Genomic DNA, 60,948 nt, shown 5'->3' with positions numbered 1-60,948 from the left:
TTTGTCAAGGATATCACTTCTCGGCTCACAGACGTCTCAGGTGAGAAACGAGCCGAGGCGTACCTCCGCCAGTGCCTTCGTCTGGCGATCCAGCGGGGCAATGTTCCCAGCATATTGGGAACCCTCCCACAGGGATCGGACCTAGAAGGGCTATTCTATCTATAGTTTTAGTTAAACTAAACCTTAGTTTGTATAATGCATAGGTAGTTTAGTTTGTAACATAGTGTCTCCTTTATTATTAGGCTTAAGTTATCCAAAATTATGTTATTGTGATGGTTACATATTCAACTATCACAATAACATAATTTTGGATTATAATATAATTGCCCGTTTAAATAAACCGACCGATTTCCACAAAATAAAATTTATGTATTACTTTCCACCGACATAATATTTAATATTTTTAAATATATATATTTTTACTTCTTTTTATGGTTTGATGAGTCGAGATGTAAATGTCGCAGGCATTTTGTATGATCTCGCCGTTTACATACGGCGTCGGCAGTTTACAAACGCTCGCTGTTTTGTAATGTGCCGAAGGCAAAATGTAAATTGCCGTGTCATTTTATAATATGTCAAAACATTTCATTGACAATCTATACGCCGTTTACATAATGCCGCGGCAAATTGAAGAATTTAGTTCTGGTTCTTATCGCGCGCGGCGCTGTTGTTCACGACAACAAACATGGCGTCAAGTAGTGGTTCTGTGAGTCAATTAATACTCACAACAGTGCAAATATTACGAGTGTAGAAGCATTTTCACCAAATAATTGTGACTTTAAAGTCATTTATTACAGTTCAGGAGCAGTAAAAAGGCCGTAGACAAACGACAAAGTTTTTGAGGTTATCCCGCACCTAAAAACTACTAAGTTATCCATAGATCCCGGTGTACGGAGGACACATGCAGGATATTAATTTAGAGCTTCATAAATTGTTTAGTAAAGGGTTTAGCGTTTTCCTAAGTTTAATGCATTCGAGCACCATAGTGTTTGTTTTTATCTGGAAATGCCTAGTTTTATTGTTCTATGTAAATAACTACGTTTTTTTATTAAAATGTATCTTTTTATTAAATATTTACACTTATGTAGTACCTGCTTAGGTCTCTACTTTTGAAAATAAAAGTAAAAAGTCTTACTTGAAATCCTGAAATAAAGTCAGATTTTTCTATTTGTTCAAAGTTCAAACTGTGTTTTATCATGGTCACCCTAAAACTACAATTCACGTCGAAATCAGCACGATTGAACGAGTTATCAATATGCCTTCGGCAAATTATAAAACAGCGAGCGTTTGTAAACTGACGACGCCGTATGTAAACGGCGAGATCTTACAAATTGCCTGCGACATAAATATTAAACGTGTTTCGGCAAAGTAAAACAGATGTAATAGTCCTTCGATGAATTGTGTTTAGTAGAAAATTATTTAGGTGAAATGAACCACTGACCAACATAGTTATATCAAATATTAAATTATTTGAGTATTACGTCAACTGAAAGTTAGATGAGTCGTCATAGAAGAAATGTAACAATATTTAATGTGTTTCGGAAAAGCGTAGTGAACATAGTGGCATAGACAAAAAAAGTCTATGTATAAGTTAACACTAACAGACACTTTGACGCATAATGCATAAACATAAATTGAATGCTAAATCGCAGAGTGTTTTGGTTTTTAATTATTAAATATACTAGCTGTGCTTCGTTTCGCCTTAAAAAGTTTTCCCGTGGGAATTTGGCTATAAAAAGGAACCTATATTAATCCAGGGTGTCAGCTAACTCCATGCTACATTTCATTAAAATCGGTTGAACCGTTTTGACGTGAAGAAGTAATAAACATACACACATACTCTCAAACGTTTGCCTTTATAATATTAGTATGATTTTTAAAAACATGCTAATATCAATGATTTGTATGGCCAGCAGCACTTACTAATAGGAATAATACAAACAAAGTTCTGTTGAGTAATAATTTATTTTTGCTATGTAATTAATGTAATTATGCAAAATTTTACACTATGCACGACATAATATTTTGTCATTAGGTAACTAAAATGCCGTAACTTACAATTTAAAGTAATTCTTATTAATCCAACCTGCTTTTGCTTTTCTTGTCCTTCTTTATATAATTCTTATAATAAAAGCTTCCAAAAAGATAAATAAAGAGCAAATTGTTTCCAAATACAGTTAAGGTCAAAGCTGTAGGCATTGGACACTCAGTGAGGTTGATCTGCGCAACTAATACCAAAAACTGCGCCACAAACTGAGCCTGTAAATAAAAAATAAAATATATACATATTTCAACATGGTAAAAGCATAAATCAGGGTCTATATATAATTATATTCAGCAGAAGTCAAACCACCCGCACCCAACGAAACCTGTCTGACGTGACGTGGGGATATCATCATCATACTGTAATCTCCCGCTAGATACCAAGATGCTAAGCACCACCTACAGAACCCTACTTCTTCCTCTCCTTCTCAGCCTCATCGAGCATTAACCGGCTACCTATCTAAGGTCGTGACCAGCGACCAGAGCCACGATGCGTTTCTGTATCCATGGTCTTCACATAATAACTCGTTTAATCTTACATTTTTCAGTACAACAGACATGGCTACAAAATAATGTGCAATTTACTCACCAATTGCAATGTTGTGAGATATTTTTTCCAGGTCAAATATTTCTGCATATGTGGCCCAAAGGCTGCCAACCCGTAGTACGCATACATGACTACATGGACAAAGCTATTCACCCATCCGAGGAAGGCAATATTGTCTGAAGGGCTGTATTTTAGGAAGAGCCAGGAACCAATGAGCATGGCGATGTGGTGGTAGACGTGCAGGAATGAAATCTGATTGTCCTTTTTACGAAGGACAAAGAATACTGTGTCTAGTAGCTCCGTCAGTTTTGCAAAAAGATATAACCAAGCTAGGGTCAGCACCTGAAAAAATACTCAATATGTTAAAAGAATTTTAATTAAACACTTCTGATGTATTTTTTCAATCTGTTAGAAATGGGTTCTATAATACGTACCTCGCTGGTGTATTCTTTGTCTTTTAAATAACATTTTGAATATGCAATCCCGGTTATCGATAAAAATCTTCCGATCTGTAAAGAAAACAGTGATTTAATTGGAATATATATTAGCCATCTACGCATGAGTATATTAGGTTTCTAGTTCTTATATTTGTGGCGTGCGCAGTACACACTGTACATGCTCTGTTTCACCCATAAGGATGGCCTGCCCTGCCTGACATGAATGGAGAGAGCCAGGGCAGGGCCGACTGCTTTAAGCTGCGTACAGACAGTGCGTACACTCAGGGGGAAGTTCTAGTACAGACATGGCGTTCCAGGATACGCGTAACCGATTACGCGTACCAATATGTACGCACTGTCCGTAGGCAGCTTAAGAAAGAAAAAAATCATCGTCCCACTCGAAAACGAAACCCAGTGTCTCTGAGTGATGAAGCGTAGCTCCATTCCTGGACCACGGAAATAAAGGAAGAGTTATGAAATATTCTCCAGTATAAATCTATGCATGCATGTTACAAGATCGTTAACCCGGCCCAACGAATGATAGAGTCCAATTCTCTATTATTCAGTTGGGTAAATCTCATCTGGCGCGTCCACGTCGCGGGAGTGGGCATTGCGCATCCTAGTAGGCCGGGACGCTGCGATGGCAAAGTTCAGTGTGAGGACCCAGTACTGTGGGGTATAACACGGTCCCCTGCCTAGGGTTACAGGTGAAGACCTCAACGGCAACAGCGGCGGAGAAGACAGGCTTTGGAACGGCAATGTTGGCGGAAGAGGCACCGGATCTGGAATACCGTTAGGCGCGAGTAAAGTCCAACTTGAAAAGCGGCAGTTCCTGCAACGAAACCAGCTCCCCACGTATCGACTTGTTCTTTCCTGAGGATTCAGCTGGGGACGTCGAGAGAGTGCCACAGATGCTGGGCAAGTTTGTGTCACTTAACTGTGTCCCAGGCGATACAGCGCTTGTGGAGAGGTCACTTCACCCGTGCCAGGCACGGATCACAACACGGAGAGCCACAGTTACCAGTTATAAGCTCATATAAATGGACGTATATTATGGGCGCTAGGGGTGTCTCTCGACGGTGGGAAAGTCCATTGCGACTTATTGGCCAGTCACCGCCCGCCTTAAACTGGGCAGCCCCCAGTCAATTAGGTACTGACCCGTCCCTCATTGTTGTGCTTTATTGGGGTAAATAGAGCAGCAAGTAAATTGTACAAATGATGAGTCATTCATTTACCCAAAAACAAAACAAAACATAAAATTGCACCAAACACAACCGACCTACGCTTTGCCACATGGAATGTTAGGACCATGACACCTGGTCAGGATGAACCTGTCGACGACATTCCATCGGTACGAAAAACAACTACCATCGACAGAGAACTGCTTCGTATGCGTGTGGATGTGGCGGGCCTGCAGGAGACGAGACTATCGGGAGAGGGCAGTCTGCGCGAGGAAAACTACACTTTCTGGTGGAAAGGCAGGGACGAAGGCGAGAGACGTGACTATGGTGTTGGCATAGCTATCAGAAACCATCTGCTAGACTGCACTGAATCACCGGTGTGCATATCCGAACGCTTAATTACTGTTCGATTCATGACGGAATCTGGTCCAATCACAGTAGTATCAGCATACGCACCGACCCTTAAAGCCGAAGCACATGTAAAAGAAGCTTTCTACCAAAGCCTGGGCGAGTGCATGGAGGGAATAAGCAAGTCCGATAAGCTTGTCCTACTTGGAGACTTTAATGCGAGAATTGGTCGGTCCAACGAGAACTGGCCAGACTGCATGGGTAAACATGGAATAGGTAACATAAATGACAATGGCCAACGCCTTTTAGAACTATGTGCCACACATCAGCTTTGCGTCACCAACACCTATTTTAAAAACAAACCTGCACATAAGGTTTCCTGGAAACATCCTCGCTCGGGTCACTGGCATCAGTTAGACCTCATCATCACCAGACGGCGGGACTTACGCGATACGCTTAACTCTCGCGCTTACCACAGTGCGATTTGCGACACCGACCACGCCCTCGTCATTGCCAAGACTCGTCTTACGTCCAAAAAGTTTCATGCTTCCAAGACCAAAAATAAGAGACAAGCCATTCTCAATATTCCACGTAGACCAGATGAGGCACAACTAACAAGGTTCCATGAATTTGTAGAAAAACATTTATCGGACAGCCACCTCAAAGGAATAATAGACCTGGAGACACTTTGGAACAAAATAAAGGTGACACTGCTGGTAGCTGCTAAGAGAGTATTTGGCAAGAAGGCTAAAGAGAAGACAGATTGGTATTCAGAGTTCGAAGAACTTCTTCAACCACTCGTTGAGGCCAAAAGGAAAGCACATATAAACCTGGTTGCCAACGGAAACGACCACACAAAGAGTGCTTTCAAAATTGCTAAAGCAAACCTCCAGCGTACCGCACGGCAATGTGCGAACCAGTATTGGATAGACCTCTGCACATCCATACAACATTGTCACGACATTGGTGATATTCGAGGCATGCATCAGGGAATCAAGCGGGCCATGGGACCGGTAGCTAGAAAACGTGCGACCATCAAGGACACGGACGGGTCCCCGATAAGCGATAAATCCCTCCAACTAGATCGCTGGGCGCGGCACTACAACAATTTGTACTTTGAGGAGGTAAACATCAGTCCTGAGGCTGCTAGAACTATACCTCATTTTCCTACACTTGAAAGCCTAGATACACCTCCTACATTTGCCGAATTTCTGCGCGCTCTGCAAGCATTAAAAACCGGGAAAAGTACAGGCAGTGATAACATACCAGCTGAGCTGATCAAGCTTCCAGCCGCTACTAATCCCTTATACGTGCTGCTGCTTCGCTGTTGGGAGATGGGCACTGTGCCACAGGAAATGAGGGATGCTAACATTGTCACTCTTTATAAAGGAAAAGGAGACCGTGGCGTATGTGACAACTACAGGGGAATATCACTGCTTAGTGTCGTAGGTAAAGCTTTTGCCAGAGTCATACTGTCCAGACTACATATCTTGGCTGACAGAGTATACCCAGAGTCACAGTGTGGCTTTCGCGCAAACAGATCGACAACTGACATGATTTTCACTCTTCGCCAGCTTCAGGAAAAATGTCGTGAACAACGCAAACCACTATTTATGGCATTCGTCGACCTAAACAAGGCTTTTGACACCGTCAGCAGAAATGGCCTCTACGAAGTCCTAAATAAAGTCGGTTGCCCGCCGAAGATGCTCGCCCTAATCAAGTCCTTTCATGATAACATGCGCGGGTGCGTTGTTTTTGATGGGGATGTATCAGCAGCATTTGACGTCAACCGTGGAGTAAGGCAAGGCTGCGTTTTGGCTCCAACTCTCTTCGGCATATTCTTTTCGGCGCTTCTATCTGCTGCCTTTGATGGATCCGACGAAGGAGTGCACCTGCATACGAGACACGACGGAAAGCTCTTCAATATAAACCTTTTGAAGGCCAAGAGAAACCGTCTTGACCTACTCGTCAGAGAACTGCTCTTCGCCGACGATGCCGCAATTGTGGCCAACACCGAAGAAGAACTTCAGCACCTGGTCACGCGATTTGGTCGGGCATGTGACATGTTCTCAATGAGTGTAAATACCAGGAAAACAGTCGTTATGGCACAAGGCACAACTATTCCGCCTACGATTACACTCAACGAGTCCACGCTGCAAGTGGTTGACCACTTCTGTTACCTAGGCTCAACAACCACGTCTAACTTGTCCAATGACAAAGAAATTGACTCCCGCATTGGCAGAGCTTCAACGGCATTTGGGAAGCTGTACACAAGGGTGTGGAGAAATTCTAAGCTCACCACCCAAACCAAAGTCCTTGTGTACAATTCATGCGTTCTCAGTACCTTACTGTATGGTTCTGAAACTTGGACAACCTACAGAAAACAGGAGCGCCGTATTAACGCATTTCACATGCGCTGCCTGCGGATAATTATCGGAGTCTCGTGGAGGGACAAGGTTACCAACGAATGCGTCCTCAACACCACACGCACGACCAGCATTACTGCCATCCTGAAGCAGAGACGCCTGCAATGGCTGGGGCATGTCCAAAGACAGGACACAGAAAGACTGCCCCGTAGAGTGATGTTGGGACAACTGGCCAATGCTACCAGACCAGTTGGGCGGCCATTACTGAGATTCAAGGACTCGTGCAAGCGCGATATGGACGACTTCGGGATAGATAAAGATAACTGGGAGTCCCTGGCATTGGACAGACCAGTATGGAGACAACTGCTGCATCAGGGCAAATCAAAACACGATGGGAAATGGTTGGAAAAGTTAAAAACTAAGAGGCTTAATCAACATCTGGAAGCATCGCCAAACCCGAATTATGCCTGTGTCCGATGTGGCAAGCAGTGTAAGGCCCGTATAGGCCTGTTCAGCCACATGAGAAAATGTGGCTCTCAAAACCCACAGCCGCTGTAACAATCATCTGTCAAGATGCAGTGGCCAATGATGAAATCTATGCATGTAGCGAATGAGAATGCGTGACAAAAATTCAATAGGTTTCACACATTAATTAAACAGGAGGGAGTATTATCTTACCAAACACTTACCCTTGCCATTAAGTATGCTGAATATGCAACTTGCACAGCATTGTATATTATTAAGGTACTTTTTAAGTTAAATGGCTTTCTATTTTTCATATATGCTGGTCCAATTTTGGTAACAAAAAGTAGGTACGAAACAATGATAATTGCTATTGGTATGGGTGTCTGCATTAAAGGAAACTCATCCACTTCTGAATCTGAAAATTAAAAACGTATAATATACAGGGTGTTGTAAAAATGGTATACTAAGCCGAAACCTACATGTGTAATAATTACAAAAAAATATATAGAAGGTATAAATAAAATTCTTATCTCTCGGTATAACTATCAAATCCTAACTTGCATCATAGTTAGACATAACTTTGAAATTATGAATAAGTACATCGAAACTACAAATTTTACAACACTGTTCTTACCGTTGTTTACTTACAAGAACTTTTATGAAGAAATCCGAAGTCAACACTTTTTAATGGCACTGTATGCATTTTATTTAGTAATTAGTTTTTTTTCTAAATAGGTAATATATATTATTATTTGATTAAATATTTTATAAAAATTAAAAAAAACCGTAAGTATCGTTATACCGATTTCAAAGTCACCTCGGTGCAATTTAGCAAGTTAAATAGATTTCATTAGGAAAATTGTGCTGAATATGTTTCCTTAAATTAAGTGACGTAGGTATTGTTAAGTTAATTTTTTGACGCTTAAACAGTAAAATAACTCACTAATGTTATTATCTAATAAGCGTTATTTAATCCAATTGAAAAAGTATATTCATAATATGTTCCGTAGTTAGATACAAAAATATAGTATTCGTAGGATTGAAAGTCGTGTTATACAAAATTTAGGTATTTTTTTATAGTTTTCTGGGATATTTTCCTTCATCTCTAATAAGTAATAATGCAACCTCGGGAAAATAACGGGCTATCTTATTTATTATTGCAATCTGTATTCGCGCTTAGATACAAGGATACAACTGAGGTCGATTTGAGATATTTAAGTTGGATAGGGATCGAGACTTGCAGAAGTGCTTACGTTTGGTTTTATTTTTTAAAAAATATAGTTACGTTTATTTTATAACTTTTAGTTGCAATTAGTACGTCATACACCTAAGGATTCCTGAAATTTTAACAAAACCAATAAATAAACATAAGTGACTGTGAATTATTTAAATTGCGTAACGGTCTACAACGCGTCATTTGATTTTAATTTTTTATACTTACGACGCGACGTGATCTATTTATTTTAGGGCACACCACGCCTGTATTCTAAAGAGTGTTGCAAAACTCGTATTGTAAGCCGAAAGAGGCAGGGGTTAGGTACTTCTTTTCTTACCGAAATATACAGGGTGTTACAACAGTGGTGTGGTACGACGACAGCGACAGGACCCTTTGCAATAAAAATATAATAATAATCAAGTGTGACCGGAACCTGTTAAATTCATCCTCAAACTGAGAACTGAGTTTACCTTATTATGTACTAGCTGTTCCCGCGCGCTTCGCTTCGCCTTAAAAAGTTTTCCCGTGGGAATTCCGGGATAAAACGTAGCCTATGTTCTTTCCCAGGGTCTAGGCCGTATGTATACCAAATTTCATTCAAATCCGTTCAGTAGTTTTGGCGTGAAAGAGTAACAGACAGACAGACAGACAGACACAGTTACTTTCGCATTTATAATATTAGTTAGGATGTAAAAGATATATATGTAGGTATTTATATATATCTTTTCAAATGTATGAGCTGAAAAGGCCGGTGATATTTTCTAAAGAACCAAAAACAGTTAATGTACTAGTAGGGACCATAGACAGGCAAGCGTAGCGTGGGACCTAGTTATGGTAGTGGCTGTATGCGGAAATCCGAGGACAGAGTATTTTGGTGCTAGCTTTTGAGCCATGTGCGAGCTTCAAATGTATAAATTGGCACTGCAAGAGCGCCTGGCCGTTATTGAATGTGTATGTGTCGTTGAAAAAACATTGCTATTTTTCATAAGAACGGATAACAGATAATGCTCCGATCCCAAACAATTTACTTTTGTCAACATTCACCTCCCTAGCCTTTTCCTTATTAAATTTAGGGTCGGATTTGTGCGTCATGTCACGCCATTTTACCCTATCCTTTGTGATATCCTCATTCACTCCACAGTCTGATTCACTCCTATTTTGCAATCAAGCCACATTTTTGTTGGTCTTACTCTATTACATCTTCCTTCAGGTCTCATTTCCAACACTTTGTAACACCATCATCTGGTAAGTAGAGGTAGTTCTGTTTTTTTGGACTTAATAGTGATGGAATGGGTCACATAACCAAACCAAGTTTTCCAATTCATTAACTACATGACCCATTTTATCACATCGAACGTATGAAAAACTATGCAGTTATCGTCAGTTTTGATGTAAGTGCAATACTTTAATTTATTTTATGATCCACTAACGGGTTTTGGATTGCCATGAAAAACTGGAACTACAGAGATTGTTTGTATGTATTGATAAAATAATATATTATTTGATTCATCTACACTTAACCTATAAGTTTTTGTATCAATCTGTTTTCACTGGGGTGGCACACATTGTATTTAATTTTCTTCTTTCTCATGACTGTATTTAAGATAATAAGTAAAATTTTCATATTAAGACGTAGCATTAACCATTCCGGATCGTACGTATAAGGCAGAGAAATCTGACTCCTGTCAGAAGCACTGTTACTATGAGAGGGAGGTCAAGTTTCTCTGCACATTACCGTACTTATGGAATACTTACCTACATTTCTACGGTCACCAACGTTTTATTGGGTAAGATGATTCTTTTATCTAAATTTTCTCAGTGGAGTTATTAGTAGGTTAGCCTATACCTGGCTCCCTCGTATGGAACGTTTGTGCATATTTCCTTAAGGCGCTTTATATGCAGAACTAGCACCCTCAGTTGAAAAAAAAACATAGCTTCCGTTTGAAAGCGTTTTTCCCAAAACTGCCAAGGCCATCGCCCTCGCAATTTTAATTCTAATTTTTAGAACCTACCTCATAATCCCTCATGCCTGATACATGGAATTTATGTTAACCCACTGACGGACACTGACTGCATTTGACGTCCTCCACACTTTTAGAAAAAAATCACAACGTCGAATGCAGTCCCCGCTCTTTTTCTAATTATTTCAACAACGGTCAATGCAGTCCTGTTTTACCTAGAGTTTGTATGAAGACCATCTTGTTGTGCTTTATTTGGAAGGATTTCAAAGTTATATGTGCACCCAGAGTACCTTTTTTTCACACAGCAATAATTTTTCATACAGAAAAAAGTGTGAACTCACACGCACACAACGGTCATCGACGTCGTGATTTCTTTACTGCGTCTAGGCAGTGTGCCGGCATGTGCACCAGCAGATCATCACACAACTCCCATACAAAAATGTTGTGCGTTTTTATGAGTTTCACCGTTAATCTAGTGTCCATCAATGTGTTAAGCTAATAATCGCTAATGACGGCCGTTTCTAACGGCACCTTCGACGACTTCTACATTACTCGCTTGGGAGTCACCCATGGCCCCCTACCTGACCCTCTACCCTATTGGGTAATGCCCAAAGTCGTGAGCATACTGGAGCTATTTCTGCAGTTATTATGTAACTATAATGTGGCAAGTTACTTGGCGACCCTCCTTGCGGGGTGAAAGAAGTGGCGGGGGCGAGGTAGCACGACATGCTACACACGTAGAAAAGTGTGCCCGGATTAATCTCGCGATAGCTTGTAACTATTTCTGACGTAAGTAAAATTTTATTCTATGAGTGTTCCCGTAAATAATATAATAATAATAATAATAATAAGGCGGCAGGGCAGCTTGTGGCGAGCTGTTGGGCATTAGCGACCCCACCCACCCGATACCGGGGAGAACCCCTGTTCCTCATCTCTGGCTTGCCTTTATTGGTTGTCCAGAGTGAACACTGACGAGGAACAGGATCTCCCACCTCTTGCTTGCCTTCATTGGCTGGCTTGAGTGGTGTACCGCTAGAGCAGCAATGCTCGAGGAAGGATGTATTACCCAGTAAGGTGCTTGTAGGGATCTTGACCGATAACGCGATTGTCCTGAGAGCCGTGGAATACCTCTCCATCCTTAGCACCTCATGCCATGTTGCCCCCTTGTTGCTACGTCACTGTTATGTGCTAGCGACTGTTTTGGGGGGCCCATTTACTGTGTGTGCGAGTCACCCCCTGCCTTTTTATCCGTGTGTGAAACATATAGGTCAGGCAGGGGCCATAGTCCTTCCATAGTCCCAGTTACCCAGTCCATTTAGCACCCCCTTCCATAACCCTGTATTAGTTTTGTCCATATCCTACAATAGTTCTGCACTAACCGGGGATTTTCCATGGGTTCACTCTATAGTTTACACAAGGAAAATCGTCGGTTGGTGTCACATTTCATATAGATTAATGTTGTCAAACGGGCCTCTACATGTTGGCTTCGGCCCCATGCACGCCTTCCAAATGCCCGGGACCCCATGGTCCCGTGATGGTAAAGACACAACATAATAATAATATATCTACCAATTTGAATTTATTTATGTAAAAGTGTTTTATTTTATAAATCAATTTCCATGTCACTTTCATGTTCACTCTCTGTTTGAACTTGTTCATTGTCGTCGTCATCCTCATCTTCATCATCGTTTTCATTAACTTCAATTATAAATCTAAGACAAAAACCAAAAAACATTATACCTACTTTGAAGTATAATGTACTAGAGTACGCCAGTCATATTAGTTCAGTGTACACATAATATATAATATTTTATGTTTAATTTACATTAAATTATAAATAAACAATAACATACCTGTCCAATACATCGTCAAATACTCTATCAGATTTATAATATTCGTCTTAATTTTTTATGACGTGGTCGTCACAATTTCTCCACTTTTCAGGCGAATAATTAGAGAAAAGCAACTCTAAGTCTTTTATCTCTTTATCTAAGTTAGAGTCAATCGACGTTCTTGCGAGCTCGCCTTTCACGTACCGCCACACAAGTTCAATAGGATTTAATTCCGGGTGGTATGGGGGTAGGCGAAGCACGATATGACCATTTTCTTTCAAAATTTCATCAATTTTGTAATTTTTCTCTGTGTTTTGCTCATTAATTACTTTCATTAAATCACATATATTTTGGTTGCTTTCCTAGTTACAAGAACTGACAACTGACGCACTGTCATATGGACTCTTCGTCTTTGTTGTTTACTTTTTCGTATCTGACTGCGCAGTACCAACCTTTAGCCGCGTAGCATGACTGATCCGGTACGGTGTTCTACAAGAAGCCCCTATATTGAGACATTATACGATTTGTTGTTTTTAACGTTATTTTGTTGACGAATTATAGATACCTAATAATAATATAAAAAGGCCTCAACACTCATCCTAAGACTAATGGTCTCAGGATCAATGATCTCATGTGGGTCGCACTCAAATTATGACAGACTATTTAAGACATGTGGCCGCCTCGGCTGCGCGGCCGAGACTGCCGTAACAATGACATGCAGTGCACGCGTTCCCCTCCACCACTACCCCTCCCGCTACCCGCTGTCGTCTTGGGTACCTCGTCCCCTCCGCGTCTTTCACCCCGCAAGGAGGGTCGCCAAGCAACTTGCCAATCTATAGCATAATTTTGTTATAGTAAAGACGACCAAATGGCGTAGTGGTTAGTGACCCTGACTACTGAGCCGATGGTCCCGGGTTCGATTCCCGGCTGGGGTAGATATTTGTTTAAACACAGATATTTGTTCTCGGGTCTGGGATGTGCCCGTAAAATGGCAATAGGCCCGCCCCCTATTACATGGGACTAACATAACACTCTGGCGAAAAGCGGGTGCAGCAATGCACCTCTGCCTACCCCGCAAGGGAGTACATTAGTACAAGGCGTGAGTGCGTGTTTTTTTTTACGTTACTATAGAGTATAGATGATGGGAACCTCATATAGCATAATTCCGTTTGTTATAAAATTTTATAATTATGTTACTATAGTACCTATATAATGATGTATATATAGTATGTATATTTATATATACATACTTAATTATATTTAAGCAGTTGATGTTAGTTCTACATGAACAATATAAATAAATAAATTCTATTCTGTTTAAAGCAACTGAAACGGTACCTAGTAATTCAGTTTCTTTTCGGGATGATGAGTATGTAAATTGCTATAAAATCATATAAATAATGCACAACTATTGTAGCAATCTTTTATTCCTTTTTTATATACGTTTTCTGATAAAAATCACTAAATAGATATATGAATAGAAATCCATTCGACAAAAGGAACACGACTAGACCTCTTGATATCGGGCATTCAGATATGACTGATAATGTTCCAAACACAATTATAAGCGTCACGAACTGTATCTGAAAAAATATAAAAAAAGTTTTATAATATCTGTAATACTTGGTGCTGTAAATGCGGAATATGTATTATTATATTTGACATTATTTTAGACGGCAAGATTATTTTGTAGAAGTTAGTTTAGTAGAGGTGTCCCACCTTGATTGAATGTTACTTTTTAATGCTCAATAAAATAAAACCAACAAAAAAAACTTTACTGCGAATTGTTAATAATGTTTCACAATCTTAGGACCTGGTTTTGCTTTTGAACTTACTATAGTGATTCTTTTCAAACAAATATAAAAAAACACACAGTTCTATCTTCATAAAGCATCTAAAATACGATGGTTGGAGATAATATTTTCAGACTTACCAACTGTAATTTTGTGATATACTTCTTCCATGTTAAATATTTTCGTACTCCTGGCCCTATAGCCGAAAGTCCATAGTAGGTATACATTATCATATGCACAAAGGAGTTGATTAATCCAATAACTGTGACAATATCCGTTGGAGAGTATTTCAGGATGAACCATGTCGTAGTCATCATCATTGAATGGTGGTAAATGTGCAAAAACGATGTCTGGTTATACTTTTTTCTAAGCACAAAGAATATTGTGTCTAGCAACTCGGATGCTTTTGCCGAGCAGTATAAAAATATGTTGTAGAAAATCTGAAAGTTGAAAATGATGTCAATAATTTGATCTATGAGTCTAGATAAAGTTCTTGGTCTAGATTGAGACTTTTCTGAAAACAGATGAATCGAATTCAACGATTATCGCAAAACTGTTTTGAAATCGATTTTCTGATTCAAAATGTAATGAATTTAACACTAAAGTCTCAGACACTAAATTGATGGTTCATCAACAGTTGATTGTGTCGCCAGTAAAAAGATACAGTCAATCACAGGAAAATCGCCTGTTGTCTGAACCGTTCAAAGTCTGTCAATTTAGTATCTGAGAATAAAAAACTGATTTTCATTAGGTACTTCGTAAATGATATTTCTTTTTGGCTTTGCGATAGGGCCCCTGATGATAAGTTAATTATGGATAGAAATTAAAAAAATATATAAGTAATTTTAAAGTTTTGGAATGATGAATATGCAATCTTGCATCTATCTGAGCGTAAACTTTTGTGTTATCTACCTGGACCGTGAACCATAATTCATGGATTCCAGATAACCTAATAAGAGATTAAAAACACATGCAATGTAGTAGTGCAATTTGATTAATTAACTTTAACCATTGAAATCAACATTGATACATAATAACATTACAGCAAAATACTGCAAAATTGATAATTAAGTTTAGAATAAGCTGATGTCACAAGCGTAATATTCATTTGTTTTCGGTAACTGTTCACGGTCATGCCACGTTCCCGAATACTGACTTGGTACAAGGGTTATTCATTCATTATAATTGTAATTTAACTGTTTACTGCATTGATAATTAATTATGTTTAAATATGATGATGTCTTGTGTATATAATTGTTTATTTCATAATCATGACACAGGGGAATTTATTCCAATATCAACTCACGCACCGTGTACACCGTATACCTACTACTACACCTCTGTATATTGGATAGTTACACGCGTTGTGGGAAATAATTCAGATTTTGAGAGGATATGTATATTATGTCTAAATGTTTCATTTAAGATAGATAGATAGAACGGTGGTGGCGTAATGGAGAAGGCCTCGTCATCTCAATCGAGCGGCCGTGGGTTTAAAATGTTTAAATCCTGGCCTGTACTAATGTACAATTTCAATTGTGTTTTCAATTAAGGAGTTTAAGTACAATAATACCAAGTTCTCTTCTGGTGATGGAAAACATCGTGAGGAAACCTGGATATCTAGATTCTAGATGTGTGTCCTAAGTGCATTGTACTTATTCCAAAACAGCGATATGGTTCGCAACCTATCACGTGAGTACAAATTTGCTGCGAAAAGTGGGTGGCTCGTTTGTGAGCCACCTCTGACTATCCCTTCGGGGATTATAGTCGTGACTGCATATGTATATGTATGTGTTTCACTTAAGAGAGCTATGTGCAGGAACTAACACAGACAACGTCCCCACTGCTGGGGCACAGGTCTCCGAAAAATGACTCTAAGTACTTACTTCTTCTTGATATTCAGCATCTTCAATATAACATCTTGTGTATATAGGCCCGGTTTTGGATAAGAATTTAATGGCCTGAAAAATATCGAACCGATAAGATAAAAAGAATATGAATTGCATAGGTTTGATTACAAACCGACATGTATGTGTATATAATAAGAAATACAATATAATATGTATACACATTAGGTTCTACACTTTACACCTAAATCCAATCTTAAATACCTACCTTAATATGCCATTGACAACCATGGTTTAGATTCAAAGTATAATGCAAGGTCGCTTTGCATTATTGTCTTCAAGGCCATAAGGACATTAATCAAAAAATATTATTTATGGTGTTCAGACAAATAAGAGCTGTTATTAGAGTAATTATTTTACTATAAACGTGTTATGCATTTGTGTTTGATTCAATATAATTATGTAGGTACTCACTCTGTAAAACATATATGTCGATAAAACAACTTGGAAAACATTGTAAACGATCAGTGTTTTCCTCAGCTCAAACGGCTTTCTGTTTTTCATTAAAGCTGGTCCAATCTTTAATACAAATAAAATGTATACCGACAGTAATGTGAGGATTGGTATATGGGAAGACATAAATGGATAATTATCAATCTGGTCATCTGAAATAAGAAGAAAAAAAATGTGTGAAAAATACTACTAAGAGTTTTTTTTATTTACGCACGTTGATCCAGTCCCTCCATAGCCACAGGTTACATAGCCATGGTAAATTGCAGCAAGCCCCGTGACGGTTGGCATTGGCACTGGCAGTATACAACCTAACTGAATTTGTATATATTTGTACCGAAGTGCAGTTTATTGCTTATACATTGCAGTTAAAAAAAACAGCCATGGTCAGTCAGCCTCTTTTTTAACGTTCTCTAGCAGTAGTATGATAAAAAATAGGAGTACTTACAACGACTTTTGGTTAAGGAATCGAAATTTTTCAAAAGCGATCCAAACGACATCTTAAAAACTGAAAAAGAAATAAAGACGAGTCTAAGATATAATATTGTTAAAGTTGGAAACGCGTTGTTATAGTAATATTGTAACACAGCCGAAACATAACATTAACAACTCACAAGGTGTCACAACTAAGACCCGAACTAAAATTAGCCAGTAAATATTACAGGTTTTATTGGGTTTTATAGTTTAGAAAACAAAAGTACCTATCTGTTTTTATTTTTTCATCTGAAAAAAATAAGTTTATAGAGGCACTTTTTATTCGAAAAAACGTACACCTTTTTGCAAACTTAGTATTTATGGTCGCACGAGGCACACTGGTCAATTTAAAGTGGTGTTGGACGTAGGTCAACATCTAACGACGGCAAATTTATTTAAATTTACCCTAATTGAATGTACATAATCATTTACGGTTAGGGGGCATATAGCATATACATATTAGACGAAAAAATCAGTGTTAGTACATAATGTTGCTGTTATTTATAAATTATGACAATCATAAATAGTTATAACGCTTAGGGCCTGTATTAGGGCGATAAAAGACATGCTGTCACTGTCTAAATAATAATGTCAGAGTGTGACAGCATGTATTTTATCCGACAGGTAGCCATTATCCAGACATTGTGAAACAGGCCCTGAAAGTACTAGATCTGTATTAAATATTTCTTAAGCAGCGCTAACGAGTTTACATTGAAATAGTCTAGTGGTGCATATTATTATGCTGCGAGGATTTGAACCCACGGCCTCTCGATTGAGAGGACGAGGCCTTATCCATTACGCCACCACCGCTCCAATAAAATAATATTAAGTGGTTTATTACCAATTTGTTAATTTGTTTCTCCTTTTATTATAGATAAAATGGCGATGGCGTCTCCGTTTTGTTCAGGTAAAGAGTATTCTGATCAGCTTCAGAGACACATAATGTGTTCTAGATAATCGAAGGTAGGTAGACAATACCTATCTTTTCACTTGTCACATTTATCACGTTTTGTATATTATAGTCCAATTTAAACATTTCTCATAAAAGTTAGATATTTTAAAAATAGTTTACTTCGCCTCATGATAGTAGGAAAGGTCAAGTCAAATGAAGACTTTGTTTAAAAATCATAACGATGAAATTTCCACAGTTAACTTTCTATTTAGTTAAATTGTTTTAAAAAATTGTGAATTAGGCTTTTGTTTTAGTTGACTTCAATTTTGCGGATTGTGAAAAATCATTGTAATGAAATGAAAATTACCGTTTGTATTTTATAGCTGGTTTATAATTACAATTTGATTTCATCGTAGTCTAGGTACATCTGATTTAACAACTCGCTTACTGTATTCATGAATAAATACTGAAACATTCAATACTTAAAGGTGCAACTGAACAAAAGTCATGTAAAATTATCTGATGCTATTTTCGGAGCTACATATTCAAATTCAGGAACATCATGTATTTTTAATGACATTAACGTTATGTATTATAATATCGGCGTTACTAACCAGTACGTAAGTTTATGTATGATTACTTTTAATTACTGTTACCATTCGTCAATAGTTTGGTGATCAAAACTAACAAAAATATACGGGTGCAATATTTTTGAAATGTAAACACATTTAAATTATGGGGAATGCATACATGAAATCTCCAGTGAGTAGCAATTGGTTCAAAAAGTAACACGACCATTTATCGCAGAAGAAGTAAACAAAATCAATTGAGAGAGTTATATTAAATTAATTTAGGTACGTAAAAAGTGATGTAGGCACTTTTTACGTAGATGCAAAGTTTGCACATCAGTTAACCAATCCACCGTGGAACAGTGAGGTGATCTAAGTGAGTTGAGGCCTTATTGAGATATGCACAGATGTTCAATTCGAGTGAGCCAGGTGCAGAAACACCAATAAAAAATAGAATAACAGCATAAAAAACGGATCATAAATAAACAAGCGATGATCTTTGAAACCAGTGAAGATCTTTGGATCATTCAAGACAGGACTGCTTCGCATGACCTTTATCTTAATTCTGAGTAAAGATTTTTTTGGCCTTCTATAATGTTATCCAGAGGTTCTAATAAAAGTATAATTATCTGAATAACCTATCTTCTAAAATTGGCTGGTAATTCCTTGATATGCAAAAATCGGCTATAATTATTTGATACGTGAGTGTATTATTATCTTATGCAGCAGCAGCTTATAGCAAAGATTTCTGAGCCATATGTTGCAGTTATTAAGTACCTAATTTAAAATGTAGAACTACACAACTTATGTTTTTTAAAACAAACCTGGCTCTTCAGTTTTAAGTTTTTTTTTACAGACCTTGAAAACTTGAAATCATTGATTATTTATTTATGTATACCTACGTACATTTAGTTTATAGACCATTCTTTAAAAAATACTTATGTAAAAAAAAAACTAAAATCATTTTGGTAGATTAAGAGTAAGGTAAGATATACTAACACACGCTCGTGGTATTTATAATGTAAATAAAAATACTTATATATAAAAACTCACCATATACAGGCACTACACTACCTTCTATTCTACACAAATGAATTCTGATACGCTGATACACTTTTACACAATTAATTTTATAATGTATTCATATTAACAAATGCATTCAAATTCATATTTATAAGTACTTTAAGGGTTAGAACTGAAATTTGAAGAGAATTTTAGTATATAATTATGATATAATATAAAAACATTCATGATTATGTTAAATTACGTATATTTATCCGTAAAATACCAAATCATAAGTACCTAAACAAGATTTTAGAAATCGGTTCATCGGTAGTTCAGTTAGCTTTTCCCACTTTTCCAGAGGTACTGATGAATGTACCTAGATGCAAATATTGAGGTTGTCAGCCTTCCTGCATACCAAATTTCATCAAAATGCGTTCACCAGTTTTGTTACGTGAAAGTGTAACATATTTTTATGATCGTAACGACGTCAAGGGATACTACCTCTATGAAGAAATATATGTAGTACGTACATTAATATTGTATATTATGTATATATTTTTTCATATATACCACGAGAATATGACTTATCCACTTGTAATATATACGCATAAAGGTTAATAATTTCATAAATTATGAAAGAGGTTAAATATTTTATTAAGTACCTATGATTAATGACTGTCATAATGTATTTGAGTATAAGTGCGAATGGTGGACCTGCTGATAAATAACTAAACCAATTAAACGAGGACAAACAAAGAAGAAGTAAGTACCTAAGTACCTACTTAATACGGAATGATAGCGAAAGAGTTAATAAAAAAAAATACTCCTTAGAAAATGGCTCAGTATTTTTTATTTAATCGTATCTATGTAGTACAAATTAGAAATCACGGCGCAGATATTTGAACTAAACTAAGTAGTCTTCAGTTTTCTCTCAGTAATTTTCAGATAGATTTTCTGTAGTCCTTGGACGTTGTTGGCAAACGGGTTGACCGTGAGTTGTGGAGTGGACAGTGCAGAGGGTTCGAAGGTGAATCTGTGCAGTAGTGCCGCTAGTCCCGCCATCGACTGCATTTGACCAAGACGGGCACCTGAGAATACAAGAACACATAATTAATTAGAAGCTGAAACAACATACTATTTTTAATGTATTGCCTATGCGTAATGGGGTATGTCTTAACTACTCGTATGGGGACAAAAAACTTTGGTTTTAAAAACAAAATATACATACTACGGAACCTATTATTGGCCTTGCATCTTTACAATAATCTTAAGTAATATCATCCTGTAACACTGTTGTGTAGGCCGAATCTCACCACTACAGTAATTCTGACACTGTGAGAATGGTTTCACTTTAATTCAAATAAATATACGTAACTCACCTATACACGAGCGAGGCCCTTCTCCGAATGGTAGATAGACGAATTTATGTCTATCTTTCACAGCATCCTCTTCAAATCTCTCCGGTCTATATTCGAAAGGGTTGTCGAAGTATTGCTCGTCATGTTGAATAGCTTGAACAGGAATCAAAATTTTCACTCCAGGATCTAATGTAATGTCTAATTCTGGTATTACATATTTTTTTGCGCACACACGATTTAGTACTCCCAGTGATGGAAACTTTCTCATGGATTCTTTGAATGCCATATCAAGTAAAGTCATTTCAGCGATAGCTTCGTAGCACAGTTTGTTATCATATTTACTCATTACTCTATCTATATCTTCTTGTACTCTAGTCTGGATATCAGGATTGTATGCGAGTTGGTGCAACGTATAGCTAGTAGCTGAGGAGGATGTTTCGAAGCCAGCTGCAAAGAATACAAATAATTGCGCAACCATCATTTTCATGTCCATGTCCATTTCAACTGACGACCGAATGGCGTAGTGGTTAGTGACCCTGACTACTGAGCCGAAGGTCCCGGGTTCGATTCCCGGCTGGGGCAGATATTTGTTTAAACACAGATATTTGTTCTCGGGTCTTGGGTGTTGATATTTATATTTAGTATCTATCTATCTATGTATTTGTGTAGATATATCAGCTGTCCGACACCCATAACACAGGTTCTACCTAGCTTGGGGTTGGATGGCCGTGTGTGAGATGTCCCCACATATTATATTATATTATTATATTATTAACTTTTAAAGGCTGCCCATCTTTGTTTACGTTCTCGATGGATTCTCCACACATTTTACCTTTTTTTTCAAGCTCTAAAAGCAAATCCACGAAATCGTTCCGTCCTATCGGCGCGTAATTCCGCTGTTTTTGAATTTGTTCGAATAATTTACGAATTGCTAATTCAATTTCAGGGTTCATAAGCGCAATATGGTTTTTAAGGAACGGAAACACCTCCATTAGACAGTTGAATATCACGAATCTGCGCGATGGAGTGAAGATGAGTTTCCCCAGGTCGCGGAACTGCGAGTGCTCGTTGTTGATGGTGTCCATCTCGATGCCGAAGCCGCAGGCGCCGATGAACTCGGTGGTGAAGCGCGCCATGAGCTCGCGCACGTCGTAGGGCTCGGCGCGCGCCGCCAGCGCCGCCGCCGCCGCCTGCAGCTTGCCGGCGCACTGCACCACCAGCGGGAACATGCCCTTCAGCTTGTGCGTGGTGAAGGCGCTGGTCAGCCGCTGCCGCAGCAGCTTCCAGCGGTCCCCCTCCACGTGGAACAGGCTCAGCAGCAGCGGCTCCAGCGCGTCGTTGCGCGTGAGCCCGCGCATGTAGAAGTACGCGAAGTCCACGTTCAGGATCCGCTTCACCAGCTCCGGGTCCCGCACGATCAGCTCGGGCGTGTTCCCGCGGTAGTAGCCGACCACCTTCTCATCTTTGTATTTGTTGTAGAGCTCTTCCGATATGTCCGTGATACTTTTGTAACCGAACAAATTTCGGAAATGGGTTCCGAAAATTGGCACGGGTTTTTCATGCTTCACATTTCTATTGGCCCAGTAATTATGATTTCTTGTGGAATAGTAATAAAAAAGTAGTAGTGCTAATATTATTAAATATAGCACGAACATATTTCGTGTAATACACGAGATCAAGGTAAAATATTAGAAGCTGTTGTCAACCATCTGAAGCGAGGACATAGTTTATATACCAAGTTCATCAGACCTTTTCTGTTTGCCATGTTAACAAAGTAGGTTTTATAACGATAACGGAGATTATTGTACATAATTATGTGTTAAGGAGAAACCATCCGCTACTGTATACTTATATAAAATGAGAAATGAAAGATATAGCACTCTGTTCACTTACAACGAAAATAAGCTTGGTCATATTTTTCATTACCATCTATCAATATCAAGATCTGTTGATTTTTCAAGTTTTATTAAAAAAACATAAAATTACAGCTGATTACCTGTTACATATTTTTTGTTCAGTAAATAATTACATAAATATATAGAGTCATAAGAAATGATCAGTTTTTCGCTATTAGTACAGTACTATGTGGAGAAACGTGGCAGTTTGGGGAAAAACGCTTTCAAACGGAAGTTATGTTTTTTTTTCAATTCACACACTATACCTTAAAGGCTAAAACAAAAAAAAACCTTAGTAATGAAATGTTTAAAATTAATTTAGACCCTTAACGGGTTTAAGCTATTCTTTAAACGATGTGGATGCAAGTTTATTTTTAAACAAATATGGTAGGCATAAAAAAGATAAGATACAAATTTATACTAAGCAGTGGCACATAATATCATCATTATAAAAATACTCAAGTACCAAAATTAATGAAAACTGACAATTATTTTAGTAAAATTTGCAAGTCTCTGGTTCACTTTTAATAGATGCAGCTTTGATTCCATTTCTGTATAATGATGAATAACATGTACAATTCATAAAATGCATCTACACACTGTTAATATACGAGTACTAACTTTGCATAGTTTTTAGACAGATCTAATCAATTTTATAACATAATTACTTAAGCCAAAACACGAGTCGACCCACCACTGCTGCCCGTATATTTGAGGTAATAAAACAAAAAATAATACAAAAACATACAAATCGCGGAGACTGTAATTAGACTACGACCCGTGTGGAAACCGGTATGACTGGCAGATAACATGTTCATAATTCATAACAAAGATTAAAGTCCCTCAGTATAGTACTACGCAACTAGCAACATGGTTGTGATTCTGCTAGTGGCTATCGGTCTGATAGCTTTTTATTTTTACTCGACTAGAAATCACAGTTACTGGTCTAAAAGAAATGTGAAACATGAGAAGCCCATACCGATTTTTGGAAATCATTTCCGAAATATATTCGGTTACAAGAGTATCACGGACATATCGGAAGAGCTCTACAACAAATACAAAGATGAGAAGGTGGTCGGCTACTACCGCGGGAACACGCCCGAGCTGATCGTGCGGGACCCGGAGCTGGTGAAGCGGATCCTGAACGTGGACTTCGCGTACTTCTACATGCGCGGGCTCACGCGGAACGACGCGCTGGAGCCGCTGCTGCTGAGCCTGTTCCACGTGGAGGGGGACCGCTGGAAGCTGCTGCGGCAGCGGCTGACCAGCGCCTTCACCACGCACAAGCTGAAGGGCATGTTCCCGCTGGTGGTGCAGTGCGCCGGCAAGCTGCAGGCGGCTGCGGCGGCGCTGGCGGCGCGCGCCGAGCCCTACGACGTGCGCGAGCTCATGGCGCGCTTCACCACCGAGTTCATCGGCGCCTGCGGCTTCGGCATCGAGATGGACACCATCAACAACGAGCACTCCCAGTTCCGCGACCTGGGGAAACTCATCTTCACTCCGTCCCTCAGATCCGTGATTTTGATTGGACTCATAGAAATTTATCCGAATCTGATGAACTATGTGTCCGTATCGAACAAGGAAATTGAAAAATCTATATTGCAAATTTTCAACCAAATTCGAGAACAACGTAACTATAAACCCATTGGTCGAAATGATTTCGTGGATTTGCTTTTAGAATTGGAACAAAAGGGGAAAATTCAAGGAGAATCCATCGAAAAAAGAGATTCTGATGGTAAACCGATACAAGTTGAGATGGATCTGGACATGAAGGTTATGGTCGCGCAACTGTTTGTGTTTTTCGCAGCTGGTTTTGAAACCTCCTCCTCAGCAACCAGCTTCACCTTGCATCAGCTGGCATATAATCCCGATGTCCAGACCAGAATCCAAGGAGATATCGACAGGGTTATGACTAAATACAACAACAAACTGTGTTACGAATCTATATCAGAAATGAAATTACTTGATATGGCATTCAAAGAATCAATGAGAATGTTCCCATCTCTTGGAGTCCTTAATCGTGTGTGTGCGAAAAAATATGTCATACCAGAACTGGGCATCACGTTAGATCCTGGAGTGAAAATTTTGATTCCTATACAAGCTATTCAAAAAGATGAAAAGTATTTCGATAACCCAACCGAATATAGGCCAGAGAGATTCACAGCTGAAGCAGAGAAAGAACGACACAAGTTTGTTTATTTACCATTTGGCGAAGGACCGCGTGCTTGCATTGGTAAGTTTTATAATTCTCAAATGGGCCTCTGCGTATTAGCTTTGGCTCCATGTACGCCCTTGCAATGTTTCGATACCTCATAAAAATAAAACATAATTACTTTTTTTATTAGTAAGCAATAACCAAAATACTTAATGACTAACAACTTAATGATAATCAATAAACAAAACAGAACTTTGAACCTACCGATTTACCCCATATTCGTATCTATAGTGTCGGTGAGTTGAATAAATAAATAATCAAGTATTGTAATTATCAATATCAGGCACTAGACGATTATAATCTTAATTTACAAACAGATATGGTAAAGTGTTATAAATTGTACCTACCTACAAGTTATACATAATACTCTACCTATCGTATGTTTGTCGGTTACACTTCATAAAGATTAAAGCGAATCACAGACGGTTAAGATAATATTTCATGTTAAGATGTTGTAATATAAAGGTTTGCTGCCTGTTCATAGGATGGACAGAGTGTGACGGTTCATAAGATTTCTAAGATGAGAGATATTCTGATATATGCACTAAGATAATATAACATATTATCTTTACCGTCTGCATGTGATGTGCTTAAACCATAATTAGTTTCTAGAACAGTCTATTTGGTAACAAAGATAAGGAATGAGTATTTGTTCTTACCTAGTCATAATAATGCCTGAGTGATATCAGTGTAAATTATAACATTTATTATGTCTTACTCTTAGTTCTACCTACACGCATACTACATTACTTAGTTATAATTTATCATGTAAAACGTACAAAGGACTTAGGTATGTTGTGACAAGCAAAAATCACCGCGCCAATATAAAAAAAGGATAGAATTTACCTGCTTAGGTATTTTTGTACTGTCACATAGATCTCAAAATTAAAGTATTTCTTACTTTAGTGGTCACTATAACCAACTCTAAACATTAAACGCATTTTCTACTAGCTTTCAGACGTTTGACAGGTGACTAAAACAGTAATTTTTTACAGGGTTTTTTAAGTCGTATTTCCATACTTAATCACTAACCACCATCAACACCGTTTCTTCCAGGAACCCGTCTCGGCCACATGCAGTCTCTGGCCGGGCTGGCCGCGCTGCTGCACCGGTTCACCTTCGAGCCCTCAGCCCTGTCGTCCCCCACGCTGGAGGTCAACCCCTTCTCCAACGTGGTGCAGGGCATCAAGAAGAATATCCTCTTGAAGATTACTGAGAGAAAAGTTAAGAGCGCCTAATTTTGTTGGTAGCTACAGTCCGTACGATTAGTTAGGATCCATTTCCGTTTTCATGACTTTATACGATAGACTGTAGACTGCTTTTTAACAGCTGAATATTTTAATTATTCAGATACTATGTAGTACTAACAATATAGGTAAGTAATATAATTATATCCTAATAGATATATACTAGTGTGAGTTTGTTAAAATCCACCAGTACAAAGATCACAAAGATCGATGTGCAGGGCAAATTACTCGCTTATATATTATGACCTTGATAGGACAGGCTTATGATTCATTATCCAACCAGAGTGCAAGGGTTGGTAAATAAAACCGTTGGTAAATAAAAGAACAACGAAAAGAATCTAATCATTAATTTGTTGATTTTAATGGATATGTATATTTTGATGTTGTTTAATAATTTAATTTAGTATCAAATGTTATGCAAGTATCTTGAATGTAATATTATCTGACTTACAAATAAATAAAAAGTATTATTCTAGCCTCGAATTACGGTTCGATACGATTATCTGTAAGATAATAGTAATAAAATTAACGTGGACGTTTTTGTTTCATTTGCCGCAACCTTATGATAGTGAGATCATTGACCTAAACTCATGAACATTATGGGAGTTTCTGTAAATACTTATTTATAACCTATGTAAATAAAACACAGCTTAAGCAGCCTTTACCGCCACCACCACCGATACATTAGCAATAAAAAATCCGTATTATACTTATCTGTCAAAACTGTCAATATTTTTATGGATCTGAAATACCGGCGTTCAATTCACGAAGGCGCGTACCTATCTGATTTTAATCGATTTTACACGCGCTTTTGTGAAATACTTTAACTAAAATTGAAGATTTTTTGGTTATGTGGCGCCCTTTTATCGTTATAGTGCCACAAACTTATCTGTTCCGGTGAGAGCGAACTAAATTGGTCCATATAATCTATGTCAATATGAAATTCATTAGTACAGTAAGTAATGAGGTATGGACCAATTTAGTTCGCTCTCACCGGAACAGATAAGTTTGTGGCACTATACGAACGACGATATGTCAGTTTTGACAGTTAGGGTGCTTTTCCACCAGAGATGTGCTATGCAGCTATGCTGCGAAGATGTGATATCTACGCTACGAAAATATGTGACCGTTTCCACCAATACTACGCTAGGTAGCTGTGCGAGGAAGATGCGCTACGAAGATGCGCCGCCGCAAAGTAGCTGTGCGAGAAAGATGCGCATCTCGAGCTATGCTATGTATCGATAGTAGGGAAACGACGGGGGCGGCGGCGCCATAGCTACACCACTCGCGATGGTCCATAGCACATATCCATAGCACGCATCCATAGCACACATCCATAGCACGCATCATTCCATACAAAAAACATATCTTAGTTGAATCCGTTTCCACCAGTGCTAAGCTATGATTAACCAATAATATGATTGGTGGATATCAAACGCATCCATAGCATCGTAGCATAGCACATCTCTGGTGGAAAAGCACCCTTAAGCTACTATGCGGTGATGGATGGCACATCAAGGCACATACGGTCGCACCTTGGTAGCACTATTATCACTTGTCATCTTAGGTGGATGGAACCCATTAGATCTCAGCATTAGATACACAGACACAAAGATAAATAATAAAAACGCAACTCACGTCCCCTTTGTTGGACGTTAAAATAGAATGTGTTTCCATCGCATGAATCACTGGCTATTAAATTAATTCAGGCGTTTTCTCTGACGAAACTTCAACTGAGGTACACAAGTATGCTCGAATTGCGAATGAACTGTACACTTTTTACCATTTTTTAATCAATCATGTCAATGTTTGAATGAATTAAATTATATGTTTGACAAGGTAGGTACAAATGTGTAAACTTAGCTACCTACTTATGAAGCCGATTATACGTCTACCGCAGGTACAAAGGTACAAAGGCAAAATAACACTCTGTGTTTGACCTTCAACATCCGCCCACTGACGCCTCACTGTCAATAGTTCTCGGTTCAAAGGTCAATACGTCTAGCACAGGTTTTGCAATGAGCCGTTTTCCTTGACAGCTGTCAGTTGAGCTTTTGGGTAAGCCGATAGATGGCGTGAAAACGCAGTGTACCAACTGTCAAAAATTACATAGAGAGCAAAGAGTACTAAACTCAGAATAAGAACTCACTAGTTGTGATTAAATGTCGGGTGGTAGCGCGAGCCATCCTTCCGAGGCTCAGACTGCATGTGGCTTGGGATAGTGCTAAGTATTCTGTGAATAGTTCTACCCGCGCCGTCACGTAGTGTTCTTTTCTCTATGCGCGCCGTTTGAACGGGTGCTGCGTGCGAGAACTGATTTTCTATTTTTATTTATTGTATGATCCTAAATAAGATCCCAAAGAAATACTTACAAGACAAGATGAGAATGTGTGCCGTCGCAACTTGTAAAAATAAAGGACATCATAAATTTCCAAATGATGAAAGCCAGGCGCAACAATGGATTAAGGCGACTCGGATATAAAGCAAAGCAAATATAACATAAGCACTACTACGTTGCTATTATATTATTATTGTAAATGCTTTGATCAAACTTACCTCTGAACCAAGACGGCTTTCCGTCCAGTTAGTTTGGCATTCCGTTTTCGTAACTCTATCTTCAGATTGGCAAGGGACCATGATCCATAGTCCTTAGGCATTATTACAGTATAGCAGTCACTATCACAAGAGTCACTATCTCACAAGAGTCACTATCTCAAAAGAGTCACTATCTCAAGTGCACTAACTCTACAGTATCAAGGGAGGAGAAGCAGATAGCTCAACTACAACTCAATTAATACAGGAGAAACACAAGGAAACTGAGAAAACTTGAAAAGAACGGCTGTACGCACAATCGCACTGAACGCTGAAGCCATAGAGAAAAGAACACTACGTTTTAAGAGATGGGAGTACAAGGGAAAAAAAAGAAAAAATAATTGTATTATTATTATTCTTTTTTTTGGCGGGTAGTTGTGAAAGACTCTACATATTGCTATATAAATTAATTACAATAATAATAAATAAAACAAAGTAATAAATTTCATTGATTTAATAATATGAAAGAATAGTAAATTCTACCTGCCAGCTATTATTTTCTCTTCAATATCTTCAAGAACACTTGTGATTGACACATAAATATTGACATAACCCTACTTTGCACCAAAATGGACACACTGAAACAATCATTGGCTGACCTCAGCACTCACTTCAGCACCAGTATGGCAGCGTTTCAAGAGGGCTTGCAGAATTCTCAGGTGACGCCATCCACAGAAAGACTTGCAGCTGACTTTGCCACATTCAGGGCTTTTATATTGACGGCACTAGAGAGTCTGCAGCAGCAGGTGACTTTGATGGCACAACAAATGGACCTACAAGAGATGCATAGCCGTCGAAAAATGCTCCTGCTCCATGGTGTCAAGGAAGAGAAGGATGAGGACACGGCTGCTGTGGTCGTAAAGGTCATGGGTGACCACTTAAAGGTGTCTGCTTCTTTTAACGCCAGTGACATTTCACGGTGTCACCGCAAGGGCCGCTTAGTAGGTGATAAGCCGAGAACAATCCTTGTTAAGTTCAAGAACGTAGCCACCAGGGACCAAATCTGGTTTGGGAAGACGGGTTTGAAGGGCAGTGGCATGATCCTGTCAGAGTTTCTAACCAAACCCCGGCACGATGCTTTCATGGCTGCAAGACAGCGCGTCGGCGTCTCCAGGTGCTGGACGAGGAATGGAGTTGTGGTTGTGCAGAGCCCTGATGGCAAACAACATCGAGTTGCTACACTGGGCGAGCTTGATAAAGTGTGCCCCGCAAAGCCGCCGGCGACCAGAACTGCGGCTCCTGTCCCCGCATCTCCGCCCGTCACTCGTGATGCAAAGGCCGTCGCAGCTTCCATAGCAAGGCCAAAACGAGCTGGCACGGCCAAGAAGTAGCAGGTTTAGCGAGTAGTCTTGTTTTCATTGTTTAATTTCTACCTCAAAATAGTTTATTGTAAATGTAAAGTGTTGTTTCTGTAGTTGTCAAATTGTGTATGTCATGTGTCAGTGTCAATGTCTTTCACAGACTACTTTCAACTCAACTGTCATTTTCGTTTGTTTCGTTCACTCAGTTTTCTTTTTTTACGGCCCTGTTGCGTATGATAGTAGATTTAATTTATTTCCGAGCTCTCAACTTTACTGCTGGCAGATGGAATTTTTCTTTTTAGATTAATAAGTTAGATAATTTTTTTAATTTAATTATTAAGTGGGATATAGTATATATATATATATATATATATATATTATTAGGTATATTTTATAGGTATTTATTATTATGTTCAACAATAGTAATGATTGCGATTCGGATAGTGCAGAATTTGATTCTTGTGCCTCTTCGGATGAGTTAAACAGTAGTTGTAGTAGCTTTTTGAGTCTGCCCTCCTTACCCGAGGTGTTAGACTGTCAGTTCCGTGATGTCCCTAAAAATTTCAACGTTGTTCATATAAATGCTCAAAGTATTCCGTCTCATTTCTCGGATATGCTGGCTTCTTTTGATAACAAAAACTTACATGCTATTTTAATTTCCGAGTCATGGCTCAAGCCGTGTCTCCCTTCCTCTTCTTACCAATTACCCGGTTTTCACCTGCTTCGCAACGACCGCACCGGTTCTCGGGGTGGGGGAGTTGCCATTTATCTCCGTTCTAATATTCCCTACTCTATATTGAGTTTGTCAACTCAACCACCTCCGTCTGATGCAGGCGAACATCTTTTTATTGAAGTGACTCTTTCTCACACCAAGGTTTTACTTGGTGTGTATTATAGCCATTCGTGTAAAGTCAATTTTTTTAAATCATTCGAGAATCTCATTGCGGACTTCACGCCTAATTATAGACATAGTATAGTAATGGGTGATTTTAATACATGTCTATTAAAGAATGATTCTAGATCCTCATGCCTTCAATCTATTGTTAAAGCTAGCAACATGAATATCCTTCCTCTTAGCACCACCCATCACTTTCCCAACGTTACTCCCTCTCTTCTTGATCTTATCTTAGTATCTTCTACAAATCATGTTGCTAAGCACGGTCAATGTGGGGCTGATGGTTTTTCTTATCATGACCTCATCTTCCTTTCTTATAAAATTCGTCCCCCCAAGGCTAAGCCAAGAATTCTTCTTCAGCGCAATTTTGGTGGAATGGATTTGGATAAACTGAGAAGGGATGCACGGAATACTGATTGGAATGTTGTTCTAGATGCAGACAGCGTCGACGAACAGGTGTCTCTTTTTAATTCACTACTAACCAATCTTTATGACGTGCATGCCCCGGTCAGGGCGATCAAGCTAAAGCACTTGCCAGCGCCATGGCTGACTGATGACATTAAAAAGATTATTTCCCAGAAAAATGCTGCCAAATCAAGATATAAATCTCAGCCTACTGAAGGGAATAAACTGAAATTTGTAGCTCTAAGAAATCACTGCAATAAGGTGTGTAGGGACGCACAACGACGCCATATCCATAAATCTGTTGAAAATGGCGATCCAGCCAAAGTATGGAATTTTCTTAAGTCTTTAGGTGTTGGTAAGGCCCGTAATAACGTCGTCCCGAAAGACCTTGATCTAGATTCTCTGAATTCACATTTCTCTTCTACCTCTGATTTAGACTCTGCTACTAAAATCAAAACTCTTAATCATCTTTCCTCCATACCAACACCCGACTTCCCTTCATTTAATATTCGCCAATTTTCCGATTGTGATGTTGAGAAGAGTATTCTTTCCATTACTTCCAACGCTGTTGGGAGTGACAGCATTAGTCGAAATATGATAGTTCCTATACTTAACATAATCCTTCCTATCATCACACACATCCTTAACTCCTCCATTATCTCTAGTACTTTCCCCACCCTTTGGAAAGAAGCCCAAATTATCCCTCTTCCCAAAAAACACAATCCATCGTCTTTTTCCGACTATCGACCTATCTCCATTCTTCCTTTCCTCTCCAAAGTCCTTGAAAAACTTGTTCATCGCCAATTAAGTGGTTTTCTCATTCGCAACAATCTCATGAATCCCTTCCAGTCCGGCTTCCGCCCTGGCCACAGCACGGTCACTGCTCTTGTGAAAATCACTGATGATATTCGCCAGGGTATGGAAAATGGAAAACTTACTATCCTATCCCTTCTTGACTTCAGCAATGCTTTTAATACTGTCAATTTCGACATATTGCTGGGGATTCTTCGTTCTCTCAACATATCTCCAACGGTGATTGGCTGGTTTCAAAGTTACTTGCACGGGCGCCAGCAACGCATCCGTATCGATGATTCATTTTCTAAATGGTGCAGTACCTCAGCTGGCGTACCGCAAGGTGGCGTGTTGTCCCCCCTCCTGTTTGCTATCTTCATTAATAGTATCTCTGAAAATTTGTCTTCTTCCTACCACCTTTATGCGGATGATCTTCAGATCTACACACATGCAGTTCCTTCTGATCTACCTCAGGCTATTTCACTAACTAACAGTGACTTGAACAGCATATCCGACTGGAGCAAACGACATGGACTTAGAGTGAATCCTACTAAAACTCAAGTCATCATATTAGGCAGTTCTAGACTCTTGTGCAATGTAGACCTTGTTCATCTCCCTTCAGTGCTTTTTGATAATGTCCAGATACAATTTGCGAGTACGGTCAAAAACCTGGGAATCTTTATCGACAAACACTTGTCTTGGGGACCACAAATTGAATCAGTCAGCCGAAAAGTGTTTGGCTCAGCTGCTTCGCTTAGGAGATTGCGTAATTTCCTTCCTACATCCACTAAGATTGCGCTTTCTCAATCTCTATTATTACCGATTCTTGACTACGCCGACGCCAGCTATCTCGATCTCACCGAGGAGCAACTTAATAGGCTTGAGCGACTTCAAAACTTTTGTATACGGTTTATATTTGGTTTACGAAAATATGACCATATTTCCGAATATCGTATAAAACTCAAGTGGCTCCCTATTCGCCTTCGACGGAATACTCATATCTTAACGCTTCTCTACAACATACTGTTTAACCCGGCATCCCCTCAATATTTAAAAGAGCGTTTTCAGTTTCGGCACTGCTCACACGATCGCACACTTCGGTCTGCTCAGAACTTGCGACTGCTAGTTCCGCCGCACAAAACTGACTTCTACGGTGACTCCTTTACGACGAAATCAGTGGTTCTCTGGAATGCTCTTCCTGAAGAAATTAGACGTGCACCATCTGTGGCCTCTTTCAAAGAAAGGGTCAAATTGCACTACCTACAGTCACTGACTAACTAGTTGAATATAATATTATGTAGTTAATGTGTATTATTTATGTAAGTATATTATAGGTATATATATATATAATATATATAGTTATTAGATATTTATTTGTTGTTTTATTTATTTATTTATTTAGTGTATGTACTGTTTAAGTAGTATATATTTTATGTATATATATACTTGCACCACAACTACCTCACAATCATATAGACTTACTCTCTTCCATCCAAAGGTTGTCTGGTAGAGATTGCTATAAGCAATAAGGCCGCCTTTTTGTACTGTTTTATTTTTAAGTTTTGTTTTTTGTAATTTTTATTCTTGGTGCAAATAAAGTGTTTTGTATTGTATTGTATTGTATTGTATTATTTTTTTTTATTCACGCGTACTAACAGAGGGTACCAACAAAACAAAAATTATGATGTACAAAACTGCCAACATAGCCCCGCTGAAATAGTGATGTGCTTCTTATGGATAATTTTATCGATAACTAGTAAAAAAAAAAAAGTGCGAGTGTATGTATTACTTTAATTTCAGTTTTACACAATAGGATTTCAGTGTTACACAATGACACCAACGTTAAGTCTCGGTTCAACGTTATGTTATGTTCCTATTTGAACACAAAAATATAATCCATAAAATAAACTCGAGATTTTCCGTTGACGTAAGTGCTATGATATAATGTTGAAATAAAATAAAAGTGGAAAAATATAATTATATTTATTTATTATAAAATAAAGTGTCTGCAGTAAGTCCCACACATGGAATTGTTTTTTTTTTTCAATTGTGTTCTTAAAATGTTGTGGTAGAAAATGATTGCCACAAATTCGTTTAAGTGGATGTAGCTTTTCAATAGGCATATAAACCAGATCCTCCTTACCGGTCATCTTAACCCACTGTTTACATCTGCAAACAACATTTTTATAATTATTATTAAAAAATTAAAAATTATTTAAGTAGGTATAATCACTGGTAATTTTTGTATGGAGATCCGAATTTGATTTTCGCTAATTTCCAAAACTAGTAGACAAAAGTTGTTCTGATTGATGAGCTGTGCGTACTAATGATAAATAAAAATATCGATATCGATAAAAAAAAACATTCATGCACTATTGTTGGTTGTGCTGACCCTCCAGTTATTTTATTAGACTTTAACTTTTTTATACATATAAATAATTTAAATCCTATGCTTTAGCCTTTAATTGTAGCTTACCTTTCCTCATCCAGTGGATATTTGGCCATGAAAATTCTCTTTTGGCCATCTATACGACCGGCTAGCGGCTCTTAAACCACATATTTCACAAGTTTTATAAAACATAATTATTATCAATAATATCAAGCAACACTAATAGTTAGGTACCTCCACACAAACACTGCACTTATCCACAGTAATAATAATATATAAATTACTGTTAAATCTTAATTTATTTATGATTTAAAATTATTTTTCAAACTAAACGATTGACTGACTGACACTGACAGATGACAAAAGCCAAAGATGTCTATGATAGCGTAAAAAGTACTCTGTGAGCGGTGCTCGCCATTATTTTTCGTACGCGTTCCATACTTATTTTTTTCCAGACTATCTTTCGCCAGACTGGCTGAAGCAACAGTGACATCGACATCATAGAGAAAATAATACTACAGTTCTACCTACCTACGTCACTTTCACATTTCGTTAGCCTCACAGAATAACATATTGTGATCTGAGTGTGTTCTGAGGGTTTGAAAGTTGGTACAACCCCAGACAACGCCATCTATTTCTCCAAAAAGGAACTTTTTTTTTTTTAACAAACGCCTCATTTTTGAAAACTAAAAAAGTTTACGTTTTCTTCTGTCATCTGCATACATTATCTGTCAAAAGTTGCAAGATAGTTTCCGCAAGAGGCGCCACTTTGTATGCGAGAAAACGTAAACTTTTATAGTTTCCGACAATCTAACAAACCTGTACTAGACCCCCAGAGGGTGCCGCACGCCACTCTTGACTATCCGTGGCCTTCCTACCTAAATAGTTATCAATTTTCCAGCAGCTATGATCAGCAGTCTGCTATAATTTTATGAGCAGTTATTTTAATAACTAGCTGTTTCTGTTACGAAGAAGTCTAGATTAATCAAACCTTTGAGTAACTATTTAAACTCAAAAATATGCGTATTACATCATGAAAGTTATTCAGTAATTAACTTCATAATTACAAAGCTTCTGATAGCTGAATTTGAAAATGGAATGCAAAGCTGCTGCTTGGATTTTTGTGGATTGAGACTTAAGAGACCGACTCTTACTCAAGTGAGAAACTTGGCCAATAAGGGAACCTTCTTGATGTTAGTAACCTCAACCACCTGGTGCACTGGATGAACATTATCGTAACTTTAATTCCACTGAGATTCCGCCTAAGTTTACGAACATAGCCTAGATCCTAAATAAAAATCTTTCTAATTTGTACATAAATAAGTATGAAAACAATATTTAAAATAACCTTACTCGTTGTTTATTGCCACCAAAATCGTCGAAAGAATCATTGTAAACAAACGCAGCGTCACAAAACATGTGCCAAAATAACTTTCAGGAATGTTTCTAATGGTGATGTGAAGCTTTTACACTATCGGGTTTTCACCAGTTCACCCAAAACAAACGCTTACGACGCATGAATTAAGAACTGACTGTTTTGTGCGAACACGCCTTACAATGTTGCCGGTGTAGAACAATGAAAAATCTCACAATTATGTGTAAGTATAATTATTTCATTATAGCAAAAATATGTAGGTAGGTATACAAGTGCAATTAAGATTGCCAAGTTCTTAATTATACGAGATAAATTTGAAATCCATTCCGATATTTATATTTAAGGACCCAACCGCATTTCTGAACGTTAATCATTATTATCAATGAAAGTCATAATAATAAGTACCAAGTTACGTAAAAAAAAAACATGAAAAATACGGACCTGAAAAACTATATAAATGGAAAAATCCAAAGCTATAGCAACATTGGCCGGCGCCAGTGATCGTGTCGTCACGGGTTACGCGTTTTCAGGTGCTTGAAGATCTCTCACTGAAAACTCAGTCAGTAGCGAGCTTTCGAGGGAGCAGCACGCTTTCTGTTTGCTTTTGATTCTATCGATTTAAACATCGGGATCTAAACTTTTATGTTTCGTTTCTTCACGTAGCCGGATAAAATATTAAATATTTAGTATTTTATACAAGTTCAGGATATTCTGTGGAAGGTGTTAACGTTTTTGTGAGCTTTTTGAACTGAAATTTAATTAAAATGAAGGTGTTAACTCTTGAAGATAAAGTGACTTGTGTGGAAGAGGGAAATGATCAGTCAGTGAAAGCTGGACCTACAATATTGACCAAGGAGGAATTAAATAGGTAAACTTAACATTTATTATTTGTTGATTATTTTTATGTTATAATCCCAATAATTATTAACAGACTGCTTTTGAAAGTTTTCCAATACCTATGTTTAAAATAATGTAGCCCTAAATGTACGTTCCTTTGTTTGAATGCATTATTTACGAGTAACCATTCAAACAGCAATCAAAATCAGGGCTCGGCAAGTTAGCGAGGTCAAACACTGCTCTGGCAATCCGCCACATTGACACAGGCCGCTGGAATGTTTACGTACCTCCACACCCTAGTGATGAAAACTCTGACGATGCAATGTTTTGATGGCTTCAGCTGGAATGGTACATCCAGAGTTTGTTTACGTTGCGATCTTTGGCGAATAGCTTGTTTTATCTAGACGATGTTGTTGATTCATGTATGTCTTTTTGCAGGGGTTGCCCGCTAGGTGTGTCAAGAGTGACAGACTCAGTGTTCGTGTGTGGGGCTCACTCGTTGCCTGGGGCAGTGCGGGCGTTGAGGCCGGGTCTGGTCGTCAACGTGGCCCCGGAGCTTCCACCGCCTCCTGAAGACTGTGCGCCGAGATACTACGTGCCTCTGCTTGACACACCCAACAGTGACATGCACCCTTTCATGGAGAAAGTTACCGATCTGATACATGAGGTGAGTTGAACTGGACAGGAAATTATACTTTAAAGCCGGACTGATGATGTTTGACCAGTGTATCTGCCTATCATAGAACAATTGAACCTAGTTTTTGTTGCTGTTTGAAGACAAACTTTAGGTGTTGTATTCTTTCACGTTCAAAACTTATTTTAAACGCGATGTTACATCAGTAACTCAATGTGTTTTTATTTCTTCTCAGGTCGTATCTAGGGGTGAAATGGTGCTAGTACATTGCGTGGCTGGTGTGTCGAGGTCAGTGACCCTGTGTCTGGCATACCTCGTCAAATGGGAGAAGATGACGCTGAGAGACGCGTACCACCACATGAAGTTGAGAAGGTGAGGCATTTTATCTGTTAAATCAAAACGATGTAATGTAGGTAAACAATAAATATGATTAGCAAATAGAAAACAAATTTAAAAAAAACATTATTAAACATTTTTTTGTTTGCAAATGTACCTAGATGCTTAAATTAAACTATTCTATTCTTAATAAAACTTGTACAATTGCCTGCTTACCTCTCTTTCAGCATTGAGGGTGATACGCTCGAGACCGCGTTGTTGTATGCTTTAGAGTACGGTAGTTCCTACCGTTATTTAGATTAATAAGTTTTTTTTATTTTTTATTTCAATTGCTTTTCTTTTGTTTTAGACCGCAAATCAGACCAAACACGGGATTCTTCAAGCAACTCATAAAATACGAAGAGCGACTGTTCACCGTAGCGTCAGTGAAAATGGTGTACTGTGAAGCTATCGACAAGGAGATCCCAGATGTCTATGAGCCAGACTACAGTGGAATGACCTGGTTTAGACAGCGATACGGACCTATTGACAGAAGTTAAAGAGTTTCATGATAGGATAGGTTTAAGATAATAAAGATACAAAAATATGATTGTATAAATTAGAATTACTGAATTAAGTATTTGCTTTGTTGCCGCGCAAAGTTTTCTTGAGAGATATTTGAAAGGTTTTTGAAGGTTATATGTTTTGAATGATAGAGAATCAAGGTTTTCTGGATGAAAAGAATATATTGCTTGTTTATCTAAAGTGTTTGTTGATTAATTAGTTAATGGTGTAATAAGAAATGTGATAATCTAAACTGTTAAAATATTGTCATAGTTCACAACAAACATAAATTATGTAATTTGTAAATATTAGGCGTAATTATTGTATAAAGTTATGGGACCAAAATATATGTTACGATATTATTTATACCTTGTTTGTTTTAATCACAGTTTCATACGTTTAATTGTTTTTGATCAGTCCATTCAAATTAGAAATCAAAGAAATATGCATTGTCCTTGGTTTTGATTTCTTAAACTCACAATTCACACAATGAAATCGGTATTGCATTAAATTTTACATTAGGTATTTCTGTAATTTAGCTACAAAACAATAGATGATGAACTTTTCTAATAGGTAAGTTAAAAGGTCTGATTTACCATTGAAATGTCTTTGACACTAAAAGGCTGTAGTAGCTCTTTTCACCAAGGTAACAAACCCTACCTAGCCCAGATATATTTTAAATTAAAAAATTTCGATAGGAAATTGACTCAGTCAAAGAAATATTAAGTATATATAATCATTATAGCCAGGATATGGCGAGGACCATTGGCAAGATTTGCATCCGATGATACTTTATTTTATGCTGATTCTCTTTCTCTCTCTCAGCCTTCTGTAGTCCACTGTTGGACATAGGCCTCTTCTAACGATCGCCACCCCAAACGGTCACCCGCCATCTGCATCCAGCGGCTTCCCGCTACCTTCCGCAGATCATCAGACCAACGGGTTGGGGGGCGACCGACACGCCGTTTGCCGACACGGGGTCTCCACTCCAGAACCTTTGTACTCTAGGGGTCGTCGGCTCTGCGGGCTACGTGGCCAGCCCATTGCCACTTCAGCGTGCTAATCCTTTTGGCTATGTCGGTAACTTTAGTTCTCCTGCGGATTTCTTCATTACGAATCCTATCTCGCAGGGACACGCCTAACATAGCCCTTTCCATAGCACGCTGAGCAACTTTGAGCTTGTGGATAAGCCCTTTGGTGAAGCACCACGTCTCGGCTCCGTAAGTCATCACTGGCAACACGCACTGATTGAAAACTTTTGTTTTCAGACACTGAGGTATGTTTTCTGCTAATTACTCATATTAAAATTCTAATGTATCAAGAAGGAGCAGTAAAAATAAAATTGAACTGTTTCTACAGCGAACAACAATCTGATCCACAGCATGCTTCAGAGATGTTTATTACAGGGCCATCGCTTCCGCAATCCGAAACGTGCCAGAATTCACGAGACTCATACATTTAGTTACTGAAACTCTAAGCTACTCGTGAAATCATTTTGCATGAAAACGATAGAAAACTTGCAAAGGCACGTTTGGTGAAAGCTCATAGCTCACCAAAATGGACAGGAGTGCATAAAATCAATAAACATAAAGACTTCCTCAGAAAGATGAAGACATAGAATGCAAAACAGCAAAGCAAGGAACACGATGACAACAAATTCTGAAATAGATTTCGATAGTAATCCAACAGCGATCGATGTGTATGAGTAATTCATTGAGAGCGCTGGTTGTTGGCCCCGTGGCCGTGAGCGGCGGACACAGACGGAAATAGACGACTTGTTTGCGCGCGAACTGAAAAACGCGATCTGCTATTGTTCCACGAGCTTTGATGTGCAGTTATGCAGGTTTCATTGAATAATTTCCTGGGACTAAAAGATGATCGTGTTTTGTTTTTAATGCAGAGCTCAGATGAATACTTTAGTAAAATACGTTAATTACGTACTATGAATCAGGCAATCATCATCAGCTCTTAATCGACCACTGCTGGGAATATAGGCCTCGGCTACCGGCTACTTGTCTAAGATCGTTGGTCCAGAGGGCCAGAGTTCCGCCCTCCGATACGGCAAGCGTTTTTTTCAGCAATTTTGTTCGTTTCGTCTCCACTCGAGAACTGGTTTACCCCACCGGTCATCGGTTCTTCAGCATATGATATGGTAACCCAACTAGCATAATTGCCATTTGAAATTGAATTTAATATACATATAACTAATAAATCATTATTTATCACCTGAAAGTAAAATATAAATCTGAACATAGAACGCTAGCTGACAAAGAGCAAATTGGCAAATTTGTTAAGTTATTTGAAGAATTCATAGTGTCGGCTCATTAATAGGTACATAAAATTGGCACCACATAACTGAATATAAATAGGGATATTAATAAAATAAAATGAGAGGACAGAAAAGTCTTGCGGTAAACAATTTTAGAGACGAACATAATAGGTAAGGCTCCGCAATTCATGTGACTGTCATGGAACTTGGCCAAGTCTGACTGTCCGTCAATCTTGTTTCGAAGCGACGGTCTCAAATATGAAACATTCAATAACATGAGTTCAACTCCTAAACTGGGCATTTCTTCAATAAGAATTGCCAAATTGCAAATTCAAATAATACTTATAAATACATATGAAAATGAAACTTATTATATTTAAATTTCGATGGTGTCGAATCATGGTCTAGGTATAACTTTCAGCCTCTTGAACAGGCTTGGAGTCACTCAGCGAGATATGGAAAGGGCTATGCTCGGCATATCTCCACGTGATTGAATCAGAAATGAAGAGATCTGTGGAGACCACGTACCGGCAAGCGCAGCGTGTGACCGCCCTCCTTGAGAAGGGCGGACGATTAATCTAGTCAAGTTCGCGGGATTTCCTTGTCCAATTAGAGAATATAGGCCTATATTCAGCAGTAGACATTCTATGTCTAAGATGATGATGATGATGATTTAAAATTTAAACCAATCTTATGTCTAAGGGTTGTTCTTTCTCAGTTTACACGTGTAGTGTTTTTACGATACGGAGAAAGCTTAATAAAGTCGTGCGATTTGGTATTTAAGAATAAGTACTCAGAAGCATTATTTATGACCCATAGTAGAATGCCAACGGTGCAGAACTGCAACTAATTTGAAATTCTTTACGTACCTACACGTGTCGGCAAATTTGGCGATGCTTGGCGTTGCTTCCAGCTACAAGTTCAATGTTTTCGTTAATGACCGCGTCTACACCCACAACGGTAATTAGTGAGGGAATTGGCTAACGCTAAAGTTATTTTTACAGAAAACATTCCATATGACTTTGACAAAAAAATGTATTCCGTCACTGTCAGTCAGGTAAACAGACAAGATGATTTAAACCGCGATACAGTCTAGACAAGTACTTAGTGCGTGTCTGGTGTTCGTAAGGAATATGAGCTCAACGAGCGAGGGTGAATAAACTTCTTCTTTTTCTTAGTATCCTATGTCCCCCCAGTGGGGCAGAGGGCACACGCAACAGAATCCCTTCCCTGTCTGTCGACAGCAGCCAACTTTGCATCGGACCACTTAATTCCAACTTCCCGCATCTTCGATCGATAAGGGTGAAGATTTATTAATCATTCATTTGAAAGAGACGTGAAAATATTTTGAATTTTATTTGAAAAAATACTGAATTGAATATGTAGCTACAGAGCTTGCCGAATACATTAGCACACTGTTGGATGCATTCGCCTGCCTCGTAGCATTTTTGTATTCATTTATTCTTTGGGTTACAAAACTACTACTAAGTACTAAGCTACTTATTCTCTATCCTACCTGTACTTACCCTCATCAACATTATCACAACCCATCACAGCCCCACTGCTTATAGGACTTGTATTTTACCTTTAAAAATAACGTCATATCATAATTTGGAAGTGCATGCCAATGGTTATTTTGGGTCGGTCTTATTTTGGAGATTATCATGTATTGACCGACTCTGCCAACCTTCATTTGCCTGTGACCGCTTCAGAAATTGTCTGCAAACAATTTGCGCGAACGTTGAGGTCGTTCATGATAAGGTTGGTCTAAATTTAGAGCAATTACCACTAATCACGGCAATGCGGCGATGATGACCTTGCTGTGTGCCAATTGCCACTGCACTATGTCCTCTACCTGCGTCTTGAGTAGATATCGCTGACAGGTATATGTGGGATGCCCTCCAGCCCACTGGACCGATGACAATAAATATCTAGACACGTGGTTGGTGGAAGTTACATTGTAGCTTCTACTATGATATTGATAGCTGCTACTGAATTATCGACATTGAAAAACCATAAACCTTACTTTTTATCATTTATGGCCTTTTCGTAATTCAGACGCATTCCTTGCTGCAAAAAAATAAACCTTGACTAATACACTAGATATGATGTAATAACGTAACGTCTGTATTCATTCTATAGCTATTACACATTTTTAAAAGACCACTTCGCATTTCATTGCAAGTGCCACAAGTTGAGCATTCACTCATATTTTCGGGCGGCACTCGACAAAGCGCACACTCACGCTTGGCCTCGCGTGCCTGCCGGTACATTCCCGGCTATTTCAGACGCACTCCTCAGGTTGACCTTTCAGAGAGCATTCCATCCTGTCACGTCGTGTTATGAGCCGACAAACATCGCAATGAGACAGAAATTTACAACTGGAAAAATACATTTTCAATAAAGGATAGGCGTTTTGTTGGTATTTCATATCGTATACTTCTTACTGTACTGTACAGTTTACAAAAATACAAGTTCCATTTTGAATTTTCTCGTTAGTATTTTCATACAAATACCTACTTACACTCAAATTGTATCAAGTTCGTTGACCTTTGTATCAAATTGAAATCTAACATTATCCCTGCGATTTATAGTAACATACCAAGCTGGTGACATTTTGATAACTCGCTACAATTTGTTTAAAATATCGCGAGTTTATAGAATATTGTTGAGCACTCATTAATTTATAAAATAAATAAATTGAATACTTATTAAAAATTTTTTTTTTTTATGTTTCTACTATGTATGTGTCATATATACTCTGTACCTTTAAAAAGTTTCGATCTTTCAATTCCCTTTAGACGTTGCCGATGTTGGTTTAAAGTTTAAACTGAATATAGGTACCTTAAATCACGAAATTCCCATTGCCATGCAGAACCCACCGTTGTTTTCTGTTATTTATTTATTTTTAATTTTTTTTTTTACATTTTAGACGGCTAGTCTCAGAGCAATTCACGAAAGTTTATAGGTACAGTCATCTTTAAACCTAGACGCACACCCACATAATCAACCGGGTAATTTCACAGATTTCTATTCCAGTCTTCAACATTCCAGCCTATAGCAGAGTAGTTTAACGAGCGTTTTTTTTGTTGAAAAAACGTATTACACGGCGGGCGTATTTTAATCCTAGAGATTTTTTTTCACCTGCTCAATCAGAAAATCATCCTCTTCAGCCAATAATACTACAAATACTAACTAATTCTGCACTTCTGACGGAGTTTCTCAAGAGGGACCGCTATACTCTGCCTTAGTCCTTTTTCATCCAACCACTATAAGTAGTAAGGTAAGTAGGGCATCCCAACGCCACGTTTGTTGTATCCACGGTCCCTAAGTATGCAATTACGAAGAACTATGGAATGGACACCATGAACAGGAAAACGGAGCATGGGACGCTATCATCTCGCTGGACCTACGACCTTAGGCAGTCAAGATTGGATGAGGAAGTCTACAAAGAGCGTGTTATGGGCTTCCTTCGAGAGGTTCTATCCAGCTGTGGACCAATAAAAAGCAGTTGACAAATGCCTGTTCATGTTCGTAGTGATTCTAGCGTATAATTTACGAAATCTATATCTATAGATTAACATTGCCTCTTCGTAGTGATCACTCCAGCTCATCATACGTCAGCTTGAATGGTTAAATAAGTATAAAAGTAGTAACTTAATGAGTCCATCCCTGACATTTCCCCCGCAGCAGTGCGCCTCGCCCCCCACGACCCCGGCAGCTGGCTCGGGTCCAGCTGAGACATGAGCGCGGAATGCGCTGTTTATACACCACCACCGCGTTGCACCACACTGTTATCTCAGTGGGATGCCAGCTCAAATAGAATCTACCTGTGTGACGGAATTAAAACATTAGTCACTGACGCTACTGGGATTTGCGCGTGTTTTGTTTTAAGTGGTTTTTTAAGTGGTCGGTATTTGTTTTGTGTTTGTAATTGGTAATGATTTGCGCTCTTTGCATGTCCTTACCTACTTAATTAAGATTTTTGTGAAATAGTAACGTACTTTGTGAGTTGGCGGTTTCGCTAATAATAACAGTTATATTGTTCATCATAAAAAAATCTATTGAGTACTTATTATGAACTTTTATGGAATCATATACTGACGGTGTAAAGCGAAGGTAAAGTCTGCGATAGATTTAACCTTCATGCCTTCATTATTTAACGTAACGTAAAGTTATGGATCGTCTGAAACAACTTCAGTTTACAACAAACTAGTAAACAAGTCTGAAAGATACTAATAGCAGACGATACCTATAGGCTAAAGAATTTTAACACTGGAATTTTGAACAACTACTACCCTCGTGTGGCAGTATAATTATAAAGTCCTATAAAAATCACATACCTACTAATTATTTGAAAAGACAAAAATGCTGTAAATAAATATTATCTTTTATATTATTAAAAAACTTTAACATAACTTAAGACTTTTTAACGGATGACAAGGAGTCATAGAAGTGGTTCTCCTTCTCCCCCTTTTGCTTATTATACCTACAACTTTTTCAGTAACTAAATAGTACAGTTTACAAGAAAAAAATAATTAATCGAAAAGCTTTAGAAACTATTTTTAGGAATTATTTTTATTTTACCCAAGTCGATTACTTACAAGTCTTCATTACAAATTAATTAAGTACGATAAGTATGTTTCCAAAAAAATACAATACAAGGTAAATAGTTAAAAATATTGGGCGACGATCTGTATGCGTGAACAAAGTTTCATCTTCCAGTCAAGTTATCCAAAATAGGTCGATCCGATCGCATCTCGCTAGGTGGCAATCACTAAATATAACCAACAGATTTTATTAGGTTGCATTCCTGCGTCGTATCAAGAAGCGGATGCCAGCGGTAGCCCGTTTTAACGAGGTGTCACCGCGGTCCAAATACTTGGCATGCATTCGAACAAACTAATGTACCGTGTCTATGAAATAAAAAATATGGACTTACTCATTCAGTCGATAGAGGGCTCAGATATTTTTTGATAGAATAATGTGCAGAGTTTGTAATGGTAATTAACTTATATGAGTTATAAGTCTCACAAATAAAGAAATAATTGTGGAGATGGCGGCCGATGTCATGCTTTCTCACCACATTCGTAGATCTGTCAATAATCCTTCGATCTATGTAACGGCGTTTTCACGTTATACCTACCCATATTTCATACAAAAGACTTACTTACTTACTCCGCTGGCTCAGCGACCCAAAGTGAGTCTTGGCCTCCGATACAAGAGATCGCCACTTCTGACGGTCCAGTGCAGTCTCCCGTGCAAAAGAACATTGACTAATATAACGTGTAGGTAGGTACCTATATTATGAATATGTCTCACTACAAGTTGGGTAAGAATAACAACAAAAATTGTTATAACGAGTGTTCGATGACAAGAAAGTAGCTATGAAAGTGTAATGAAAATTCCTTTCTCATAATAATAAGCCGTAAATTGTCTATGCGATGACTAACAACAGTTTTATTAGCCGCAATGCTAAAAAAATGTGTTTATTACCAATATTTTTTATTTTCATATTGCGTGTTTACGAGAAATTTCAAAATATTTTTAAACTTGTGTAAGAGAGGATGACCAAGAAAGACATAGGTATAAATTTTGGATTGCGTAGAAGAAAATATAGATTGTGGCGTACGAAAGAAAGTATAACTACGACCACAGGTTCTTCTTAACGTGTCCATAATAAATAGTTTAGCATTAATTTGTCACTGTGTGGTGTCAATCTAGGATTCGGTGTTGTTTCTAATTTATTTAAGCATGTTTTTTTAATCTTATGTGCCTTCTTCTTATTGAGCACCTCACCATTTCACCACTAATGTCTAATCATCACTAATACGATCTGAGTCTATAATACGAAGAAGATAAAATCAAGTAAACAACATTCCAATCTCTATAAATGCAATTCCGAGATTTGGCACTCACTTGCAAAAGCTCTGCTCTATCTTGACCTTGATTCGGTTTCATTACCAAACGTATTGTGTTATGAAATCAATGTTATAATTTAACCTATAAATATGTTACGATCTATTATAGATACAAACATTCAAGTTTCATATAAAACATTTCATGAAAAATACTTTTCATTTCTATAATATCTACACTATTTTATGTGTCTTCAGGTGATATTGTATGGTAAGTTCCTTTCTTATCATCAAGTAATTTTGCATGTCAGCTAATATATTATAAGAAAAAGTATTTCACAATAACACAGTTAACCCAAATAGTTTTCTTGTTCTACTTCTTACCGACTTTCCTGTAGTTTATTTGTCACAATCCGATTGAAACTCTTGCGCATATCACGACGATTTATTATCAGTTTTGTGACCTAGAAACAGATACATTTTCGAATATAAAATGCTGTCCCGGCGTATTTTTCGCCACTTTGGCCTTGGTGTTTTACCAGACTTTATATTTAAATCCTTGACAATTCAACCTAATTTGAGGGATTAATTTATGGCATATTATATCGTTAGTCAGTGACATGAAAATAAAATTATATTCTCAATAAATTGAGGACATGAAATGTGTGAATTTATATTTAAATCCCTCTTGTCCTTGTTTCAGAAGGTGTTAAAACATATTATACATATCTAGGGCACAAACTTTCTTAAATTCCGATTTTCCGAATGATTGAAATTATGATAAGTACCTACTTAACTATTATTAGCTTGAATCATTTAGACCGTGTAGTTACTTTAAAAAACAACATTTTATTTCTACATTACATTCCTCGTCTGTTTTCCATTAGGTAATTCATGACACTATGCAAACAACTAATCTTCAAATAACAAAGGGGTGCATGGGAGCCGTAGACAGACACGTCTGGGTACAGTCAGTGACTGGCCAATCTTTTCGACACAGTGCATATCTTTACTTGTAGTCTAACCCCCTTGTTCATACAAAAGTTACTGGACGCTTTAGCTATTGAACTGTTCTGTCACTGAGACAGAGAGGGACAAAACAGTTCAATAGCTAAAGCGTCCAGTAACTTTTTTATGAATAAGGGGGTATGGCTCTATTGTTTGTCACAAACACGCTTAGAAGTAGAAGATACTTAAAATGAAGTGGTAGAAAAGTATAGTGATGTGCTGAGGAGTCGCCGCGTGGCTATCAACAGCGACGGCGGCGGTATGCGAAGTATGCGAAGCGCAAAACATCGTTCTATTTCCGTCCGCACACTCAGCTCACATTGTTTGGAAAGCCAAGGTATGCGTGACGCAGTCTTTTTGACTTTGGGCGGGCGGTTCTGAACTTTCTGAAGCTTTCAGGGTACCTACTGGTATTTTTTAAAGGATATGTAAAATTTAGCTTACGACTAGTTTTTACTTTTCATAATGTTTGAGGTGTTTCTTCAACGTCTCAAAAATATAATTAGTGTAGGTATTGTTAAGTATATAATATACATAATAATATTATATGTGGTATAACTGTTAAAAGTGTCCTAATCCTGAAGATGAAAAAAAAATGCCATTGTTCTGCCGTGTAAGTATATGAAACCACAGCTATTGCAAAAGAATGCTGCGGAACCACTGATTCTTAAAAAAATATCGAGTACGCTTCAATGTTTTACAAGATAAAACTAAAGCTGTTCAGAACGTCAGCATTTGTTTCTAAACGATGCTGTTTTCATTACGGTTAATTGCAATGTCACTTCAAATGAAGTGTAAGCTCATTTAATTTGTTCGGATAACATTATATTTAATTAATCTCTTATTCCGTTCATCCAAAGGTTGTCTGGAATAGATCGCTTTTAGCTTGCTTGTACCCTAATTAAGTACAACTTGTTAATTTTATTATTCTTTTTTATACCAATAAAGTGAATTCTATCTATCTATTATCAGCTCACCTCGACCATATTCAAAATTCTTTTGTGTCTACTGGAAAGGCATTTAAAAAAAATATATAAGTACGTTTAAATATTTTTACACCAAATACCACATCACTGATTGAAACGTAAATTTATTTATTACAAATATAACGCAATGTGAAGAGTATTCAAAGAACAGGCGTTGACTTTCATGATATTCAGTTTCAGTTTCACAGTAAACATCAGCCTGATAAAGGTAGGCATAAACTGATACAAAGATCTATGGAACAATGAAGATCTGACAGGGATACGGTGGCTACTCTTGCTAGACAAAGTACCAAGTCTCGCGGTACTGCGCTGACCACGAATCAATTTCATTCCATTATGCTGATCAGAGACATAACTGTCTTGGCTTTTGCAAGAAAGCTTACGTGATATAAGGAAAAATACGGCTGCAAACATGGATAATCAATTTGTTGTAACTGTTAAGGCCGTAAGGTTGAATTTTGCGTGGAGGATCTTTTGATTGAAAGACGTGCGAACCTTGTAATGATTTTATTTAGACTAAAAAATTGCTTTTACCCTATTCGATATTTTAGTGGACTGTAATAGTAATGTATAGCTAGGTACCTATATGAGGTTTTGCGTTTGGACATTCCGCCCACCAAAGGACGCAGTTCTTTAAACAATTTAAATACAAAAATCGCTAAGTAAACAAGTACAATATAAGATACCTAACTCAAGGAATAATAACACAATGTGTTTTATGACTTAATTATTAAGCAAGTATGGTGTATGTATTTTAAAACAACAGATGTACTTATACATAGGTACTCAATTTAAAGAACTAGTGACTGACATTCTTATGTAAATACATGGCTAAGTTTAAATATGAATTTCTTATTTAACCGCCCACCATACTATGTACTAACACAAAAATAACAATTGATATTTATCTTTAACAATAACAACTCAGGTTTATGAACTTATGAGTCTTATTATGACAAAGGTAAGTATGTAACTAAGATTAATCTTATTTTGTAGGTATACACATTAGTTAATGTAGCATATAAGCAACAGGTAAGTATTACTCATCTAAGGTAAGTATGAAGGTAAGTACCTACATTAATTATTTTAGTTTATAAGTTCAAAGGTAAGTATTATAATCTAGTTTATAATTATAAGTAGCTATAGGAATAAAGATTACATAATACTTAGGTAGGTAAGGATAGTTTAAGTAGTTATTTTTATAACTTTTATCATTTATATTTACTCGGATAACTAATTATAGTAATTAGGTGCTAAGTTTATTTACAGGTAAGACACATATTTTACTCACAGGTCGTTTAAAGATGCCGTTTTTACACTTGACGGATACAACGCGTGTAATATTATCAGGACCGACATGTTTTTGTACAATTTTGCCTAAAATCCACTTGCTAGGTGGAATATTGTCTTCCTTTAATATAACTACATCATCGATTTCTGGCTCAGCATTCTTTGTGTTCCACTTATATCTTTGATTTAACGTTACCAAATATTCTTTATACCACCTGTTCCAGAAATCGGTGACCATTTTTTGAACTAATCTCCATCTTTCTAGGTGATTTGAATTACATAGTGTATAGTTCTCATCGCTCAAGTTTAATAAAGGTTCACCTATCAGAAAGTGGCCCGGCGTCAAGGGGAGGGGGTCATTCGGGTTGTCACTCAGCACAGTTATTGGCCGCGAATTTAAACAAGCCTCCACTTGGATTAAAACGGTAGCTAGTTCCTCGTACGTAAGTGTAGTGTCTGAGATTACCTTTTTTAGATGCGTCTTGGTACTGCGCACTCCACTTTCCCAAATTCCGCCAAAGTTCGGGGCCCGAGGGGGGATGAAATGCCATGTGGTGCGTTCTAAACTTAGTAACTCTGCTAACTCACCTGGAAATGTAGATTTGGCGCTGTTGAACATCTCTCTCAACTGCTTGTCTGCGCCGATAAAGTTGGTGCCATTGTCGCTATAGAGGTCATAACAATGGCCTCTTCTTCCAGTGAATCGCCTAAATGCTGCGATAAAGCCCTTTGAAGTCAGGTCCGTGACAGCTTCAAGGTGGATGGCGCGGGTCACCATACACACAAACAAACAGATGTATCCCTTGTAGGATTTCGAACCTCTACCGGGTGAAAACCTAATGTTGATGGGTCCTGCGTAATCGACACCTGCTGACTTGAAGGGTCTGTTGGGTTTCAGTCTCACTTCTGGCAACTGTCCCATCATTTGAGTAGTATTCTTGACAGAATATCGGATGCACGTTACACACTCTCGATAACACTTCTTTGATAGGTCCCTCGCTCGCATGATCCAGAATTTAGACCTCAAATAATTCAGCATTAGTTGGGGTCCTCCGTGCATTGTCTTCTGGTGGGCATCTACAATAATTAGTCTGCTAAGATGACTCGTAGCAGGTAATATTATAGGATGCTGTGTGTCATAGTCCGTATGCGATTGTTGGATACGACCGCCGACTCTTAATATGCCACTTTCATCAAGAAGGGGGCAAAGATTACGGAGTTTACTCTTTTTGGGGACACTTCCTTCAGACTTTAACTGCTTTATCTCGTCTTTGAATTCTATCTCTTGTGCTTGTTTTATACAACTTTCCAACGTTTGTTTTATTTCTTCTGCTGTTATAAATTGTGTATGTTTCTCGCGTTTCTCTTTAGCTTCTTTTAAGTTCAGCCATCTTCTGCAATAAGAAATAACTCTCAACATTCTCTGTAAGTTAGAAAATTTTGTCCAAATTAGCTCATCTTCTGTGTTTATCAAAGCGGTTAAAGTCTTAACTTTCTCTTCTTCTTGAGTATCTTCAATGTCTGGTGTGCTGACATTGATGTCGTTTTCAGATAGCCAAGCGGGACGGCTCCACCATAATGACTGACTCGATAATTGTGAAGCTGGTAATCCTCTTGAGGCATAGTCTGCTGGGTTCATGTCTGTAGCAACATGACCCCACTGCTCGTAGTCTAATATGTTGAGTATAGTGGACACTCGGTTGCTCACGAATGTGCTCCATCTACTTGCTCCACCTTTCAACCATGCCAAGACGATGGTTGAGTCCGTCCACGCGTGCAGATTTTCCTTATTGATGTTCAATACCTGCGATACTTCTGAGATTAGTGCAGCTGCCATAGCTGCGCCGCATAACTCTAGTCGAGGAATAGAAATTTGCTTTTCCACAGGTGCAACTTTGGTTTTGGCAGTAATGAGGCTCACATAAACGTTTTCGTTTTCAATGACTCGGATATAAACTGCTGCTCCATAAGCTGCCTGGGAAGCGTCTGCGAACACATGTAACTCCGTCTTCGACGTAGTGGAGTTGTGTGACCACCTTGGTATCGTGATGTGTTTAATGTTGTCCAAGTCTTTTCTGTAAGTTAACCACTCTTCAAGTAGCTCACCTTCTACAGAATCATCCCAGTCTAGGCCTGTCTTCCATAACTTCTGTATGATCTTTTTCGCCACAACGACGACAGGCGCAATCCATCCTTCAGGGTCGTACAGTTGGGCTACCTCAGAAAGAATATTACGTTTGGTAATCGGGTGTCTCGGCTCTAACATATTCAATGTGTATTCAAAACTATCTGTATCCCGATTCCAACACACTCCTAGTATTTTCACCAAACTGTTGACCTTGAGGGGAACTTCTTGATCAGCTCGCTTGTTCTCACTTATGTATTTCATCACGTTCTCATTGTTGCTACTCCATTTTTGAAGGTCGAACCCACCTGCTCTCATTAAGTCATTCATCTCATTGTAGATTGTTAGTGCTTCTTCTTCAGTGTCGCATCCTGTCAAAAGGTCATCGATGTAGAAATCCGTCTTTGTTATCTCTGCAGCGAGTGGATATTTATGTTTCTCGTCATCTGCTAGCCTTTGTAGTGATTTCACAGCAAGATAAGGTGCACAAGCAGTCCCGAATGTTAGCCTCAAAAGTCTGTAGTGTTCAATCGGCTTATCTGGTGCATCTCTCCACAATATTCTCTGGAAGTGAGTATCTTCATCAGCTACGCGTACCATTCGATACATTTTGACAATGTCTGCTGTTATACTGATTCTGTGTGTTCTCCAACGCATCAAGATGTGTCGTAAGTCTTGTTGTAATTTAGGACCTACTAGGAGATCATCGTTGAGCGACTTGTTATTCACACCTTTACACGATGCGTCGAAAACAACTCGAACTTTTGTTGTGTCTTTATCATCCCTCAGTACAGCATGATGAGGAAGATACACTGCTTTAGGATTGTCGATATCAGCTGCTTGCACTGGAACCATATGCTCTAATTTTATGTATTCATCCATTACCTTATGATATTCCTCGCGAAGCTTATTGTTTTTAGTCAGCTTTCTCTCTAAGTACTCGAATCTCTTGGCAGCTATTTCTCTCAATCGACCATTTTGACACTCTGGGTTCTCGCTTTTAAATGGAAGCTTTACTACATACCTTCCTTCCTCGTCTCTAACTGTTGTACACACGGCAACGTTAAATGGTTGGCAGGGCACACTAACGTAGGTAGTGTATGTGTGTGTCAGCGACGTCGACGTAATTATTTAGTTCTGGGCAACCCACACACGGATATTGTAAGCATGTAGTTGTGCCAGTGACAATGATTCATTGTTTTTATAATATGAAGCAAAATTTTGCAATGCATTGTAATAGATTGAATGGCTCAGTTGGTATGATACAAGACTTACATTATTTGGTATGGTGGTTCAAATCCCACTGAACTTACAATATTCCTTTTTTGTTTTTTTTTTATAGATTTAATTTATTTTTAATATGGTTAATAATATTATTGTAGTATATACGAATAAAAGCAACACAGAAAGTAAATGAAACAAGCTATTAAGTGTTAAAATTACAAAATTTATTCTTGCCGTAACATAAACATTAAGGATGTTACGTTTTTGTTGTTTTTCGTTTTAAAACATAGTTGTAGTTTATATTAATAAGGAAAATTTTCAATTAGCAGTTTTATATCATTATAAACATCAGAAAAGGATGGACTGGCTGTTTTACTAAAGTAAATAGGCAAGTCATTAGTTATATGAATCAACATGTTAATTAGCTAGAAATAAGATAACTTATTCCAACCTCAGTAACAATAACATCATTAACACATTGGCTTACCCATAATTGTAAATAATAATAAGTATTTAACAAAATAACTAAAATCTTATACAAATGGAAAAATACAAATTACTGAGCTAACCCCAATAACTATAATTTTCACCACTTTTTCGCCATAATATCTTACCATCCATCCTTGTCTGACTTAAAGGACTTTTCATCACTAAATATCACCACATTATTGCACCAATCAAAGTTTAAAATAGTCAGTCGCAAAACGCACTCTGTTTCGACGATGCTGATCGGTTAGAGCAATTTTCTTCGTCGGCCTCCGACACCGCAACCCAGCAGCACGCAAGTGAACCCGTACGGTTTGTAGGGATAGATTATGTGTTGTGGCCATAGAACGGGTGCTGCAGAACGGATCAGCGCTATGTGCAGCTACGATTTCTCGATGGCGTGGTGATGCATCCGTATAGACGACTACTGTCTACATGTCCCGAATCTGCGTATTGGTGAACCCATAATTGAACAGTTCTCCTCTGCAAACAAAAAAAAACAAATACTTAGCTTATACAAATACAAATATTCTAACAGTCAAATAAAATATTTTCAATTCTATGTTACTTACCGTTAAACGTCTTGCGATTTCACTAATTGTAATGTTTTGTTCATATAAATACGATTATCTCCGCCTTTTTGAACATGGTTAAATGACTTTCCATAGTGACTGCGAAGATAAATTAATTATAAATTGACAAATCACAAAGTGAATCACTATGCAGACGCAGAGGTGAATTGTCACTAAAACTAAAAACTAATTTCGTTTATTCATATTGTATGAGGGTAGAATGGTTTTACTTCTCAAATGAAGAACGAATCATATATTTTTAGCGAAGAGAAATAGTCGACAGCTATGCAGCTTGTAGTCATTTGTCAATTTCAAATAAATTTATTTTATACTCAACAGCGTTTAAATTAACGCTAAATTTAAATAAAGTAAAATAAAAATACCGATCAGTGGACTCGAACTCACGACCTATGTCTCATAAGTCTAACATACTACCAATGAGCTACGAAGAGTATAGCTACAGGTTGTGAAATTTTGCTTCAAGTCAATGTTATAACTATTTGACTTACTCGACCGGTTGATATTTTTATGTCACAGCTGGTATAAGGGCGTTTGCCTACGCGCAAACTCGTTTGTGCTGTTGTGTGTGTGTGTGTGGTTTGTTACTGGTGTATTTACCGATTTCTGCTTTATTGCACACATAGACCACGTTAGTGTGCACACATACACTACGTTTGTGTGCCCTGCCAACCATTTGGAGTTGCCGTGTGTACCATTGTAGAACTCTTCACAATTTTCTTCTTCTCTTGACAATCTCTTTTCTATTTTATTAGGCTCGTTTTCTAACTCCCAAAATAGCTTCAGCATCTCATCTTCTTTAACATGAACATGCAAGCTTGTGATATTTCTCTGCGCGGTGATGGATTCTCGAGACATCCTTCCAGATAACACCCAACCTAGAATAGTATTCTGTGCCAGTAAGTTACCTTTTGGATGTTTTATGACGCCGTCCAGTAGAACGTCGCTGTAGATCTCCGCTCCAAGTAGAATGTCGATTCTCCCTGGTGTGGCATACCCTGGGTCAGCTAACTCTAAATTCTCGAAGTTTAACCCGTCAGGTGTGCTAAGTTTAGTAGTGGGTAAAAGTGTTGTAAGTGAACGTAGTACGTACGCTTCTACTCGAACTGATGCATTGGGATTGTGGCGTGATTTCACGCAAAGTGAGACCATGTGTTTAATTCTCGTTTGCCCGTCTCCCAAGCTTGACACCCAACCACTTACTGATTCTCGTTTAAGATTAAGTAATTGAACGGTCGCCTCTGTGACAAATGATGCCTGTGACCCTTGGTCTAATAAAGCTCTAATCATATATTTGCAACCATTTTTACTCTCAACTATCACATTAGCAGTAGCTAAAAGTACACAGTTAGGTTTCATTTGCTCACTAGAAAAATTGGTTACAATGTGTGTATCATTAGACAAAGGCTTACCTCTCGACGACGACTCGCTGGAAATACCTGTAGATGTACTCGTCGTTTGACTCTCAGTGGGCTTCTCCGTGTTCTGCTCTCGCTCGAAGTGCAGGAGTGAGTGGTGGCGCCGCCCGCAGCGCCTGCAGCACGCCGCCTGCCGGCACCTCAGCACCGAGTGGGACGGCGCGAGGCAGTTGAAGCATAGCTTGTTGGTCTGCACGAAGTTCTGTCTCTCGTTAGTAGGCATCTCTCCGAATTTCTTGCAATTGTAGATGTAGTGCTCTCCGCTGCACATTGCACACTTGATGTCGTGTGTTTTCACGTCTCTATTCATGTTTGTATGGAAGGTCTTAGGTTTCACAATAGGTTTAGGTTGACTTGTCCTCTGCGTAGTGATCTTATTATTGTCTATCATCTCTAATGATCTGAATCTAGCTTCTAGAAAGTCTCGCAGTTCCGACCAGGTAGGCAATTCAATGCTGCTTCCGCTTAGATGCTGTTCCCACTGTCTCATAGACTCAGTATCCAACTTTGATACGACCAAGTAGACAATCAACAAGTCCCAGGTATCAGTTTGCACTTCCATATTTTTCAAAGCATTCAAACAGGTAGAAAAGGTGTCTACTAATTGTTTAATTAAACTCGCCGACTCCGTGTTGATTGATCTATGTGTAAATAATAACTTCAATAATGCATTGCAATTAAATCTCTTGTTGTTGTATCGCTTCACTAATAGGTTCCACGCCTCGGTATAGTTTGCATTAGTTGTAGTAAAATTGCGTAACATTGCTTCTGGTTCTCCAACTAAGTTACCCTTTAAGTAATGTAACTTTTGTACAGGTGATAAGCGCTTGTGGTTGTGTATGAGTGAAGAAAATAAGTCGTAGAACGTCTGCCATTCTTCATACTTGCCACTGAACTTAGGTATCTCGATCATAGGCAACTTAACTTCGTCATCTAATGATTTCTGTACATTACCCATCGGTGTAGAAGTGTGAGGAGGTGGTGAAGAAGGAGTAGATGGCTCCAAGAACGGCTGAAGATGCTCCTTTAAGGTGGCCTTGTATTGTGTGTACAACTCTTCAAAGGTTTCATAGGTATTTTCTTCGAAATATGAATCTTCTCTGTCTTCTTGTTTAGTAATTTTCACAATAATACTCTTATGACCGTCTTTAAAGTCTTTCCAAAGCTGTTCTAATGTTTCTAACCTCGTTTCTATGTAACTTCTCTTAATCCTCTCCTTAGGCGTCTTTTTGTAATTAGTTTCAGATCTTTTTAAGGTCTCCAGAAGCTCGTGCTGACATATAAGTAGATCCTCCATTGTTAACTTGCTTTAAATATAACTTATATAACGCAAAACACTTTGTAGGTATTGTAGGTAAACACCGTATTGTAATAGCGTCGCAGGACACGCAGGTTATAATGTGTGTAGTGATTTAATAGCCGTTAAACCACGATGACTCGCTCAGTTTATTCATTAAAACACTGCAATCCGTTTAGGTACACTAAATTCTCACTCAGTTATAGGTGTTTATGCGTATATAGTTCACTGTAACTGTTTTAATAAAGTTAACAACATGTGTTTCACAAAGTTAATTTGAATGTCCAATAATTTATAACACTTATTTTTGCAATAAAATGTTCGTCTATTCACTCCTTATCTCACGGCTTTTGTTCTCGGCTCACTCGCGACCGGTCGGTGGCTCACACGCATGCGGTTCGGTTAGGACCATAATGTTAAGGCCGTAAGGTTGAATTTTGCGTGGAGGATCTTTTGATTGAAAGACGTGCGAACCTTGTAATGATTTTATTTAGACTAAAAAATTGCTTTTACCCTATTCGATATTTTAGTGGACTGTAATAGTAATGTATAGCTAGGTACCTATATGAGGTTTTGCGTTTGGACAGTAACTGTATTGACAATAATAATGAAAGTTTTATAATTATACGTTTTGAAAATTGTAGTAGTCACTTAGCCTTGAATATATTACTCAATCCTACAGCGCAAAACAAAAATCAGGTAGATTCTTAAATTCTATTATTAAAACGACAGCTACATCATAAATATGACATACCCACCGCTTCTGCAACATAAATTTTCACTTCCTGCCAAGAAATTCGTACTATGAAGTAAGCGTGTTTCTTGTTACCAATTGGCCTAGTTATAAAAGTCTTTGTTCTATAAGTGGGACTGCACTAGAATTGGAGCACTGCAGTTTTGTGACTCATTCAGCAGAAATAGCAAACTGTTTGAAGTTCAGGGGGCCTAAAAGACGTTCATTTTAGATGAATCTTTGCGAAATAGGTAAGTACATACCTATTTTATGGATGACCAGTTAATACACTCCCGGGCAATGAAAAAGTTCCACTCACAAAATTCTGATTCCAAAAGACAGGCACTAATTTTTTCAAAGATTTAATTTAAAATTGGAACAAAATATTACCGTTTTTAGTTGGTAATATCCTGAGGCTCTGTTAAATGTACTTCAATGTTGCAGAACACGTTATTAAGTTATCCTTTTCCGTTTAGAAGTAATTTGGTGCTTTTCTGAGTGGAACCTTTTCATTGCCTGTGAGTGTATAAATACTCTGGTCCATACCTACATCGGCCTATAACTATCCAATGCTGGGCATGGGTTCTTAAAGTTTCCATGAAACTACAATATCCCGCTAATTAAAGTAGGCTTTTGTAGAGGATCTTAGAAAAAATAGTATATTTGCCTCAAATGGCACACACCACTGTCTCCACAGATTTTAAACCTTAGAATCTGAAACAACAGCTTTAGCCCTTTACTAATATGGGTCAAACAGATGTGCTAATGCAGAGGAAGACGACCAGAATATGCTCCAATCTAACTCATAAGACTCAGGACTTAAGGATGGTGCTAATCACTTGAAGTTTAGCTACATAGTTCACTTCTAAATCATATCATCCTCGTAGATCTGTCGTGATCTCTGTATCCCACCCATCTTCTTCACGGCTTGATAATGTCATTAATACATGTCCGCCTTACTAAACAGGTGTGAGGTTTCATTAGGTAAGAGCCTAGGTATTATAATTACTTATGAAGTATTTTGACAGATTCTGGTTACCTCGCATAAAACATCATTAGGTATGTGTTTAGATGCAATTTACATCATGGGATGCGATGCATACAAAAACTATTGAATAGCATTGGTTGCATGTGGCTGAGTTTTTCTGAATAAGTACTTATCAGTTAATTTTCTAATTCTTACGAATGAGCAGATATATACTTAAAATTCTTAACATTCATATTTATTACGAAATTTTATGTTGGATCTGTGCCAATGCATGGCGTAGAGGAATGCTATGGATTCCTAGACGAAGCAATTCCATCTCCTTTCAGACTTTTTATCTCACTTTTTAAGTACACATGTGATCTATATACCTACTTAGAGATTAAGTAACTTAGAACCCAACATCGAAATATTTATTTTCTAAAATTAAGATTTTCCAGTGAATGTCTGATTCGCGCAGGATTGAATTACCCAATTTAACGTATTTTAATAACCATCGTGGAAAGAAATTATAAATAGATACAATGTTATAATTTATTTTCGGACCATACCTATATAAATAAATTATAATAATATAGAATACCCCACCCACACATTATAATCCTGCAACAAATACTCGCGAAACGTAAAATAAAATGATGCAGCAAGTATTTTGTTTACAAACACACGATACCGATTTATATCGGGACAGTGAAAACTGAAAGTCATCCAATAATATAATACCTACACTCGCGAGCAATGAAAAAGTTCCAGTGAAATTAGCACCTAGTTAGCTTAATGAAGTCTTCTATAATATTGAAGTACTGTTTAACAGCGCATCAGAATATTACCAACTACAACTTAAATATTTAGTTTGAATAAATTGTCGTCGGCATTTAGTGAGTGGACTTTGAAATTTTTCGTGAGTGCATAAACAATAAGAGAGAGATCAGCAAAGCGGGGTAGGTATTTAAAATCTTTTATAATACTTTCAGAACCAGAATCTCTCAAGCACGTAGGTAAAACTAGTGCGAAGATTGGAAATTGGCAGAAAAATTGGAATGTAAAAAGTCCATTACTACAACATGTACTATGTCTGTTTTATTGCACTAATTATTGCTAATACTGCGATGGAACGGCGCCCAACAAAAATGGCAATTTATAGCAACATCCGCTTTTAAAGACGTCTCGTCTTTGAAGTTCGATGAACTTAGTCATAGGATAAATCTTATATCTACGCCGCCTGCGCCGCCGTTCAGTTAGATTTATCGAAGAAAACATAAAATAACATCTTTATCATACTGTGTACTGTGTGTTATTAGTGTATCACATTTTTTCTTCCAAATACTATCATTCAGTTTTTAATTCAGATTTTGAAAGATAGGTATAACCCTGAAAAATAACGTTATGAAAAACAACGCAGCGAGCGCAGCGACGCACCGCAGAAGTATGAAACGCGTTAATTAGCCGATTTGACGTTGAGTAGGACTTAAGTTTATGCTTAGGTAGATTTAATCATCTTAGAAACTGAAACCTAACTACTTATAGCTTACACGTGCTCGTTATAAATGAGAATTTTACTACTTTTAAATCCACGACCGCTATTAAAGTTTTGGCAAGTCTATTTGTGAGTCCTGAGTGTGGCATTGGGAATACTTCCATCGTGTTCACTGTTCAACTATCCAGGAAATTCCGGGTAGAACACTGTATTCAAAAAGGAGTCAAGGTAATTTAGCAAGAAAACAACAACATTAACAAACTACTTTATTTTATATTGATGTCCGATGACATCTGCAGGGTTGTGGGGAAGCAGTGGACCAGAGCGGCACAGGAACGGAAAAAATGGCGAACCAAAAAGGAGCCCTGTATCCAACAGTGGGCAACAGAAAGCTGATGATGATGATGATTATTATTATTTTATGCCAGTTGCTACGTGTGCGGAGATATTTTCAAGATCAAAATTCAACATCCTGTTACGCTGAATGTTAGCTTATTATCTCTCACTCACCCGTAAAAATACACTGTAGGACATGATCCTCCCCAAATGCTGGAGGGTTATTGCCATACTCCCCAGCTCTTGGCAGGATTTGGAAATACTTGTGAGGCGAGTTAGAGATACAATAAAATTGGTCATTTGTGAAAAATATTCTGCAGCATTAAAAACTAATAAAACAACGACCGTTGTTCTCGTTTTAATGACCACACTCCGGCCCGAAGTGGACTTTATGAGCAACGGTTTGCCAAAATACAAACTGCGACACAGTGTTCAATTTGTCGACATTTACTGCCGTTATGTTTTATTCCCCAAGGGTCTTGTATCTGATATGTTTTGAAAAACGAATGTCTAAACTTGTACCGTCAACCTACTTTATTCGCACAGATTAGTACAAATGACTACAA

At 38.0% G+C, this 60,948-nt stretch overlaps 4 protein-coding genes across 4 annotated transcripts; 2 read left to right on the top strand and 2 right to left on the bottom strand.

The window, feature by feature from the left end:
- Positions 1-1,939: 1,939 nt before the first annotated feature.
- On the bottom strand, positions 1,940-17,411 carry LOC105394880. The gene is made up of 10 exons (XM_038105543.2): positions 17,318-17,411; positions 16,995-17,054; positions 16,511-16,701; positions 16,076-16,150; positions 14,330-14,629; positions 13,823-13,979; positions 7,612-7,802; positions 3,025-3,099; positions 2,633-2,932; positions 1,940-2,259 (listed from the first exon to the last, which is right to left on the bottom strand). Exons 1-10 carry the CDS (start codon positions 17,394-17,396, stop codon positions 2,077-2,079), a joined length of 1,611 nt encoding a protein of 536 aa, XP_037961471.2. The 5' UTR covers positions 17,397-17,411; the 3' UTR covers positions 1,940-2,076.
- A 2,902-nt stretch (positions 17,412-20,313) lies between these two features.
- On the bottom strand, positions 20,314-22,546 carry LOC119694928 (probable cytochrome P450 6a18). Its single transcript, XM_048628894.1, has 3 exons — positions 21,620-22,546; positions 20,866-21,348; positions 20,314-20,574 (listed from the first exon to the last, which is right to left on the bottom strand). The coding sequence occupies exons 1-3, from the start codon at positions 22,497-22,499 to the stop codon at positions 20,396-20,398; spliced, it is 1,542 nt and encodes a 513-aa protein (XP_048484851.1). The 5' UTR covers positions 22,500-22,546; the 3' UTR covers positions 20,314-20,395.
- Positions 22,547-23,564: 1,018 nt separating this feature from the next.
- Positions 23,565-26,216, top strand: LOC105382725 (cytochrome P450 6B2). The gene is made up of 2 exons (XM_011552652.3): positions 23,565-24,972; positions 26,011-26,216. Exons 1-2 carry the CDS (start codon positions 23,610-23,612, stop codon positions 26,190-26,192), a joined length of 1,545 nt encoding a protein of 514 aa, XP_011550954.3. The 5' UTR covers positions 23,565-23,609; the 3' UTR covers positions 26,193-26,216.
- Positions 26,217-36,502: 10,286 nt separating this feature from the next.
- On the top strand, positions 36,503-38,666 carry LOC105382727 (dual specificity phosphatase 21). Its single transcript, XM_011552653.3, has 4 exons — positions 36,503-36,818; positions 37,226-37,454; positions 37,657-37,793; positions 38,107-38,666. The coding sequence occupies exons 1-4, from the start codon at positions 36,715-36,717 to the stop codon at positions 38,294-38,296; spliced, it is 660 nt and encodes a 219-aa protein (XP_011550955.3). The 5' UTR covers positions 36,503-36,714; the 3' UTR covers positions 38,297-38,666.
- The last annotated feature ends 22,282 nt before the right edge of the window (positions 38,667-60,948 follow it).

The sequence above is a fragment of the Plutella xylostella genome, chromosome 22 (genome assembly GCF_932276165.1).
Source record: "Plutella xylostella chromosome 22, ilPluXylo3.1, whole genome shotgun sequence".
Taxonomy (NCBI): domain Eukaryota; kingdom Metazoa; phylum Arthropoda; class Insecta; order Lepidoptera; family Plutellidae; genus Plutella; species Plutella xylostella.
The sequence above is the reverse complement of the archived record's forward strand: the minus strand, read 5'-3'. Positions and strand labels throughout refer to the sequence as shown.

What these genes read in the sequence shown, in the direction of transcription:
- LOC105394880 (XM_038105543.2), bottom strand. Translation starts at nt 17,396, where the DNA reads ATGTTGACCTACGTCCAACACCACTTTAAATTGACCAGTGTGCCTCGT. An exon ending in TACTAAGTTTGCAAAAAGGT is followed by an intron (nt 17,055 to 17,317) that starts GTACGTTTTTTC and finishes TTTCTTTTTCAG; the next exon opens with TTTTTAAGATGTCGTTTGGA. An exon ending in AACGTATATAAAAAAGGAAT is followed by an intron (nt 7,803 to 13,822) that starts AAAAGATTGCTA and finishes TTTAATTTTCAG; the next exon opens with ATTCAGAAGTGGATGAGTTT.
- LOC105382725 (XM_011552652.3), top strand. Translation starts at nt 23,610, where the DNA reads ATGGTTGTGATTCTGCTAGTGGCTATCGGTCTGATAGCTTTTTATTTT. An exon ending in AGGACCGCGTGCTTGCATTG is followed by an intron (nt 24,973 to 26,010) that starts GTAAGTTTTATA and finishes CGTTTCTTCCAG; the next exon opens with GAACCCGTCTCGGCCACATG.
- LOC105382727 (XM_011552653.3), top strand. Translation starts at nt 36,715, where the DNA reads ATGAAGGTGTTAACTCTTGAAGATAAAGTGACTTGTGTGGAAGAGGGA. An exon ending in ACCAAGGAGGAATTAAATAG is followed by an intron (nt 36,819 to 37,225) that starts GTAAACTTAACA and finishes GTCTTTTTGCAG; the next exon opens with GGGTTGCCCGCTAGGTGTGT. An exon ending in CACCACATGAAGTTGAGAAG is followed by an intron (nt 37,794 to 38,106) that starts GTGAGGCATTTT and finishes CTTTTGTTTTAG; the next exon opens with ACCGCAAATCAGACCAAACA.
- LOC119694928 (XM_048628894.1), bottom strand. Translation starts at nt 22,499, where the DNA reads ATGTTCGTGCTATATTTAATAATATTAGCACTACTACTTTTTTATTAC. An exon ending in AGATGGGCAGCCTTTAAAAG is followed by an intron (nt 21,349 to 21,619) that starts TTAATAATATAA and finishes TTCGGTCGTCAG; the next exon opens with TTGAAATGGACATGGACATG. An exon ending in AGGGCCTCGCTCGTGTATAG is followed by an intron (nt 20,575 to 20,865) that starts GTGAGTTACGTA and finishes TTGTATTCTCAG; the next exon opens with GTGCCCGTCTTGGTCAAATG.